Genomic DNA, 72,089 nt, shown 5'->3' with positions numbered 1-72,089 from the left:
TGAGGGTGTTGATGTCGAGGATGGGCTCCTTTCTGATGATGGTGATTCTGAGGAGAACGACGGTGGAGATGACGCCGAGTAAAACTTTGCTACAACCTTTGTACTTAGTTTTTTTGCTTTTTGTTTTTTATTTTCATCTTCTCTTTTTTTGAGGGCCCGTTTCGGCCTTTTATAAGGTGCGGTTGTTGTGCACGTATATTTAAATAAAACAGTTTCCTCGCCTTTGTTTGTGTATCTTTTGATTTTCTTTTTTTTTACCTCCCTGTTTACCGTGAAAATGGTAATAACAATAAAATTTGTTGATGGGACTCTAAAAATACGTGATCTATTTTTGTACTAGTTGTTTAAGCAGTTGATGCTAGATATGTGAAGCTTAACAGTAGAATTACGAACTAAAGTAGAGTTATAATCAAATCGAGGAGCTAGCTGCCCAGGCCTTGGCCTAACCGATGGAGGGCCTCGAGGTCGATGCCTGGGCTTGGGCTCGAGCTATCGGGGGTAACCGGGAAGGGACTAACAGTTAGAATATAATTAAAGGATGCTCTTTATGTCCAATATCAAGCAATAAATGAAGAACTAGTATGAAAGTAATAAGCAATAACGATAGCATCGAGAGAATATGTTAGAGAGAAAAAAGAGAGTTGTTATTGATCTTGTGTAGAATAGTTGGAGCCACCGTCTTACAAAGTGCCAAGGATTCCCCTTATATAAGAGGGGGAATCCAAACATAGTACAAGATATATTAAATGATAAAGGAAGCGAGATGGGACAACTAACTAGCTTCATGATGCAGACGCAAACCAACGTTAAACTAGCCTGATAGACTTAACCGACCTCGGCTGCATTCTTTGGAAGCCTCCTATGCCCGTCGAGGTCTCGGCCAACATTATCCCCAGGTTGGGTGTCGATAGACCTCGAGGGAGGTACCCAGTCCATGGTCTCGAGCCTCTGAGGCGATCTCCTGAAGTACCCTATCAACGAGAAATTGGTCCCTCCGATTTTGCCGAATACAGATAGTCCCCACGTTTCTTAGAGAGAAGCGATGAGAAACGATTTTGATAGCCCACTCTATGGGCTCCCATAATGACGTTGTGCTAGTGACGCAAACCTCCATGAATACCGAAACGTTTCATCGTTTTGTTTCTTCAGGGCCGTCCTGCGCGCCATGATTCCTCATTCTTTGGGGCCATAATGTTGCCATTGATTCAGCTCCCATAAACACATTGAATGCGCCTGTTGTTACGTTTTTTGAGGGCGGTAATGGCACCATCGGTTACTTTGCCCCTCTTTTCTATAAATGGGGCCTTCCATGATAAGTTTTTCATCCAAGCATCCTCCGATATCTATCCATTCCTCCTTTCTTGCTATCTTTACTCTTTGTTGTTTACCATGTTTGAGGCCCATGACCTCATGATTTTATGGCGGTATCAGGCGTGCTACGGCCTATCTCCCGGACCTTCTCTGGTCGAGCGAGATTGTGCTATATTTATGTTATTGTTATCGTTATTATTGTTGTTATTGTTGTTGTTGTTGTCGCCTCTGCTGGCTGGGGGTGATGAAGTAGAGGACCAATCTTCTCTGACCCAGGGAAATATTTGGATTATATACCGCTGCTCAAGAGGGGGCTCGGATTATACACCGCTGATCACCCTCCTTCCTCGGCTTGGCGTATTACACCCCCTTTGGATTCCTTGGGGTATGGCGGCACTATCTACTAACCTTCGCCTCCCATGTCGGGGCAACGTCTCAAGAAATGGCTTTATAATAGTAATACTGGCGGAGTTCATACTAGCCAGATTTTTCACCTAGCCACTTCTTGTCTCCTTTTGGCTTCTCCTTCGTCACTTTGCTCTTCTCCATCGCTTTCCCCTTCTACATCTTCCCTTTTGAAGATGCCATTCCGAGGGGTCGATATGAGACTCCCGAGGGGATTGGGCTTGGAAGATATTGTCTTTGAGGACGCGTGCTTGAGGAGATGATACCCAAAATGTCTCCATTGAAGACGCACTTTTGAGAATAGGCTAGATTCTTGGACGTTTGTTGTATGTACACCCTTCTGCTTCTTTGTTCCTGTGTAAGGATCCCCTTGCGGGCTTTTGTAATCATATGTAAGGACCCCTCGAGGGCTATTGTAAGCAAACATTTATGAATATAAAGATATTTTCTTGACTTCTACCTTTGATACCTGCTGTATTCCTTTATGTTTGCGAAGATTCCGAATGCACGATCTTGTTTGTCGTTGATAACACCGAAACTGGATGCGAGTGCTCCTTCCGGCCTTCGGTTGATGAAAACGACTACGCGCGGGGTTTTTTTGGCGATCCCTTGGATTGAACCTGAATAGGACTGATAGACTCGGGTCGCCGGGACCTTGACTTCGAGCAAAATGAGAATAATGTTCCGGGCCTCCGAGTCATGACTTACTAGTTAAGTTCCGTAGTAACCTTTGAGAAGAAATTTTCTTGGGGACCCGTGGGCGGGGGTTGCCTTTGATCTCATGAGGGTAGTCCCCGAGCGAAGGCTTGCTCACCCTCGGACCACCCGGAAGCGCGCTCTGGACTTTAGTGTGAATAGCCTTATGGTGCTGTAGATAGATTTTGAAAGAGGGTTTGTCCGATCTTGGACGGCACCCGGAGCTAGGCCCATACGGGTGAAGTTCAAAAATGCTTATTTCTTTAGAACCTGATTTCCTTTAATGGAGATCTTCGAGGTCGGGTGCCACCCTGGTGTTGTTGAAGGCGTTGTCGCACCCCCTTTTTTCCCTTTTGATGGGGAAGTCCGGGTTTCGACATTCACAGGGTGTAATGACTCGTTTTCTTTTGGGAACTAGGTATTTGAAGAGTCGCCACCTAACGGATTAGGGTGCGTTAGGGCACCTAGAGCGATTAACTCCTGGGTTAGTTTGTGTTACCAGAGATTAGGGTAAGGGCTCGAAGTAACCTCGAGGGGAAGGTGTTAGGCACCCCTCTTGGTTCATAACTGTGGGTCTCGGCCGAACTTATATTCACAAATTAGTCCATTACAAGTAAACAATTGAATCAAATAGGTCGCAAGCAAAGCATGTTGGGATAACTCAAGTAATAAATATTTGGAAAAATTGTAAAACAAAGGTTTAAATAAAAGGAATTTGGTAAAGAGGGGTCCTAGGTTGGTTATCCTATAGGATAACCCCACACAATGTCCGGTAAACACTCCTCAATGAGGGGTTACACGTGACATTAGTGCATAGTCATCATATCCCATATCCACCCTTCCCATCCCTTTATTGGTCATGCAAAGCGAGTGTTTGGTCAATGATTTCTATTGCGTGGTGCTACGCGTCCCTTCTTAATGGTCCTGGAGGGAGTTAGGACCTCTACCTATAGGTGGTTCTAGACGGACCCCTAAGGTTTTAAAAGGCAAAAATTCTAAGGCGACAATAAAAAACACTTAGGACTTTCAACACATAAAGGGAGCATTTAGAGGCTCAGAGTTTCCTCCTCAAACAAACACATAAGCAACATGACTCAAGCACAATTAAGGTCTTTTATTAGACAATGTCCTAAGGCAGGATATCTAGGTGAATATGCAGAATACAAACAAACTCTTTTAGACTCAGAAGTTATAACCCTAGCAGTTGCCTATGGATTTTTAAAGCCTGTTAGGATAAATAAATATTAAGCAATAGAGACAGTTTCAGAGATGCAGTTTTGAAATCGCCCTAAGGGCTTGCCTATACGCGGAGTACTAATCTCTATATTAATACAAAAACAAAGCAGGTTTTGAAACGGACTTCTTTAATACCTATAGGCATGATATCTAATGAGATTGAGGCAGTTTGAAAGAACTTGTTTCAGGAAATACTTAATACTTAATAAAACCAATTCAGAAATGAACTAGGCGTGATCAAGTTGTCTTATTTAGAGTAAATTAGATTGAAAGGCAGAATTTCGAATATGGTTCCCTATAGGCATGCTATCTAAGAGTAATACTGATTTTAATGATTTGCAGGCATGGAAACATACATAACACTTGTTATAACTGAATCTGGATTAGGTCCTATAGGCATGGCATCTATTATTTAATATGATTTTAAGACATGATTGTTTGGAACCTATAGGAATTTATCCGAATCCTAAAAGTATGGTTTCTAGACATGACAAGATGTAAAGCCTTGTAAACATGATTTCTACTTAGTAGAGAAAACAAATTTAAAAGTAAGATCCTAGAAGCATAATTTCTACCCGTATTACCCCATAAAACATGTATCTACCCACCCTTTTCACTAAATACCCCATTATCTATTTACAAGTTATTACAAACCAATGAATGAATTACACAAGTAAATAAAAATCAAGAAGCTATTTTATAGGGAGCCTTCAATTAGGCCCAGATTCCCCAAAGCCTCCAATGACCTCATATGCCTCAATTCCGTAGACAATGACATAGTCTAGGTGCATCAAAGTTCCCTAAGGATCTCAAGGAAACTGGGTAGTGCTTACACCTAGACTTGGTAACAAAAATTGAACAAGTGCAGTATGGAAGGGCCAACCTCAGTATGCCAGAGTTCAGAGGGTTCTTAAGAGGATCCCAAGGCAATACACATACTGGAGGGGGCAGAACTTATTGACTAAGATTATAGTGAAAGTGATTTACACAAGTTGGAAGGTTTTTGTAAAAAACTATATTAAAACAAAAGTATTTTTGAAAGTAATTTAGTAAAGCAACAGAGACCGTTTGAAAAAGAGATTGGAGTAGTTAACAAAGTCCAAACACCTTAGGATAAGTTCATACACAGCTAGGAGTCACAACATCAAGACAGGTTTGGTAGTCACAAACAGGGGTAAAGGGGGTTTGGGAATACATAGGACACATAATTAAGCAAAGACCTGGAAATTAGTATAGTCATGCTCAGAAGGAGCTAACTAGACATAGTCACAAAATCAGACATAAAGAACAGACTCACATGCAGGGGGATAGGGATTTAGGGAATTCATGGTGGTAAACATATAACAAGTAAGAGATGATTAGTGTAGACATGCTCATAAACAAACAGAAGGGGAAATATACTGATCTCAATGGAGGGGAAGACATGATGACATGCTAATAATGTAACCTTCAACTACAAGTTTCACAACAAAACCACAAATAGAAGCAAACTACAAACAAGATGAATTGAAGCAATAAGAGAATCATATTGTTGTTGGAACTTTGATTTGAAACTAGGACATACCAGTAAAGAGGATAGTGAGCAGAATGCAAGAACAAGAAAACACAAATGGTTAGCCTTGGCTTGCAGCCGACTAACTTAAAGCCGTAGCAAGTAGCACAAAAGAGAGAGCAGAAATTTTTAAGTATGGGAGATAGTTTTGAACCAAGAGTTCATGTCTGTGTGTGGTAATGAGAGAGCATATATATAGTTTGAAACTAGATAGAATAATAAGGTAAGAATCAGAATTAAGCAGTAATTATGGAACTAGGTATCAATTAGTATAAAATTAGTAGAAGTACTCCCTTAATTAAGGGAGTTAATTTCAAACGGTAATGACAAATAAGGAAAGAGATCACATAAGACTAGAATATAACAGACAAGGAAATAGTTTCAGCATAGTGCAAGTATAGAACATGTAATTAAGGCTAAGTACATAATATCCCAATTAAGGAAATAACATAAGAGTCGGTTGACAGCATAGTTGACCATAAAATAAGGCATGGAAAATAACTTAGAGGCTAAAAATCAGTAGAGAATATTACAAAAGATTAGAAGGATATTAATCACAGGGAATCAAGGATTCCGATGGACAATAGTACTGATTTAAGGGGGGGGGGATAACCATAAAATTCTATAAAAAAAACGGAATAAACATACATTAGGCAAGAAGAGGCAAAAATTAGAAACCTTAATAGCACAGTAGGGTAAAAATCACACAAGATCAAGGATTCGCATGGAACATAGTGCTGATTAGAGGAGTTTAACAAAATAGACAAAGTATAGGTGGAAGAAGCAAAAAAATTAGAAACCCCAATGAGCATAGTAGGGTAAAATAAAAAAACTCAGGGATTCATGAGAAACAAGCAAACATATAGATTAAATGAACATATCATCAAATACAGACTCAGAACCCAGGGTTAAGACCAAGAACTAGGGTTTTCAATATAGACGAGTTGAAAAAGGAGCAAAAACACAAAATCAGTCAAGATATACAAAGGATAGAGGTTTAAACATAAAAAAATCGGTTTAAACAAGTGTAGAAGAAACTCCGAGAAACCCTAACTTTGAAGAAAGTAAAAACAGTCTGAAGTCGATGATTTTTCAAAAGAGGTTCGAGAAAAGTGTAAAACATAGAAGGAACAAACTCGAATCGTTAAACAAATGGCCCAAATCTATGAGATACAAATGAAAATTAGAGTTTCAAAAGAAATCTAAATAGAGATGGAAGAACCTACTTATAACTTTAAAGATCATAACAAATATAGTGTGACTTTGCCCAGAATCGTACTGGAGAAGCCATGAATAGCCAAAACAGCAGCCCTAGATACAAGTAGGTAGGGCCTAGGGCCCTTTAAGGCCTCAGAGAAGATGAGCAAGGCAATGGAGGAGCCATTGGAGGCTTGGTATTGAACAGTGGTCGCCAGATAAGACCGAAGAAGGGAGGCAGTTGAAAAGGATTTAGGGTTAGGTTGAGAGAACAGAGGAGACAAGAGGATTCAGAGGCGGCAGGCTGTAAAAAATGACTAGGGTTAGGGGGTATTAGGATTAAAAAAGGAAATAATGGGTATGGACCGTTGATCTGGGAGATCAACGGCCAGGATTTGATCAGGTAGATGGGTTCCGGGTTTGGGTAAGTGTATATAGGGTCTGGGTCGGGTATTTTAATAAGAAATTGGGTTGGGGTTGGGTCCAATTTGGGCTGCAATTGAAATGCCAAATCCGACTATAATTTAACTAGCCACTTTTCCCTATTTAATTTATAATAAGTAATAAATAATTTCTGAAAAATAATTTTCTATACCAAAATGATTTAAAATATGTAATTATCATTTTAAAAATATAGGTACCAATTTTAGGCATATAAAATGTAACTATTCAATAAATGGGCTAACATTGCAATTATATGCAATTTAGCTTAAAAAATACCAAATGCAAAAAATGCATAAAAAATATATTAACCATATTTTGGTATAAGTAGTAGAAATTAAATGAATAAACTATCATAACAATAATTTGGGGAATAATTATTGGGATTTTATGAATAAAAGGGGAGGAAATAAATCAATTTAAATACATAAAATTATGGAAAAAATTTATAAAAACCTTGTGCATGTTTATATATGCATATATATGGTATTTCAAAGGTATTTATGCATATAAAAATATATAGGAAAAAATTGGGTATCAACAACTACCCCTCTTTACCCGGGAAGGATGAAAGAATTTTCGGGTAAAGAAATGATGGTCAATTTTGACCGAATGTGGATTTTTGAAAGACAGAGGCCGAACTTCAGTTTTCGAGTTGCCTACGTATCCCTAGTTTTACAGGAATCAGGCCATGTGTAGTTCTGGATTCACTCGCGGAGTAGGCCGATGAAGTTATTACAAGAACGGACATGAGATGCGGAAGCGACTACGGTGAGAGGTTAAGGCTCGGGATAGTTGGGGGGACTTGGAGCAATATTGCTCCTGCTAGGATAGAGGTTGCTTATTGGTTACCTGCAGATAAAAGATGCTACAAACGTATTTGCAAAAATTTAAACATGATGCAGATTCCTTTCGGACCATGAAGGTTGTCTTCGGATGGTTAAAGATGACGTCCTTGGACCATGACGTCCTGGGCCATGAATTGTTTAGTGAGGGATTTGCAGGCCATGAAATGGTGTTCTCGGTCCATGAAAATGGTTCCTCCAAACCATGACACCTTTGAATAATGATATGCAAGTTCGAGAGATCCTCAAGCCATGACATGGTGTCTTCTGGCTATGAGAATGATGCCTTTAGACTATGATGCCTTCGGATAGATTGGCGATGTTTCAACCCATGATATGCAATAATATGATGTAACAAGACAAGGCTTAGTCTTGTGAAATGGAGGGCTGAGCTTAACCCGATTGAAAAACAAATAGATAGTAGTAGAAATAGAACAACATCTGTGCAAAGAGGGACTGTGCTTAGTCTTGTGCAAGTGGGGAGGCGAGGATTAACCTTATGCTAATGGGGAGAAAAGGATTAGCCTCGTGCAAGTATAGAGTCAAGGACTAGACTCATGCAAATATGGAGTCAAGGACTAGACTCATGCAAATATGGAGGCAAGGATTAGCCTCATGCAAATATGGAGTTAGGGATTAGACTCATGTAGATATGGAGGCAAGAATTAGACTCATGCAAATATGGAGTCAGGGATTAGACTCATGCAAGTATGGAGGCAAGGGTTAGCCTTATGCAAATATGGAGTCAAGGATTAGACTCATGCAAACGTGGAGTCGAGGATTAGACTCATGCAAACGTGGAGTCAGAGATTAGACTCTTGTCATACCCTGTGCTGCAACTATTTTCTCGAACATGGCTTTCCCTTTCCTTCTCGCCTCGGCTGTGTAATCCTAAGGTATGGCATTTGTATGGAATGGTGTTACAGCCGACATTGCTACCGGAATCGGCACGGGCACCTTTACTCCGAATGGAGTATGTACTATGGAAGGTAACACAACAACTTCAAATGGTACAGGTGCATTTGCTGGAGACCCAAACTCGACCTCAATCGTGCTGGCGTATTTGCCTAGGATGGTGCTTCAAACTCAAGTGGTATGAACATGTTTACCTCGGCATCCCTAGAAGGCTGAATCTGGACTACGATTGGATTGAGGGTGACTATTAGCTTCTTTGGTTCACCGCCTTCTGTGATCAAACCGATTGATCCCTTGGGGTCCCAATAATCCTCTATTTCAATCATGTGAACACTTCCACCCTTATGGTCTGGTAGAGGGTTGTTGCGGACATTCGGAGTAGGCTCCTTTGCCATAATGATCTTATTATCAATCAAAGTCTGGATCTTGTCTTTCATAGAGCGGCATCATCAATGGTATGCCATTTCATGCCAGAATGGTATGCACAGGATTTATTTGGATTGACCCATTGAGAAGGGTTTTCAAGGGTCATAGTAGGTATAGGGGTGACATAACCAGCAGCTTTGAGCCTTTCGTATAGCTAGTCAATTGGATCAGCAATGGCGGTATACTGTTTGGGGGGGTCTGCGGTCAAAATTTGGCCGAGGTTTAGGAAAGTTTTGGCGTGCGGGAGGTGATTGATAGTGGGATGGTTGAGTATTGTAGGTTTGATAGACATGTGTAGGTTGGGAGTATTTGGGTGAAGTAGGTTGATATGTGGGAGGTGGGGTGATTGGTAAGTAGGTGGTGGAGTTTGGTAAGAGGGTGAGAGTGCTTGGTAATTCGGGGTAGGCTGATATGTGAGTGGAGGTATCGGATAGACTTGGTATTTGATAGGGGATTTGGCTCTTTGTGCAACCATTATGGCACCTACGTCCCTTTTCTTGGACGTACCACAAAACTGTAAAGCCTTATTGGTAGCTTGCAAAGCTTCAAAGTTTGTAACCATACCACTTTTGATGCCTTCCTCGATCCTTTCCCCTAGCTTGATGATGTCGGAAATTTTTTGGCTCTCAGTCAACATCAGCCTTTCATAGTACTGCGGGTATTAAGCCCGTATGAAAAACTTGCTCATTTGTTTTTCTTCTAAAGCCGGTCTGACCTTAGCGTCTTCTGATCTCCAATGAGTAGCGTACTCGTAGAATGTTTCCGTGGGCTTCCTCTTTAAATTCTAGATGTAGAACACATCTGGCGCATTTTCTGTGTTGAACCTGAACCTGTCCATAAAGTCAGACGCCATACTCACCCAGTTCGACCATTTCTTCGGGTCTTGGCTAATGTACCAAGACAGAGTATATCTCCTCTTAGACTCCTCATGAATAGCTTCATGCGAATCCTTTCGTCCTTCCCTACTCCGACCAGCTTATCGCAGTATGTCCTCAAATGGACTCACGGATCCCCTATACCATCAAACATCTCGAACATAGGAGGTTTGTACCCCTCAGGTAGTTCGGCATCGGGTTGTATGTAAAGATCTTCGTAGTTCAACCCTTCAATCCCCTTGCTTCCTTCGACACCCTGAATTCGACTAGTCAATTTCTTGAGTTTCGTAGCCAGGTTTCTGATGAGTGAGTCTGTATCATCAGACTCGGGTGTGCTTGAGATGGGTTGGGTGGAGTGTTGCATGGTCTTCACATAGATGGGGGTGTTATGGTGGGCTTGGGAATGGTCATTTGTGGAATTCGAAGGTTCAGGGATGAGTAGTGGAGTATTGTTGGATGTGTGGCAAGTATTGCAGTGGTTGTGAGGAGTGGGGTGGTTTTGTGGTTTTGGGATGTTTTGTGGAGGCGTGGGGTTCTGAGCGTTTGGAAAATTAATATCTGGTGTGGTGAAGGAAAATGACAAGTTTGCCAGATTCCGAACCTGATCAAGTTCCTCCTGAAATTTCAACAGTTTCTGCTCGAGTTGGGATACACTTTCTTTGGAAACCTGAGCACCTTGAGTGACCTCTACCCGTTCAGTTGACTTCCTTTCTGGTGTTGTTCAAATCTTCCATCTTTCCTTTGTTCCTGCTTCTAATTGGAGTAGGAGGAGGAGTGGGTGGAGGGCCCTTTGATCTTGTGGAATATGATGACGATGCCAGAGTGCACGAACTAACCTTTGGGGATGGGAATAAATAAAACAAAAGTAAAAACAAAAAAGGTGACAAGTCAGTGCAAATTATAAGAAAAAATGTTGCGATATTTAAACACATAGTGCAAGAATGTAAATCGTGTCCTAATTTTGGGAACCTCTTGTGCCCGAGGTAGGACTAGCGACAAGTTGATTTGGAGAACTTAGAATGTTAAATGCCTCATTTTATCGATAAAAAGTAGACAAGTCCTAAATCGACACTGAATAATAGGAAATAAAGTCACTAATGGTCATTGGCCTTATTACATTCATAAAACGAAAAAGTAAATTCGTATCTACTTGATCCCAGAAAGACCTTTCTCAGGTTGAATGTTCTCGTTAATCAAATCCTCCAGCTCGCTTAGGTTCACCAGTAGAAATGCCTTTGCCATGTGTTCTCCTTCATTTTCTTCAGCGTTCTGGCAGTCGGTGACTCTCTTCCTCACTTTCCCTTCCAATTCCAACAGACTGTTCTCCAGATATTCCAACTTTTCTCTAGCTTTGGCGGCCCTCTCTTCACTCGTTGATTTGGTCATTTGATAGAAGACTCCTCCACCAGTCTAGTAAGAGTGAGGGTATGCTAACCATACCGAAGTTGGGGACCTCGTTCTTCATTTTCTGCAAAACAAAAGGTTTAAGACCCTACCCCCACCAGACTTGACTATTTAAATATCAATAATTGGCATAAAAGTATTTAGTTCTCCAAATAAATGCATAGAAAGTGATAGTGTCCGTTTGGGTTTTGAGGGAAACCCAGTGGACTTTGGACAAGGCCATCTTAAAGAGTCATTATGCGGACAACATTACTGACTCGGCTAGGTTTGACCATGATACATGCACAGTTTAAACAGAGTAAGGCTTCTATGGGGATTTAGACTGGTACCCTTGAGCGGACAATCAAGGGGGAAAGGCACGAAATCGTCGACTACATCGTTGATCAACTGGTTTTACCGCAAATACGCCTTTTCCGAATTCAGGGGGTGATAATATAGGAAGAGCGCAACCACTCATTATAAGCTTTGCTATGGTATTTTGTTTGGCACGAGTGGAATATGATGTTGAGCATGATTATGCAACAACTAAAGCAGGTTGTCACATATTTGCACGTTTAAGAAAGCAGTAAATACAATGGTTTCATAACTTAAAGCGGTAATTAAGGAAAACAGTAAGGGAAAAGAAACAAAAAGACAAGTCAGTTTTACAATCGAAAAGAAAATTGAATGTTTAAAAGAAATAAACAAATAATTGCGCATAAAGAAGCATAAATTCACAATAATAGTCTGAAATGGTAAAAGCCTAAAAGATCCCCAACAGAGTCACCATGCTATCGCGCCCCGTTTTTTCTCGCGAAATCGGGTTTATGACATTTGGGAGACAACTCGTTCCCTTTCGGGAATTGGGTTTTGAATTGAAGAGTCACCACCTAATGATTAAAGTGCATTAGGACACTAGTAGGGGTTTGTTTTGAGTAACCAGATATTGGGCAAGGGCTTGAAATTATCCCGAGGGGAAGGTGTTAGGCACCCCTCAGGATCCACTAGTGTGGTTTAAAAAAGGTAGGTTAAAATATGGTCGTTGATCATTTCGATCAACGGCCTGGATTAAAAAGGGGGGCCGGGCGGGTCATTAAAACGGGCTATGGGTCGGGTAATTTTAGAAATTGGGCTGGGGTTCAATTGGGTTTAATTGGGGTAGAATTTGGGCTACAATTGAAATAAATCTGGCTAGATTTTAAATAGCCATATTCCCCATTTATTTTTATAAAAAATAGCAAATTAAATTCTAGAAATAAATTGAAAGTACTAAAATGATTTATAACATATAATTATCAATTAAAAATGGTGGAATTAATTTTTATAAATATAAATGCAATCAAATCATAAATGAGGCTAATATTGCAATTACATGCAGCTGAGCTTTAAAAATACTAAATAAATTTGTAAAAACATGCAAAAATTATCTGAGCTGTAGTTTAGCATAAATATGAGAATTCAACAAGTGAATCATCAAAAATGATAATTTTGGACACTTATTAGATTTTTCTTAATAAAATAAGGCAATAAAATTAATTTTAAAAGCCTTTAAAATTAAGGAAAATTAATAAACATATTTGTAAATACTTATATATGAATAAATATGCTATTTTGAAAGTATTTTGCATATAAAAATATACTAAAAATAATTGGGTATCAACACCAGTCATCGGAGACTGGTGGTAATTCCATTCTCTCCATCTAGAAGCGAGATACAAATTCCCTTAGCATCTCGTTCTCCCTTTGTTTGATCTTGAAGATGTCGGACTTCCTTGTAGCAACATTGATGGCACCAATATGTGATTTTACAAAAGAATCTGCAAACATGGCAAACGAATCCATCGAGTTTGGGGGCAGGTTGTAATACCACATCATGTCCCCCTTCGACAGTTCCTCTCCAAATTTATTCAGCAAGATAGATTCAATCTCATCATCCTTTAAGTCATTCCCTTTTACAGCACAAGTATAAGCGGTAATGTGCTCATTGGGGTTCGTGGTCCCGTTATACTTCACGATATCAGGCCTTCTGAATTTTTCCGAGATGGGATTCAGAGATGCGCTTAATAGGAATGGTCTCTGCACGAACTTCTTCAAATCTATACCCTTCAAAATCGGGGGTGCGCCCGGGATTTGGTCGTCCTTCGAGTTATAAGTCTCCACCTTCTTATCGTTAGCCTTTACGTTCTTTTCCCCTGACTCGATTCTTTTAGTCAGTTACTTGAGAATTTTTATGATTGAGGGGTCAGTCCCCGAGCTGCTTTCATTGGGTCTTTCTAGCACTGGCTCGTGCTGCATGTTTACTTGTTTGGCAGTGTTAGGGGTCCTGTTCTGGCTTTGAAGCTGAGCAATGGCGACTTGCTGAGCTTGCAGCATCTCGAATATTACTTGGAGGCTGACTCTTCCTTCTTCCACTCCTCGTGCTTCTTGGTCTCCAGCTTGGGCTTCCCTGCATCCATTCCTAGCGGGGTCTGCGCCTATTTCTGCATTTAGAGCATTGTGGGAGCTGATGTCAATTGGATCCATGTTTGGCACCCCCTCAGGTTTTACAGGTGGCACATTGAGCCCTATGTCGTTGTTTTCTCCAAGTCCCTCACTATCGTGAAGAGGTGCATTTTGTGTGCTAGACATGATCAAGCCTGAAATCAACGAATCTTCAACAAGAAAAATTGTGAAGAATAACGTGTGTTATCAGAAAACTAGCACCAAAACAATCACTATTATTTTTAGCCCCACAGTGGGCGCAAAACTGTTTACCTTGAAAATGGCATTTACAATTATTTAATTTTGTGGTTCTAAAAATACGTGATTTATTGAAAATAAGAAATGCAAATCAATAGGGTCACAAGGCTGGGCCTCGAGCTGGCTAGAGCGGGGCCTCAAGATCTAGCGCGGCTAATAGCAATGAATAATTGATGAAGAATCAATGGTAATGAGGGCCTCAAAGATGGCCTTTGCAGTTAATAATGAGCAATAAATGAAGAACAATAAATGAACAATGAAAGAATAAGCAATAAATGTGTAGAACAATTATTTAAGCAAAGAGTAGAGAATGTTCTATTATATTCGATGTTGTATTGTCTAGTAAAAAGTCCCCCTACAAGAATGTTTGGGTACCCTTTATATAGGAGGGGGAATCCAACATAGTATATGTCGGATAATGACTAGGAAATTCTATTGCTACTGTTGTATAATGGCTTAGTATGGATTTGTACTATTCTTGCAGACTTGGTCAGCTCCAACCACGTATATTTGGGAGTTCTCCCGCCTATCCATGACGATCATCGATTGTACTACTCTGAGATAGGGCTGTATTTTGTCCCGGGCCCGGGCCTTAGTGGGCCTAACGGGCCGGGCCTCGCGGTCCCGGGCTTCGTGGTCCCGGGCTCTGGCGGTCCCGGGCCTGGCGGTCCCGGTCTTCGTGGGCCTAATGGGTGGAACCGGCCCGTGACGGGCCTAAGCCCACATGGTCCTGTGCTTAACGGGCCGGGCTCGTGGGCTTCGCGGGCCTAGCGGGTTTTTTTTTTTTTTTTAAAGACAATTTCTTGTAGTATCATGGCTATATTAATATGTAGTATATATGTATATCTAATTATTAAAGTGCTTGACGAAAAAGAAAATAACAAAACAATAGTAAAACACTAAATTGTCATGCATAAATATCACTTCTTGATATTATATTGTATCTTATGTATATATATTCTCTTATATATTTTCTTTTAGTATATATATTGTATCTTATGTATATATTGTAGCTTATAAATATATTTTCTTGTAGTATATATATTGTATATTATGTATATATTGTAGCATAATATATTTTCTTGTAGTATATTATATTGTATCTTATGTATATATATTCTCTTATATATTTTCTTGTAGTATATATATTGTATATTATGTATATATTGTAGCATAATATATTTTCTTGTAGTATATATATTGTATCTTATGTATATATATTCTCTTATATATTTTCTTGTAGTATATATATTGTATATTATGTATATATTGTAGCTTATAAATATATTTTCTTGTAGTATATATATTGTATATTATGTATATATTGTAGCATAATATATTTGCTTGTAGTATATTATATTGTATCTTATGTATATATATTCTCTTATATATTTGCTTGTAGTATATTATATTGTATCTTATGTATATATATTCTCTTATATATTTTCTTGTAGTATATATATTGTATCTTATGTATATATTGTAGCTTATAAATATATTTTCTTGTAGTATATATATTGTATATTATGTATATATTGTAGCATAATATATTTTCTTGTAGTATATTATATTGTATCTTATGTATATATATTCTCTTATATATTTTCTTGTAGTATATATATTGTATATTATGTATATATTGTAGCATAATATATTTTCTTGTAGTATATTATATTGTATCTTATGTATATATATTCTCTTATATATTTTCTTGTAGTATATATATTGTATCTTATGTATATATTGTATCTTATAAATATATTTTCTTGTAGTATATATATTGTATATTATGTATATATTGTAGCATATAAATAATTCTAAGTATAGACAAAGAAATATTGCGAAAAGAAGCTCATGGGTAGAAGCAATAAATTTTATTACCAAAAAATGACATATCTTTCTTAGTCATCCTTCCCCCAATGGAATGAGCACAACAAGGTACTAATACCACCATTAGAAGGAAAAAAACTAAGGAAGATGTGCCAAAATACAAGTTACATATTATTCTATGTATTATCTCTAACAAATCTCATAAATCCTTCAAGGTTCGGAGGAGGTTGCGTTGGTGGTGGTGGAAAAGAAGCTTGTTCATCACCACTTCCGGGCGAAGCCGAATCCTCCGTAAGTTCCGCTATCATTTCTTCATAAGCTTCATCTATCGCCGGTTGTGCTTCTGCAATTCCAAAGTTTCTTCTTTCCGAGCGGATCCAATCTCTAAACAATACTGATTTTTCCAAGCTATCCCTCATAGACGCTCTATGATCACCTATTTGCAGTCTTGCTTGACTGAAAGCGCTCTCTGATGCAACAGTTGAAGCTTGAATTGATAAAATATCCCGAGCCATCCTTGCAAGAACAGGAAAATGTTTTTCCCTTGCCTTCCACCATTCCAAAAGATCAAAAGAGCCGTCTGGATTCTCCTTTTCAAGTCCCTGAGACAAATAAACTTGAAGCTCATTTAGATGTGAAGTTTCATCATAATTTTCACCTTGAGACCCCCTGAACTCCGTCCAAGATTTAAGAGCTTTTAAGCCCGCAACTCTTTTAGAGGATTGTGAGCTAGACGAAGTAGGGGTTGGAATAGTTGGCCTAGCATGCTCTAAGGCAAGTTGATAAGCATTATAAACTGTTTGAGCGTTAATCTTAATTGAAGCTTTTGCATCTGCAAGTGTCGCAATTTCCTCATTTGAAAGATCTAAAGCCTTATAAATATTTGAATACCAAAAATGAGGACCTCCCAATTTCATTGTAGGATTTAGCATTGCAGCAAGACCATAAATAGGAGGGATAGGAAAAAAATATTTTTTAAACTTTTGTTTCATTTCATTTATAGCAAGTTCATAAATATCCCCACCCTCACTAAATTCAACAAACAAATCAGATAGTGCTGCAATATAAACTAAACAGTTTGAAATAGTAGGATAATATTGCCCAGAAAATGCATTTGTTGCAATTTGAAAATGTTCTAAAAATCTAAAAGAATTTTAACATTAGTCCAATCTTGAGTGGTAAGCATTTCATCATCATCTTCACCACCTACCCGAGAATTAAACGTTGCATTAATTGGGTTTCTATATTCATATGCTACTACTAAACTTTCGTACATACAATTCCATCTAGTCGGGCAAGGTTTAGGAACCTTTCTTTCTCTAAGGCCATATTCATCACATTTTTTAAAATACTCTCTAAGTCTACTTCTACGGTTTGAATAAAAAAGCCAATTAAGAGCCATTCTAACCTTTTCAATTTCTATGTTTAATATTCGCATACCATCACCGACAATTAAATGATAAATATGACAAATACATCTAACATGGAAAATATTAGTAAATGCAGGATTTAGTGTTGTTGTAAGCATGCCTATAGCACTGGTGTTACTAGAAGCATTATCCATTGAAATTGCCATTATTTTATCGCTAAAGCAAAAATATCTACAAATATCTGCAACAGTGTTAGCTATAAATTTACCTGTGTGACGCGAATTAATTATTCTATATGCAATTATGCGTTTTTGCATTATCCATTCTTCATCTATCCAATGACTTGTAACAGTTAGGTAATCACAATCATTACCACTTCTACCAATATCAGTAGTAATAGAAATCCGATTAGGTATATGAGTAAATAAATAACGCAAATATTGTTCATATTCATGTTTGAATTTATAAATATCACTCTTAACTGTTGCGCGAGGCCAACCTTTATAAGTAGGATTAAACACTCTTCTAATATAATGAACCCAATTAGGATTAGAAGCAAAAGTATAAGGTAAGCACATAACAGTAATCATCTTTGCTAATTCTTCACGATCTCTATTTGGATCGTAATATAAAATACCTCCAGTGACAGTGTTAATTCCTGGTTGAACTAGATTTGAACCTGTACTAGGGTTAATCGCAGAATCTACACTTGTCCCCTCTAGATGCGCTTTCATTTGAAAAAATCTAGCCTTATCTCTAGGGTGTGTTTTTATGTGCCTAGTCAAACTACCTGTGCCGCTACGGTCTCCTACATATTTATGCGACATTAATTTCCCACAAGTTTTACACTTAGCCTTATTTTTTTCTCTTACTTGAGTAAAAAAATTCCAAACTAATGATGTTTCTAAGCGTTTAGCAGGTTCTCTATTAAAAGTAGGAGTTTCTACAGGTGGGTCGACCGGTGCATCACTTGGGTTATTAAGAGGACTAGTAGGTGTATCATCTAAATCCGGTGCTTGAGTTTCATCATCATCCTCATTTTCCTCATTATTTTCTAAGATGGTTTCATTAGGATAAAGAGCATTCATAATTTCATCATCTAATCTATCACCTGGTGCAACATTATGATAAAATTCACTATCGGTAAATTGAAAACAAGGGTGATCACTATCAAGAATTACGGAAGGAGGAGGACGTCTAGGTTGGCGACTACTTTCAACTTGCTTATCTTTTCTAGGTCGGGGAGCCGGGGGAAGGGTAGTTGGTTGGCCACTACTTTCACCGGTTTTATCTTTTCCTTTACCAAACATTTTTTTCAAAGTAAATGCCATATTAATTATAATTATGCAAACTAAACCACACAAAAATATATTATAAAAACGTAAGAGTTGAAACGAGTTTACCGGATTGCCGAACAACTTCTTGAAAATTGAAAATCGTTGAACACTTGAAAACTTCAATTCAACAACTTCACAATTTTTCACGAAATTTCAACAATAAATTAAGTAATTGTAGTAGAGAGATTGAGAGAGATTGAGAGATATTGAGAGATATTGATGAATTGGTGAATAAAAATGAAAGAATGAGGGGGTATTTATAGTTGAGAAATGGGGAAAAGTGTAATTATATAAAGTTTGGGGTTAAAATAAAGTTTGGGGGCCAAATGGCCATTTTTTTAACTTAAAAAACGGTCATATTTTCAGCCCAAACGGCTAGATTTTAAATATGGCCGTTTGATTTTTTTTTTTTTTTTTTTTTTTTTTTTAAAATAGCCGTTGGGCCCGCCAGGCCCGCCAGGACCGGCCCAGGCCCGCCTGCCGGTCCCGGGCCAAACGGTCCCGGGCTCGTGGGCTCAACCATGGAGACCAGCCCGTGACGGGCTCAGAGGCCCACCAAGACCGGCCCACCCAGGACCGGCCCACCAGGCCCACCAGGCCCGTTAGGACCGCGGGCCCGGTCCGGTCCGGTTCAGGCCCGGCCCACCGAGCAGCATTACTCTGAGATCGATCATAGTAAGCCTTCGATGTGCTCCCTCGAGGGACACACTCTGGGGTCATGCATCACGCTCTGCTTTGGACTCTTGGAGGTTGGGCATGGAGCGGCATGGTGGCTGCAAAATCGAACTCCCCAATTTTGGCCGTATACAAATGTTAAGAGCATAACACAATTTCATGTATTTTGGCACCCATATCACGTTCAGGGTGCCTGAGTATTCTCATTTCGAGTTAAACTGATTTTCCCTACACTCCAAGAGACGACTGGTGTCACGTACTTGGCTATTTCTCCTTGAGGCTTACTATTGTAGAGCAAGGCATATATAGAATGAAACAATTGTTACTGTTTCTTTCATAACTCATAGTCTTCCAAGGATAACTGATGCTAGTGTCTTTATTCTCCGATCATGCCTCCTATGTGTCACATGTCTAAAATGACTCATTTCTTCTGCACCTCGAGATTATGAACATGGTTCCCGCATTATCAATGTGTACTAGTTAACTCTATGTCCCATTTGTCTAATCGATGATGTCATCACAATGATTAATCATGTCAATGCTATTGGTAGTAACCCTCATGTCTCTTAGTATGTAACCTCCTGAAATTCCCCTACTCAGCACATTGATGGATTCTTAAATAATTCTAGCCCAATCTCAAACCTTGTTGTTCCTATTTATAGTAAACCTATGGGGGTTGAGGGTTTAAAAATGTCAAAGAAGAAGCATCATCCCATGGTCAAACATATTGGGTCAGAACTCTCTGTCCATATTCATTCTAGCACATCATAGAATAATGGTTGAAAGCCTCCAAGGGTTTAGTTTGGGCATCCGACATAGAGATTTGGAGTTGTAGGAAGTGAGCAGATTATTCTCAAGATTTTCTCCATCAAGACATTATGTGAAATGTTAATAAAGGTAAAGTAGGTGTAGTGCACATTGGGCCTTGTGGAATCTTGAAAGAAATAAGCCAAACTAGGAGTATGATGTTTCTCCATTATTGTCTTCCGCGCACCCGATGCTTCATGTGTCTTCATCAAAGAGGGTAGTTGGAAGATCTTTTGTCTATTGTTCAGGTGGAAGCTATATAAGGCAAGGTTAATGGATAATCGGCTTGTGAGAGGTACCTAATTGCCATCCTTATTAGATAAGTCTGAAAGTTGGGATTGCCTCCGTCAAAGTACTATGGCTGAGTTACTGAGTCGAGGAGATCGCCACAAAGGCCGAGTGTGTTGTGGAAAGGAAATATTCTCACTTGTTTGTAGATCAAAATGGTTGTAGTTCAAAAGGTACTTTCTATGTGTTATGATTAAAAGGGTGCAGTTCATGTCAAGGAACCACTTCTAATAATGTAGTGCATGTAATGTTGAGATTAGTGCCGCTAATATATATTGTGATGCTTTGTAAAGTTGTGGATGTGTTGTTAAAGTAGTTTTGGTGATTTTCTGGCAGGTGGATAGGCCTATTACAAGGGAAACTCTGCCGAAATTTCTAAAAATTTGGGGAGTTAGCCAAATTTTGGAGCTTTTGGTGTGTGGATAAAGATTTAAGTCACATTGGGTGAATATGGCAAACTTTAACCCTCATTCAAGGACGAATGATCCAGAGCGGGAGAGAATGTAAGGCCCCGATAAAATTTCCTAATGATTTAAGATTTTAAAGTTCGCCAGCGGTATTTGAGGATAACATATTCGAGTATTAAAGGAGACCTATGGGATATAACCACAACATTTTAAAATGAAGATTTATGTTTAAGATGTGTTGGAACATACTAAGGAGTTTTGTGAATGGCAAGAACATACTAAGATGTGTTGGAACATACTAAGGATTTCTCAATTAGCACAAGACCCGAATTCAAACGAATGCCACTCCCAAAATCTAAAGAGTTAGGTGGTGATATACATATACAATTAAATAACTTTGATTCTAGTTTCCAACGCATCAAACCGTTTGTCATTTGGATATTTCTACAAAAAGTTATGGCAATTTTTACAAGACATGTGCCATATGCACTCCCAGATGCGCGACCACGCATATAAGGGGGTTTCTCCCTTGTGTGTGCGGCCAGATGCGCGGTCACTTGCCGAAGTGTGTGGCCCCGCTGTAGGGGCCCTATAAATACCCCTAAGACCGGGTTGTGAGACTAGCTAAGTCATTTTTTTGAGCTAGGGCTTGCTCTATCGAGGGGAATCCGTCCTATACTTCCCGACTGTTGATACCCAATTTTTCCTCAAACTATTTTTAAATTTTCATATATACCTTGAAAATCACTTTTTATAATAAATGGTATTTTTCCATAATTTATCATATTATTATTAATTTATTTTCTAATTTATTAGGTACTTTATATTCAATAATTATTCATGAATTGCATTACAAGTGATTTCAAAGTATTTCTTAGCTCAATATATCATTTTTAATCCTATTAGGATTTAATTATTTCACAAATTATACAATTTGGCATTATTTGGCTATAATTACAATAATTTTACAATTATAGCCTAATTTTACACTTTATGCTATTTTATTCAGTAATCAGTCATTCTATATTTTAAATATTAGAGAATTACCTTAATTTTGCCTATTTAGATTTAATTTCATTTTATCAAATTATTATCTATTTTTATTAATTATTTATCTAATTTTAATTGGGTATTTAACAAATAGCCAATTCTATTTTTTAATTCTAGCCAATTCAAATTAAAACCCCAGGCAAATTTCCTATCTAACCCACCCCGACCCAGAACCTCTTCTAATCGTGGTCGTTGATCTCTAAGATCAACGGTCCACGTTAGTCCTTTCTTTTTTTAATCAAACGACCCCCAAACCCTACCCCCATTCTCTCATTTGCACCGCCTCTGAATCCTTTCCCAAATTCTCTCTAAACTCAACCTAACCCTAATCACCATTACCGGCGAGAACCTCCTTCCTATGGTGTTCTTGTGACTTTTTCGACCACCTCTGGTCTCCTATACTCCATGGCTCTTCGACTTCATGAGTCCTTGACAAGATCTCAAGGAAAGCCAACCTGTTCCGGTTTGAAACTCGTTCATTGGCCTGTCTCCGTCCATTTTTGTTTGTAAGAAAGGATTTCCTCTTGTTTTTCGTTTGAATCCATGAGTTTTAACCGATTTTCTTTATCTCTACATTTTTCCGAAAACCTTAGATTCACTACTATTTGATTCTTCTCAGATCTTTATAGATCTGAGGTGATTCGAGTATTATTAAGTGTTTTCCTTTAAAAATCTCCTGTTTTAACTAACTATTTCGATTTTAGTCGCTCTTTTCTAAACTAGGGTTTTTGAAAATCTTTTTCTTCAAAGCATTTCCTGGTTTTAAGTGTCTAGTCCCATGTGTTTATGTGTTAATTGATTTTGTTGAGTTCTTCCTTAACCCTAACTAGCCTATGCTAAAACCTCCAATTTTTTTAACACTTTGTTTGGATTCTGCACTTGTTCGTGTTATTTGATACATGCCAATGTTCTATGCTTTAATTTGCATGATTACTTCTTCATTTAATTAGAATATCTTGTGATTTTACCCTAGTATGCTTCTATTAGTGTTTCAAATTCGATTCTTTCCTTTTATACTTGGCTTATTTGCTTATTCATGAAAAACCTATATCATTTTCCCTAAATTAGTACTATTTTTAATCCATATTCACTGATTTGCTATGGTAATACCTATATACTAATTTCCGGTTATTTTCCTATTTCTACGACCTTTGATTATTTCTTGCCTTATTTACGATTAAATGTGGTACTTGCTGATTCTTATTGATTATTCCTTTAATTGAACTGTTGTTCATTTACCCTTAATTACCCGCCCCGTACTTAATGTCACGCCCCAAACCTGGGGAGGCGTGGCTGTCACCCGATGTTGCAATGGCCCGAGCGAACCACTCTACAACTTTATTTCTTCATTGTAACTATCATGGGCCAACATGACCACAACGCATGATGTATAACTTGTAAGTGGAAAAACACTGTATCACTAAACCATTTGTCTTAAAACATGAATACATATGGACCGTCAAGGCTTCGGACATATTGTACAAAATGAACCCCTGTCTACAAAGCCTCTAAAATTATTTGACATCAAATGGGACAAGGTACGGCCTAACCATAGGTCTGTAGAAAAACTCTGACACGATGACTCATGGACTCGGTTGCTCTCTGAATGAGGTGGAGTCTGACCGATCCTTCCCTGAATGTCAATCTCATCTACTATGAGGGCTCGTCAAATTGATTATCTATACCTGCAGGCCTGAATGCAGCGACCCCAACAAAGGACGTCAGTACGAATAATGTACTGAGTATGTAAGGCAGAACTGAAACATAACAATAAGTCAACATTAATTAAAGATATATAAGAATCAACCTGAATCTCTGAAGTGCCACCATCCATGCATACTTATCATACTTACATATATAATGTTTCTCTTTGAGACTATTTCTATTATCCATATCGTATGATGCATGACTGCCCAACTGATCAGTGGTAACTGCCCGACCGGGCGTCGCACGGTGGTAAATGAATGACTGCCCAACCGGTGGTAAATAATGATATATATCTTCCCAATCGGTGGTAATTGCCCGACCGTCCGTAGCACGGTGGTAAATGTATAACTGCCCAATCGGCCATAGCACGGTGGTAAATGTGTAACTGCCCAACCGACCGTAGCTCGGTGGTAAATGTGTAACTGCCCAACCAGCCGTAGCACGGTGCTAAATACATGACTGCCCTACCGGTCGTAGATGGGTGGTAAATGCATATGCATGAAGATACATGTATTACTATATCATAAACATTAGCATCTTTATCTAATACCTGAATAGGGAACTAGATACATACTTAGACATGCTTGAATATCACTTTACGGGAATGAATAACATAGACATCCTTAATTGCTAAGAGTAGAAAAACTTATGGAATATCATTACGTTTACGTATCGTTACTTGGATCATGCCAAAAGAAAAGTAGGGATAACCTTAACATACATGGATTAGGGAAAAATCCGTATGATATTTTTGATAAGGATTGCACCGTACTCCCTTAAAATTGCAAAATCCCGTTGTTATTATCTTTGAGAAAGGCTGGACTGTAACAATTGATCATAGACTTATAGTTGGATATTAGTCTTCCGCTCCTCATATTCTTTTCCAATGAGGTTTACAGTTTAGACGTTGTATTCAATTCTCAAACTATGACTTGACAATAACAACCCAGATTTGCCTGATGTTTAGGTAGACCCCTTTAATGAACTTGGTATAGGCTCTTGTAAATGAATATCAGCTAATGAAATGCAATTAGCTTTATTTTGTTGTTTTTCAATTATTACTTTAGAATGACACCTACCTTGTGTGTTGTGATTTGGTACAAGGACATCTAGGTGAACTCTCAGAGATACTTCCATTAAATGTTCTCACTTTCCTCTTGTCTCGGTAATTCCATTAAATCCTACCAAAATTGCTACATTCTTAAAATGTTTTCTAATCTCCTTTGTCCATTGACTCCATTCTATGTTTAACCCTGCAACATCTTACGACAATCTAAACTCTCACATGTCTGGTCAAATATAAACAACTTATGAAGGTAAGAAAACCGATCATGAGGAGCTGAGACTAAAAGGAAAAAGCATTTTGAAGTGCTACAATAGTTCCCAGGAGTCCAAAAGGATTGGTTTATACTCCGTACAATAATTTATTTTTTGACAGAACTTTTTGGATATCATAGAAAACAAAAAAGGGCAGATGGAATATGAGTATTTTCTGCTAGATTATTCACAACACTCAAGACATAGCGTAATAGCCACGTGAACTAAGTAGTGACTAGTCATTCCAGTTACTTACACGTAGATTAATGCCCACACAATTAAAAATTATCTTAAATTATTTAAAATATTACTCACTTTTAATACACTTTATATATTATACTATAATATATTTTACAATCACGGTCATGTAGTAACATACAAAATAAATACATATATTATTATTTCATTAAAATATCCATGTAAAAATACATATATTTTCTCAACTTCTAATTATTCTAATCTCATAAAAAGAGTAAAAATTTCCGTACGTTTAATTCTTAAAATGATAAAATGATAACCTTCTTTTCTTGTGCAAAAATAATTTCTATCTTTACAATAAAGATAATCTCATAAGCTTTTTCGTATTTTTTGTATAATTTAAAGCATATTCGAAGATAGTAATATTAATAACTATATAAAATTATATTTTTCAAACTTTTTTTTTCTACAATAAATGTTTCACTCAAAATAAATACCATATCAACATGTATCTAATGGTATCAATAGTTGTAAACTTATAGGGTCTCATAATAATAATGTCTTAAACCCTCTATAACCTCCTAATAGACATAATTCCTTCGAACTTATGTGAATTTACTACGGCACATCCTAATGCCAAGTTACATGATGTAACATTTTGTTTCTAGGAAAGCTCTTAAGCTTGAATTCTTGTCCTCAGCATCGCTAAATTTACTTTTCCTACCAGGGCCTGAAGAACAATAGAACATTAAATTGCTCAAATATCTTGATCCAACCATCTAGATGCAAGTGAATTTTGGATGCATGAGATTGCCAATTTTAACACACAAAATTATTACTAGTCCAAACTTAAAGTATGACAGATTTGGTTATGAGTCGTAATTATCCATATGGACTTGAAACATTTTAGCCCAAGTTTGATAAATTAATTCATGACTTCTTTTATTAATTCAAATCTTTTGATCTACCAAACCTGACCAATTAACACCCTTAACTGCAATACCAAAACAGTAAAACTAGAAACAAACACATTTTTCACAATAGTACGTGAAGCTTAAGATGGTTTTAAGAACTAATAGTTAAGCAAAAATATCATTGAAGGTACAGGATGTAATATCCTTCCTCCTTTAGAAACATTCGTCCTCGAATGTTAACTCCTTGAGATTTCAAAACTTTCGCTATGGTCTCCTCTGTATACTAAACAAAAAACCCGACCTCTATCTGAGTTCTGGACTATTCACAACCTTTTGTACCTGAGTATCTCGTATCTTCTTCACATTTACCTTACTTACCTTTCAATCTTGCATCATATCTTCTGTTTCTTTCATAACTTCCCTTCCACATAAGTAGAAATTACATCTACGCATTAAAGCTCTATTGTGATAGTACCTCTAGTGCATACAAAATTTGGTGGAAACTTTATACACACTTCTTATGACTTAGCTCTATGGCACGATATGGAAACAAAAGAAGTGTAACATTTCCTAAATGCCCTATAGCCTCTCAATTATAAATGTGGCGTGCAACTCACACATAATTGAGACTCTACTAGGCACGGCTTTGTAGACTCCCTAGGACACGACCCGCTCTGATACCACTTTGTCACGCCCCAAACCTGCGTAAGTGTGGCTGGCACCCGATGTCGCACAGGCCCGAGCTAATCACTCTGCAACTTTTTTTCTTCTTTGTAACTATCATGGGTCAACATGGCCACAACTCGTGATGTATAACTTGTAAGTGGAAAAATAATGTATCAATAAACCATTTCTCTTAAAACATGAATACATTTGGGCTGTCAAGGCCTTTGAAAACCCCTGTCTACAAAGCTTCTAAGATTATTTGACATCAAATGGGATAGGATACTGGCCTATCCATAAGTCTGTTGCAAAACTCTGACACGATGACTCATGGAATCGGTTGCTCTCCGAATGAGGTAGAGTCTTATCAATCCTTCTCTGAATGCCAATCTCATCTACTATGAGGGCTCGTCAAACTGATTATCTATACCTGCAGTCATGAATACAGCTTCCCCAACAAAAGGATGTCGGTACGAATAATGTACTGAGTATGTAAGGCAGAACTGAAATATAACAATAAGTCAACATTAATTAAAGACATATAGAATCAACCTGAATCTCTGAAGTGCCACCATCTTTGCATACTTATCATACTTACATATATATTGTTTCTCTTTGAGACTATTTCTATTATCCATATCGTATGATGCATGACTGCCCAACTGATCAGTGGTAACTGCCCGACCGGCCGTCGCACGGTGGTAAATGCATGACTGCCCAACCGATAGTAAATAATGATATATATCTTCCCAACCGGTGGTAACTGCCCGACCGGCCGTAGCACGGTGGTAAATGTACAACTGCCCAACCGGTCGTAGCACGGTGATAAATGTGTAACTGCCCAACCGGATAGCTCGGTAGTGAATATGTAACTTCCCAACCGGCCGTAGCTCGGTGGTAAATGTGTAACTGCCCAACCGACCTTAGCGCGGTGGCAAACACATGACTGCCCGACCGGCCGTAGCTCGGTGGTAAATGCATATGCATGAAGATACATGTATTACTATATTATGAACATTAGCATCTTTATCTAATACCTCAATAGGGAACTAGATACATACTTAGACATGCTTGAATATCACTTTACGGGAATGAATAACATAGACATCCTTAATTGCTAAGAGTAGAAAAACTTATGGAATATCATTACGTTTACGTATCGTTACTTGGATCATGCCAAAAGAAAAGTAGGGATAACCTTAACATACCTGGATAAGGGAAAAATCCGTATGATATTTTTGAGAAGGATCGCACCGTACTCCCTTAGAATTGCAAAATCTCGTTGTTATTATCTTTGAGAAAGACTGCACTGTAACAATTGATCATAGACTTATACAGTTGGATATTAATCTTTAGCTCCTCATATTCTTTTCCAATGAGGTTTACAGTTTAGACGTTGTATTCAATTCTCAAACTATGACTTGACAATAACAATCCAGATTTGCCTAATGTTTAGGTAGACCTCTTTAATGAACTTGGTATAGGCTCTTGTAAATGAATATCAGCTAATGAAATGCATTGAGCTTTTTTTTGTTATTTTTCAATTATTACTTTAGAATGACACCTACCTTGTGTGTTGTGATTTGGTACAAGGACATCTAGGTGAACTCTCACAGATACTTCCATCAAATGTTCTCACTTTCCTCTTGTCTCGGTAATTCCATTAAATCCCACCAAAATTGCTACATTCTTAAAATGTTTTCTAATCTCCTTTGTCCATTGACTTCATTCTATGTTCAACCCTGCAACACTTACGACAATCTAAACTCTCACATGTCTGGTCAAATATAAACAACTTATGAAGGTAAGAAAACCGATCATGAGGAGCTAAGACTAAAATGAAAAAGCATCTTGAAGTGCTACAATGGTTCCCAGGAGTCCAAAAGGATTGGTTTATACTCCGTACAATAATTTATTTTTTGACAGGACTTTTTGGATATCATAGAAAACAAAAAAGGGCAGATGGAATGTAAGTATTTTCTGCTAGATTATTCACAACACTCAAGACAGAGAGTAATAGCGACGTCAACTAAGTAGCGACTAGTCATTCTAGTTACTTACACACGTAGATTAATGCCAACACAATTAAAAATTATCTCAAATTACTTAAAATACTACTCAATTTTAATACAATTTATATATTATACTATAATATATTTTACTATCATGGACATGTCGTACCATACAAAATAAATACATACACTACTATTTCATTAAAATATCCATGTAAAAATACATATATTTTTTCAACTTCTAACTATTCTAATCTCATATAAAGAGTAAGAATTTCGGTACGCTTAATTCTTAAAATGACAAAATGATAACCTACTTTTCTTGTGCAAAAATAATTTCTATCTTTACAATAAAGAAAATCTCATAAGTATTTTCGTATTTTTTGTATAATTTAAAGCATATTCGAAAGTAGTAATATTAATAACTATATATAATCATATTTTTCAATTTTCTTTTTCTACAATAAATGTTCCACTCAAAATAAATACCATATCAACATGTATCTAATGGTATCAATGGTTATAAACTTACAGGGTCTCATAATAATAATGTCTTAAACCCTCTATAACATCCTAATAGACATAATTCCTTCGAACTTATGTGGATTTACTACGGCACATCCTAATGCTAAGGTACATGATGCAACATTTTGTTTCTAGAAAAGCTCTTAAGCTTGAATTCTTGTCCTCAGCATCGCTAAATTTACTTTTCCCACCAGGGCCTGAAGAACAATAGAACATTAAATTGCTCAAATATATTGATCCGACCATCTAGATGCAAGTGAATTTTGGATGCATGAGATAGCCAATTTTAACACAGAAAATTATTACTAGTCCAAACTTAAAGTATGACAGATTTGATTATGAGTCGTAATTATTCATATGGACTTAAAACATTTTAGCCCAAGTTTGATAAATTAATTCATGACTTCTTTTATTAATTCAAATCTTTTGATATACCAAACCCGACCAATTAACACCCTTAACTGCAATACCAAAACAGTAAAACTAGAAACAAACCCAATTTTCACAATAATACGTAAAGCTTAAGATGGTTTTAAGAACTAATAGTTAAGCAGAAATATCATTGAAGGTACAGGATGTAACATCCTTCCTCCTTTAGAAACATTCGTCCTCGAATGTTAACTCCTTGAGATTTTCAACACTTTCGCTAGGGACTCCTCTGTATACTAAATAAAAACCCAACCTCTATCTGAGCTCTGGACTATTCACAACCTTTTGTACCTGAGTATCTCGTATCTTCTTCACATTTACCTTACTTACCTTTTAATCTTGCATCATATCTTCTGTTTCTTTCATAACTTCCCTTCCATATAAGTAGAAATTAAATCTACGCATTAAAGCTCTATTGTGATAGCACCTCTAGTGCATACAAAATTTGGTGGAAACTTTATACACACTTCTTATGACTTAGCTCTATGGCACGATATGGAAACAAAAGAAGTGTAACATTTCCTAAATGCCCTATAGCCTCTCAATTATAAAAGTGGCGCGCAACACACACATAAGTGAGACTCTATTAGGCACGGTTTTGTAGACTCCCTAGGACACAACCCGCTCTGATACCACTTTCTCACGCCCCAAACCTGGGTAAGCGTGGCTGGCACCCGGTGTCGCACTGGCCCGAGCTAACCACTCTGCAACTTTTTTTCTTCTTTGTAACTATCACGGGCCAACATTGCCACAACTCGTGATGTATAACTTGTAAGTGGAAAAAGACTGTATCACTAAACTATTTCTCTTAAAACATGAATACATATGGGCCGTCAAGGCCTTTGAAATACTTTACAAAATGAACCCCGGTCTACAAAGCCTCATAGATTATTTGACATCAAATGAGATAGGATACCGGCCTATCCATAAGTCTGTAGCAAAACTCTGACACGATGACTCATGGACTCGGCTGCTCTCCGAATGAGGTGGAGTCTTACCGATCCTTCCCTGAATGCCAATCTCATCTACTACGAGGGCTCGTCAAACTGATTATCTATACCTGCAGGCATGAATACAGCTTCCCTAACAAAAGGATGTCAGTACGAATAATGTACTGAGTATGTAAGGCAGAACTGAAACGTAACAATAAGTCAACATTAATTTACGACATATAAGAATCAACCTGAATCTCTGATGTGCCACCATCTATGCATACTTATCATACTTACATATATAATGTTTCTCTTTGAGACTATTTCTATTATCCATATCGTATGATGCATGACTGCCCAACTGATCAGTAGTAACTACCCGACCGGCCGTCGCACGGTGGTAAATGCATGACTACCCAACCGGTGGTAAATAATGATATATATCTTCCCAGCCGGTGGTAACTGCCCGACTGGCCGTAGCACGGTGGTAAATGTACAACTGCCCAACTGGCCGTAGCACGGTGATAAATGTGTAACTGCCCAACCGGTCGTAGCTCGGTAGTGAATATGTAACTTCCCAACCGGCCGTAGCTCGGTGGTAAATATGTAACTGCCCAACCGACCGTAGCACGGTGGTAAACACATGACTGCCCGACCGGCCGTAGCTCGGTGGTAAATGCATATGCATGAAGATACATGTATTACTATATTATGAACATTAACATCTTTATCTAATACCTCAATAGGGAACTAGATACATACATAGACATGCTTGAATATCACTTTACGGGAATGAATAATATAGACATCCTTAACTGCTAAGAGTAGAAAAACTTATGGAATATCATTACGTTTAAGTATCGTTACTTGGATCATGCTAAAAGAAAAAAAGGGATATCCTTAACATACCTGAATAAGGGAAAAATCTGTATGATATTTTTGAGAAGAATTGCACCGTAGTCCCTTAGAATTGCAAAATCCCGTTGTTATTATCTTTCAGTAAGACTGCACTGTAACAATTGATCATAGACTTACAGTTGGATATTAATCTTTAGCTCCTCATATTCTTTTCCAATGAGGTTTACAGTTTAGACGTTGTATTCAATTCTCAAACTATGACTTGACAATAACAATCCAGATTTGCCTAATGTTTAGGTAGACCTCTTTAATGAACTTGGTATAGGCTCTTGTAAATGAATATCAGCTAATGAAATGCATTGAGCCTTTATTTTTGTAATTTTTTTCAATTATCACTTTAGAATGACACCTACCTTGTGTGTTGTGATTTGGTACAAGGACATCTAGGTGAACTCTCAGAGATACTTCCATTAAATGTTCTCACTTTCCTCTTGTCTCGGTAATTCCATTAAATCCCACCAAAATTGCTACATTCTTAAAATATTTTCTAATCTCCTTTGTCCATTGACTCCATTCTATGTTCAACACTGCAACACTTACGACAATCTAAACTCTCACATGTCTGGTCAAATATAAACAACTTATGAAGGTAAGAAAACCGATCATGAGGAGCTAAGACTAAAAGAAAAAAAATCTTGAAGTGCTACAATAGTTCCCAGGAGTCCAAAGGATTGGTTTATACTCCGTACAATAATTTATTTTTTGACAGGAATTTTTGTATATTATAGAAAACAAAAAAGGGCAGATGGAATGTAAGTATTTTCTGCTAGATTATTCACAACACTCAAGACATATAGTAATAGCGACGTCAACTAAGTTGCGACTAGTCATTGTAGTTACTTACACGTAGATTAATGCCAACATAATTAAAAATTATCTCAAATTACTTAAAATACTACTCACTTTTAATACAATTTATATATTATACTATAATATATTTTATTATCATAGTCATGTGGCATCATACAAAATAAATACATACACTACTATTTTATTAAAATATCCATGTAAAAATACATATATTTTCTGAACTTCTAATTATTCTAATCTCATAAAAAGAGTAAAATTTTTCGTACGCTTACTTCTTAAAATGATAAAAAGATAACCTTCTTTTCTTGTACAAAAATAATTTCTATCTTTACAACAAAGAAAATCTCATAAGCTTTTTCGTATTTTTTGTATAATTTAAAGCATATTCGAAAGTAATAATATGAATAACTATATAAAATTATATTTTTCAAACTTTTTTTTTTCTACAATAAATGTTCCACTCAAAATAAATACCATATCACCATGTATATAATGGTATCAATGGTTGTAAACTTACAGGGTATTATAATAATAATGTCTTAAACCCTCTATAACCTCCTAATAGACATAATTCCTTCGATCTCATTTGAATTTACTATGGCATATCCTAATGCTAAGATACATGATGGAACATTTTGTTTCTAGGAAAGCTCTTAAGCTTGAATTCTTGTCCTCGAGCATCGCTAAATTTACTTTTCCTACTGGGGTCGGAAGAACAATAGAACATTAAATTGCTAAAATATCTTGATCCAACCATCTAGATGCAAGTGAATTTTGGATGCATGAGATTGCCAATTTTAACACAGAAAATTATTACTAGTTCCAACTTAAAGTATGACAGATTTGGTTATGAGTCATAATAATCCATATGGACTTAAAACATTTTAGCCCAAGTTTGATAAGTTAATTCATGACTTCTTTTATTAATTCAAATCTTTTGATCTACCAAACCCGACCAATTAACACCCTTAACTGCAATACCAAAACAGTAAATCTAGAAACAAACACATTTTTCACAATAGTACGTGAAGCTTAAGATGGTTTTAAGGACTAATAGTAAAGTAGAAATATCATTGAAGGTAAAGGATGTAACACTTAAGTGTTTAATTTTCTTTCCTTAATTATGTGTCATGCTCTTTATCATTAACTGGCGACCTCTTTACTAGAAGAGAACCTTGTTGATTTTGTGCATGATTGATTATGTAATTTTTCCTAATTACTGAATAATTGATTCTTTACGTTATTTTACTCTGTTCTCAACTACTATATATCCTCTCCTCTATTCTCACTTCAAAGAACATGAACAATCAGTTAAAAAAAAACACACACACACACATAAAAGTCTCTTTTCTCTCTCTGCTACTTGTGTTAACTGCTTGTCTAGCCTGCTGAAAGCCAAGGCTAGACTGTAGAACTCTACTTGCTTTACTTTCTGCATTTTGCTTTCTTAACTGGTATGTTCCTAGTTCAATTCTGAACTCAAATCTATGTGCTCCATGTCTGTTAATCGATGTCTCCTTCTGCACTAATTTAATGGCTTATGTATTTAATTGCTCTTCTTGTTTACTGCTTTATTTAGCATGCTTAAGTTTTTCCCTCTCTCTTGTTCAAGTGTGTAATCAACATGTCTTGTTTGATACTCGGCCAGCATGTCTACCTGAGTTCTTGTTTATCTCCCTCAACTAGTATGACGTGTTAGTATCATAGACTCCTAATGTACTTGATTAACACTAAGTGGGATGACTAATTGTGTGTAATAGACTCCTTCCCTCACCATGACTACTCTTCTGCCCTGTTTCTATTTCTTATTGTCTATTACTATTCTAATTTCGAGCTCAATTCCCTTATTAACACTTTGAGGTAGTAGTTTATGTTTTGGAGGACAATCAGTTCCTACTTGTTCTTTGTGCTTGCTGGTCTATATGCTTCTCTTCTCATCCATTTTTCTGTGTTTCTGATTTGACCTTTCTATGTCTCCAACCCCCCTGATCCTTTTCTGTAAAGCTGTTTGTCTTCACTTAGAATCAAGTAATAAATGACTCTGAATCTGAGCACTCTAAGTTGTCTTTTGTGATTGTGTGTTTTCTCCGAATTGCTTCCAAAACTGCTTTCACTCTTAGCATTTTTTCTAAAACTGTGTCTATTCCTGAAAACCTTTTTCACTCCTGAAATTTCTACTTCAACAAGTTCTTTTCAACACTATGACAAGCACTCTCACCTTACTCTTAGACCACTAAGTTTTGCCCTTTCTGTGTGAGCCTTGCCTTGGGACCCTTGAGCTCCCTCTGAACATCGACACACAAAAGCTGGCCTTTCCACACTGCACTTACTCTGTCTTGGCTATGAAATCTGGGTATGAGCACTGTCCGGGATCCCTTAAGGTCCTTAGGGAACTCTGACGCACCCAGATATGAGAAGGGTTATGAAACAATATTAGCACTTAAGGTGATTCATTACATAACTCAGGGAGGAAGTCCTAATCAGGATCTCTATAGTGTAACCTCTTATTTTTCCTTGCTACTTATATAATTCATTTCAATGTTGATCCGTAATAACCTGTTGTAAATAAGTATTGGGGCTGACCAGTTAAAATGGGGAGGGTAGTTATACATAATATCAACATCAATGGGTAGAAACCATGTCTTAGGTTTACATTTCCTATGTGTGCATTAGAATCCATGTGTAAGATCAACCCATTCAAAGCATGTCATGCATTAGATATCATGTTCTTAGGTTTACTGTTTCAACATCTCATTTGTCATCACTTTACCACTTAGAAATCCTGCTTTAGGCTAAATAAGAGCATTAACATGAAACTGTTACTCCCGCACACCTTGAAACCATGCTATATCTCTTTGGTCATTTAGAAACCATGCTTTGGGAATTCTGCATATTCTGCAATCATTCTGCATTTTTCATATGTGCACGTTAGATACCTTGTTTTGGGATCTCGCTCAGTTACACCTTGTTAAACTATCATAAAACAGTCCCATGCTCGATTTAAGTGAAACTGGTCATAATCCTGCATGTCTTTGCAATATTTAGAATAACATGATTTAGGTAAAATAATTTCCAAACTGTTTTGATAATTCTAGTAACTGTTGCATATTATTTTACGCCTAGGCAAGCCTTAGGAAATCAACTTTAAAAAAAAACCAGAATCGTCTTTGTGATTAGCGTTTAGCTGTCAACGTATTAAAATCAGTAGGCAAGTCTGATTCGGACTTCTTTTCTGAGTCATGTAATAAATCTACTTCTATTGTTATCACTTAGATACTATGCTTAGAATCTGAATTCAGACCTTAACTGTGTATGAGTCGTGCTGTTTATGTGTACTGTATGTGAAGGTATATCCCAGCCTTCTCTCTGTTTTATGTGTTTTCCCCCTAAATGTAGTCCTATGTGTTCTTATTTGTCGCCTAGTATTTTACCTTTAAACCTGAGGGTCTGCCTAGAACCCCCTTTTATAGGATAGGAGTCCCAAATTCCTCTAGGACTGATAGGAATGGACGGGTAACAGCATGCAATAGGGGTTGAGACCAACCTTCGCTTTAATTACTTTCACGGGCGGGAAAGGGTAGATGTGGATATGATGACCAGTGCGTTAATACCACATGTGGCCCCTCTTTAAGGAATGTCATACCGGGTATTGCATTGATGTGATCCATATTATAAACAAACCTAGGACACCCCCCCTTTACATTCACAAATGTGCTTAGGTTGTAATTCTTTTAAACTCTTGCTTTTCATTAATTGCTTTTCAAACATTTGTGTTCTTAAACTTAAATCCCCTACTATTTGAGCCATACTTGTTTATTTGCTAATTGTACAAATTCACAAAAACTGTTTGGTCGGGAACCACACTAGTGGATCCTGAGGGGTCCTAACAACTTCCCATTGGGATAATTTCAAGTCCTTACTCTATCTCTGGTTACCAAACGTAGTTTTAAATGAACCCTATAGGTGCCCTAACGCACCTTAAATCGTTTGGTGGCGACTCTTCAAAACTGCAAACCCCCTTTCCCAAAAGGAAAGAGTTGTCCCAACCAAAATGTCATAAATCCGATTTCGCGAGAAAAAGGGGCGCGACACCGACCATAAACCAAGGTAATGTTTTTGGAGTATTTTAGTTGATTATTACTCCTAAACACTTATATCAATAAGGATTAATCTTGAAAATCCATAGATTTCCATTCAAACACCCAAATTGGTCAAGAAAACTAATAGTGGGATTTTCTAGAGCCTCACTACAAGAGGTATGTCTACCATCTTTAACTACTCTATGGTGATTATTTATGTATGAAATATACGTTAGGACGTATGGGATGACGATTGGAGGCTATAAGCGCATCACCTAGGTTGTGTTGGTGTTGTAGAGACTTAAGTTTCTATTTTTAACTATGACCTAAATTGAACATAATAATCCAATTAGAATTATCCCCTATTCATGCGAATTCGAATTCTCACGTAGATCCCATTTTTTTTTTGGTTCTTTAACTTCTTTACTCTCCCATTTCAAGGTTTCTTTTTATGTCCGTTTCTTTCTATTTATACAAAGTTTGAATCTTTTTTTGTCAAAAATTCTTAATTTTCTTTTCTTTGTATTTTTCTTTCGTTTTTATAGATAATTTAGAATCCCTATTGCTATTTTGACACCATTAACACGATTCCAAAATAAATTTAACGCCGTCAACTTCTTGACAATCTTACGGTCGGAAACACCACCGTCGGCATTACCCTTCTCGAAATACTTCACCGCCTTGTTCCTTCCGTCATCTTTCGTTGTTTTCTTTTGCTTCTTCGCTTCGATTTCTCCGTTAATTGAACATTTTCGCTTCTGCACCTTCATTATAAGTGGTGGCCTTAATCTTGATTTTACGGTGAAGTGTATTAAATTGGAGAAAAAGATTTCTTGGTTGGTCTAAATTCCAGAGAAAACACAAAATATTCGAAGTTCGTCGCAATCCATCGACACCGGCCAGATTTTCGTTAACTTCAAGTGGCTGCAATCTTGGTTCTATTGTTTCTCTCTTGTCTTGATATTTCAATAATTTGATATTTTAGCATAATTGTATCTCCATGCCTACCTATTGTGTTCTTCAATCTTTAGTTAGTATTTATCCTGGCATTGTCAAATTAATTGCACTAGTGATAGTTTTGCCTACTTGTTTATATTGTTAACTACTTGTTTACATCTTCAGTTTGAATATTTATTCCAAATATCCCCTAGTAGTTCTGTTCTAGTTTTGCACATTTTTTTGCGACCTCTAGTTATAGATTATAGCCCCCCTTTAGCTCTTGTATTGTGTTTCTTCACCTATTTTTCTATCCTGTAGTTGTGGAATAGTTTCTTTATTTCCTTTGTTTTATTTTTTCACCTATTTTTTGACCTTTACTTGTAGATTATAGTTCCCGTTAGTTCCTTTATTTTATTTCTTCACTTATTTTGCGACCTTTAGTGGTAGATTATATTTCGGTAATTCATTTTATATTTGTCATTTGTTTTCGGGATAGTGCTTGCGTCGTGACTCCTAGATTATAGTGACTTTGGTGAATGATGGTAGGGTAAGGTCTTGTCCTCGGGGGAGTCGGCGCACAAAGGGTAAGAGGCCCAAGGGAGCTATTAGGCTGAGAGTGGGGTTTTGAAACATAGGAACTTTGACTTGAAAATCTGTAGAGTTAGTGAAGATTCTAGAGAAAAGGAAGATTGACATAGCTTGTGTACAAGAGACTAGGTGGGCAAGAGATAAGGCGCGGGATGTGGGAAGTTTCAAACTTTAGCATTCAGGGAGGGTCCCTCGGTGAACTAGTGGTGGAGGTTAGGAGGGTAAATAATAGGCTGATGACTATTAAGCTAGTTGTTAGAGCATTTGCTTGGATTCCAAGAAGGCTTGGATGAGGAAGTTAAGGGGCATTTCTGGGGGGATTTGGATGAGATGGGGCGTGGTATCCCGCATACCGAGAAGCTTTTCATAGGAGGAGATTTCAATGGTCACATTGTAGCGACGTCTGCGGGGCATGATGATGTGCATGAGTGCTTTGGTTTTGGAGATAGAAATTGAGGAGGAACGTCTTTGCTGGACTTTGCTAGAGCGTTTGATTTGGTGATAGCAAACTCGAGTTTTCCGAAGAAGAAGGAGTACTTGGTCGCCTTCCAGAGTTTGGTGGTTGAGACTCAGATTGATTATTTACTATGCAGGAAGTCTGATAGATGTCTTTGCACGGATTGCAAGGTCATCCCGAGTGAGAACCTCTTGACCCTTCATAGGATCCTAGTCATGGACCTTGGGATCACGAGGAAAAGGAGGAATATGGCGATGTATAGCAAACATAGGATCAAGTGGGAAGTCTTGATGGAAGTTAAAGCGCAACAGGTGGGGGTCAAGATAGTGACTATGGGGGCTTGGAGGAGTAGTGGGGACACAAGCGCTGTGTGGACCACGACTGCGCACTGCATTAGGGAAGCTGCGAGAGAGGTATTAGGGGTCTCAAAAGGTTACTCCGGTGGTCATAAGGAAGACTGGTAGTGGAATGGTGCGCTGCAAGGAAAAGTGAAAACCATGAAAGTCAAGTATCTGAAGCTAGTGGAAAGTGTAAATGAGGAGGAGAAGAAGGCAAATAGGGAGAATTATAAATTGGCTAAGAAAGAGGCAAAGCTGGCAGTTACGGCAGCCAAGACTGCAACTATTAGTTGTTTGTATAAGGAACTCGAGGGCCGAGGTGCGGATAAGAGGTTGTTCAAGTTAGCCAAGGCACGAGAAAGAAAGGCGCGTGACTTGGACCAAGTGAAGTACATCAAGGACGAAGAAGGTAGAGTTTTGTTAGATGAGGGGCTTATCCGTCGGAGATGGCAGACCGACTTTCATAGTCTCTTGAATGAGGAGAGGGATAGGAGCTTTGTATTGGGTTATTTGGAACTCTCTAGGAGACGTTGTGACTTTGGGTATTGTAGGCGGATTAGACTTGATGAAGTTGAGATAGCTATGCGTAAGATGAGCAGGGGCAAAACATCTGAGCCGGATGAAATCTCGATTGAGTTTTGGAAGAGTGCGGGCAAGGCAGGCTTGGAGTGGCTCACTATGTTATTTAATGTCTTTTTTATAACGAATAGGATGCATGATGAGTGGGAATGGAGCCTGATGGTTCCTATATACAAGAACAAGGGTGATATCCAAAATTGCAATAACTATCGGGGTATCAAGCTGCTTAGCCATACTATGAAAGTTTGGGAGAGAGTGATAGAGCTAAGGGTGAGGAGGAGTGTGTCTATTTCAGAGAACCAGTTTGGGTTTATGCAGGGGCGTTCAACAACAAAATCCATCCACCTTGATGGGAGATTAATGGAGCAGTACAGGGTGAGAATGAAGGACTTGTATATGACATTCATCGACTTAGAAAAGGCGTGCGATAAAGTTTCGAGAAAGATTTTGTGGAGATATTTGGAGGCTAGAGGTGTACCTATTGCCTACGTTAGGTTGATTAAGGACATATATGATAGAGTAAAGACCCGAGTGAGGATGGTGTGTGGGGAATCAGACCATTTTCCGGTTATGATAGGGTTGCATCAGAGGTCGGCACTCAGCCCTTTTTTGTTTGCTCTGACGATGGACATACTGATGCGCCACATCCAAGGGGAGGACCGTGATGTATGCTATTTGTAGATGATATTGTGTTAACTGACGAGACACGAGATGTTGTGAATGCGCAATTAGAGGTAAGGAGGTAGACCCTAGAATCTAAAGGTTTCAAATTGAGCAGGACCAAGACAAAATACTTGGAGGGTAAGTTCAGCAGCGATACTCGAGGAAGGGAAGGGGAGGTGAGGCTGGACTTGCAGGTCATCCCTAGGAGAGGTAATTTTAAGTACCTTAGGTCTATTATTCAGGGGGATGAGGAGATTGATGAAGATGTGTCACATCGTATTGGGGCGGGATGGAAGAAATGGAGACTCACTTCCGGTGTTTTGTGTGATAAGAAGGTGCCACCGAAACTTAAAGGTAAATTCTACAGAGTCGTGGTCAGACCAACGATGTTGTATGGGGCTAAGTGTTGGCTAGTCAGGCTTGGTTATATTCAAAAGATGAAGGTAGTAGAGATGAGGATGTTGAGATGGATGTGCGGGCTCACAAGTTTAGATATGATCATATATGAGGTTATTTGCGATAAGGTGTGTGTGGACCCTATTGAGGACAGGATGTGGGAAGCGCGACTTAGGCAGTTTGGTCATGTGAGGAGGAGGAGAACATACGCCTCAGTGAAGAGGTGCGAGTCATTTAGATTGGAGGGCCTATAAAGAGGTAGAGGTAGGCCAAAGAAGAGGTGGGGAGAGGTGATTAGGAAAGAGATGACGCAGCTTCAGCTGACAGATGACATGACCCTTGATAGGAAGGTATGGAGGTTGAGGATTAGAGTAGGTAGTCTAGAGTGTTTATAACAGTAGTATTGGCATACAGTCTAGCTTTCTGTTGGTAGTAGGTTTTTATGACTAATTGATATTTTTTTTCACTGTTGCTCACCTTACTATCTTGTTATTTTTATTCTACTTTTATATGGCTTTTTGGTACTGCCCCTTCGTGTCTATTGTCACACCTCCTTTTTCCTACCCCGGAAAGGTATAAGGGAGTTTTTTTTCCAACTTAAAGTGACAATCAAAATGGGATCATTTTATTAAAAGATTCAGAGTCGCCACTTGGGATAATTTTATGGTGTCCCAAGTCACCGATTCAAATCCCAAATCGAGGAAAAGATTGACTCTGTTTTACAGTCTACGAACATAGAGATCCGGGTAAGCAATTCTGTTAACCCGAGAGAAGGCGTTAGGCATTCTCGGATTCCGTGGTTCTAGCACGGTCGCTCAACTGTTATAATTGGCCCATTATCTGATTTTAATACATGTTTTAACCTATGGTACAATTTTAACTTTATATCCGCTTTTATTCAATTATTATTTTTTAGGGAAAGATTCAACGTCATATAAAACACGTCTTGAATCACGTCACATAAATGTACCCGCGGTCTACGACACATTTCATCTAACGTTGTTGAGATTTGGATTTGGGTCACATAAATGCACACCCGAGTTTTAGAATTAAGTTTCTTATCCACGTCAGGGGAACCGTACCCATAGCTACGACAAATTATTTAATTAACGCGTCTACAACAAGGTACGATGTTCATAAGCAGTTTATAAAGGATGGACTATTAATGGGACCTAACAGAAAAACTTTCCATTTTGTTAATTAATCTTCACCAAACCGAATCTCATGAGCCCAAAATATAATGGCACTTTTAATTAGTGCTAAAATACAATGGCTTGTATCCTGCAATCACATAATGACAGAGTTATTTATTTTCATTCTAAAAATTACTATATGGGCCCATAAGAAATTAAATCTCATCGCAAAATTATATTCCAAATATTTCCCTACCTAACATGTACGGATTCAAAAACAAAGTAAAATAACGAAATCAACCAAACCAACCTTTCATTAATTCATTAATCACTCTCACTATTCCGATATACTAAATTAATAACGAAATGACAAAAGACCAAACCCATTCATTATAATATGGACAAAATTTCTCACAGTGAACCATGGAAACACAAGAGATGAGCAAGTATAATTTAAAATAATCATTTAGCATGCTAGTTCAGAATAAACAATGATAGGCATACATCCAAAAGTTTAGCATGAGATTTAATAATAATATTATATCCCAACAACTCAAGACCAGTTCATTTTTCATGTTCCAAATTGAAAAAGGCAGCGATTCAAACATAGCAAATCCTTATACAAATTCAGGTTTCCCTTGAAGCTTTAAAAAGAACATACATGGATTTCCAAGCAGAGACCAAATGAAGATGCCAAATTCTGAAATGAAACCGTGAACTACGAACGGAACTAATGAACGGACGATCTCGTCGGACTCGAACTTGAACCGACGACCGACCTGGACCTCAACCTCAGTTTCCCATTTACCTATTCTTTTTTTCTAGCTACTGTGCGTGTGTTTGTGATCTTTTGAGAAGAAGAGAAGGCTGATTTCCTTTTTTTCTAATGAGAGAATGAGAGCTTTCAAAAATGGGGGTTGCCGCTAGCTTCTAAAATTTGAAGAGGAAGCTCCCTCAAGTTCTGTCTAAATAGGCAGCATAAAATGCACTTCCTATTCACAAATGCCCCTTCCCATTTTATTAATCTCCACTCAAAACCTTTCTAGTGCACTCCTAACCTCACCATTATAGAAACTTCCTAATTAGTTAGGTAAATAACCCTTTTATGAATAGAGCTCGTGAGTTTTTATCTGTATCCTCAAAAATTGTGCTTGGAGAGGAAGCAAAATGTTCAAACCGTGTGGTCCCCACTGTGCAATAATGTGTCCATGAATAGAATTGTACTGTCTGTGATAAGTTTGTTGGAGGAATTATCTAGAAGGGTGACATGGGAAAAGGTGATTGGAAGTTGAGAAAAAAAATGAAATATAAAAAATGAAAATAAAGAAAGAAATATAAAAAACGAAAGCGAGACCACTTCCGTTTTTTTTCTTTTCTTGATTTTACCTTTGCTTTTCCAGTTCTTTGGTGTCATTCTTATCGTTTTTCTTCTTTATTTTTTGTTGTTGTTTTTTTTTCTTGTATTCTAAATATGATTTAAAATATTAGTTTTAGCTAAAAAAATTATAGGGAATAGTTCAAAAGGAAAACAACATAGTTATATTAAAGAAATTTAAATACTACTCAATATATACTAAAACCTACAACTTTAGAACTAAACTAAGTACATATATTTTCGAAAATTTCCTTCTTATATATATATTGGAATATAAAATGTCAACACTATTTTTGCATTATTTTTTTTAATTTTATGAAAAATAAGAAAAACTAAAAGTTACTAGTCAAAATAACAATTTGCTAACATAAAGGAAAATATTTTTTGTAATTTTCATTGTAAAGATAAACTAAAGCAATAAGTCAAAAATAATCAAAATAGCGATACTAGACTTAGACTAAATATTTAAATTCTAAAATATGTAAAATCTTGGGGAGGGTCAAAAATCACACGTCTACAGCTGTCCCTCTTTGACTGGAAACATGAAGAGTTTTTAGACAAAGAACGACGAGATAGATTTTTTGACCCGAACCTTATTTAGAGAGACCAAAAACTAAGAGAAATGAAGAGAATGTGATCGAGCCCTGGTATCTGAGTTGCCTACATATCCTTGGCAATAAAGGAATCCTTTGTTACCTTAAACTGTTTTCCCTTGAAACCTGAACTGTCTTCCTTTGGCCATTGTTGCCTTCCCTCTGTTCTCCAGGTGGGCTCCTGATTGCCGAACTGAATTGCTTCTTCCCTTTGTTCACAAGGCGGACTCCTGATTACCAACATTTAAACTACTTCCCTTCGTTCTCCAGGCGGGATCCTGATTACCAACACTTAAACTACTTCTTCCCTTCTTCTTCAGGCGGACTCCTGATTACCAACACTTGAATTGTACTTCTTCCCTTCGTTCTCCAGGCAGGCTCCTGATTACTAAAACTTGAAATGTATTTCTTCCCTTCGTTCTCCAGGCGGGATCCTGATTACTGAAACTTGAAATGTATTCCCTTGCTCTCCAGGTGGGCGCCTAACTGCTGAAACTTGAATTGTATTCCCTTGAAACTACTTTTCTTTGACGTGTCCTCCCCTGTTTCTCCAGGCGGGTGCCTGATTGCTTGGGGTATGAACTGTTTTCTATTCTTTGAAACTAGTGCTGTCCTTCCCTGCTCTTCAGATGGGCACCTGACTTCCACAAAATAGACAAAACAAAAGAAAATTTTCTGCCCCGGTTTGGTAGCCGGGCATATCCGTGAGTGTTAATTGAATCATGCTACCAAATATCTATAAGAATTTGAAAGCTAGATCCCATTATCCAGGAGGGTCCTGAAAACTTCTAGTTAAACTACAGTTTTAAATCTGAATTATATCTTCTAAAGGTGTGACTTCCGCTAAATCTTGTTATCTAACAGAGTCTTAAAACTATACCCCATTATCCAGAAGGGTCCTGAGAGTCAAAAATTAAGTATTATCTTAAGAGTGACAATTTTTATGGCTGAATTATACTGCCCTACAACAGAGCTTACACTAAATCTTGTTATCTAATGGAAGTCTTAAAGCTAAGTCCCATTATCCAGGAGGGTCATGACAACTCCTAATTGAATCCTATCTTAAACATGCAAACTTTGAAGCCAACTTATATTCCTTTGGGGTACATTTATGCTAGATTATGCTACTCATGATTGTTTTGAATTTTAAACTTGGTCCCATTTTCCAAGAGGGTCCTGAGAGTTTACGGTGAAACCTGTCTGGTGCTTGCCTTTCCTTACGGAGGGTTTTCCCGAAACAAACGAGATTTTTGCCTCTGTTTCAAATCAAAGAAAATCTTGTCAGTTTAAAATGTGGTGGTTAGTTGTGGCATTCTTGCTGAAGGTGGTTTTTCCTTTGCCATGCTTTGCTTTGACTGGCTGCCTTGAACTGGTCGAAAATTGTTTGACCTTCTGATTGATCCTTAACCAAAGGACCCTGGATGACCCGAGTGCTCTACACCCCAACCGTTGTTTTTCATTTATGACCTTTCTATATTAAACTCTGCATCTTCCGCGACATTACTGAACCATTCCACCGATTTAACTTTTGCTTACACTCTATGTCTCACTTTTCATCACACTATCTCTGACATGTCCTAGCCGCATTTTGCTTTGTGCAATTTTGAAACTGATAGTAAACTTTGAAATTCCTCCTTATTTTTTAATTCTCTTGCTTAAACCGGAGTGTTGCCCCTGATATGAATCCTCTTTACTTGCTTGACTTGGCATCTCTCGAAGAATGATCGGGAGGTCTTTCTTTGGACAGCAATGTGGGATCTTGGATATGTTTGGAAAGAAAAGGGTATCAAAAAGGCTTAAAATAGCTTAGATGAGTTCAAAATTACAACTTTTTGAATTTGATTTCTTACCACAATCACAACTTCTGCCCAAGTTTCTTGCTTGGGGATTTTTTTTAATATGATATGACCGAGCCGTGAGGCTGCCTACGTATCCTTAACAGGAATCAGGTCAAACGTAGTTCACACCTGAATTTCTTTGTTTTCTTGTATTTTCTCTTTTCGCTTCTTTTCTTTTCTCTTTTTTTTCCTCCTTTTCTCTTCTTTCTTTTCTCTCTTTTTCATTATTGATTCCAAAAGAGGGGTATGAAATAAAATAATAAGGCTCAAAAGGGGAAACAAAGGGTAGTGTGTTTAGATAACAGAACAAATTGCCTTTGTCATTCCAATCTTCGAAACAATGCCAAGTACAAAGAATCAACAATTGAACCAAAGAAATCATACATAATATCTCTTGACTGCATCAGAATTGATAACCATGTCTACACATTTGCCTTCGATATCTATTAGATACAAAGCACCATTGGACAACACTTTTGTTATAATGAACGGCCCTTGCCAATTTGGGGCGAACTTGCCCTTCGCTTCGGCCTGGTGTGGAAGGATGCGCTTTAATACTTACTGACCCACTTCAAACTTTCGGGAACGCACCTTTTTGTTGTACGCTCTCGCCATTCTCTTTTGATATAACTGGTCATGACACACTGATGCCCATCTTTTTTCATCAATTAAACTCAACTACTCCAAACGGGTTTTGACCCACTCATCATCATCAATCTCAGCCTCAGCGACAATCCGAAGGGACGGGATTTCAACTTCCACAGGTATCACTACTTCAGTGCCATATACCAACAAATAAGAAGTTGCGCCTACTGAAGTACGGACAGTGGTGCGATAACACAACAACACAAATAGTAATTTTTCATGCCATTGCCTGGAACCTTCTATCATTTTCCGATGTATCTTCTTTATGTTTTTGTTGGCTACCTCGACTACTCCATTCGTCTTGGGACGATATGGGGTGGAATTGTGATTTGCAGTCTTAAACTGCTGACATACCATTTTCATCAAATTACTGTTAAGATTAGCACCATTATCCGTGATGATCACATTTGGGATTCTAAATCGATAGATCATATTTGAGTGAAAAAAATCAACCACTACTTTCTTGGTTACAGACTTGAAAGTTTTAGCCTCAACCCACTTAGTGAAACAATCAATGGCTACCGGAATGAACCTGTGCCCGTTGGATGCTGTTGGCTCAATTGGTCCAATGACATCCATGCCCCAAGCAACGAAGGGCCATGATGCTGACATTCTGTGCAATTCTGATGGTGGAGAATGAATCAAATCTCCGTGTATCTGGCACTGATGACATTTGCGCACAAAACTAATACAATCTCGCTCCATGGTGAGCCAATAATAACCTGCCTGGAGAATTTTCTTCGCCAACACATATCCGCTCGTATGTGGTCCGCAATCTCCCAAATGTGCTTCGGACATGACAGTCGTAGCTTGTCTAGCATCTATGCATCTTAACAATCCAAGGTCTAGTGTTCTTTTATACAAAACTCCTCCACAGAAGAAAAATCCACTTGCCAACCGTCGAATTGTTCTCTTTTGATCCCCCATGGCTTGCACCGGATATACCCCCATTCTGATGTACTCCCTGATATCATGGAACCATGGTTCACCATCAAGTTCTTCTTCCACCATGTTACAGTAAGCATGCTGATCTCGGACTTGAATATGTAGAGGATCGACATAAGCTTTGTCCAGATGGTTCAACATTGATGCCAAGGTAGCCAAAACATCGGCCACCTCATTATGGACCCTTGGAATATGCCTGAACTATGTTGATCAGAACCGTTGACAAAGATCATGCAAACATTGTCGGTATGGTATGAGCTTTAAATCCCGTGTTTCCCATTCTCCTTGAATCTGGTGCACTAGAAGATCTGAGTCTCCCAAGACCAAGACTTCCTGGACATCCATGTCTGCAGCTAGCCTTAAACCCCAAATGCATGCCTCGTACTCAGCCATATTGTCGGTACAATAGAAATGAAGCTAAGCCGTAACAGGATAGTGATGCCCCTTTTCAGAAATAAGCACAACCCCTATTCCAACTCTTTTCATGTTAGCATCCCCATCAAAGAAAAGTTTCCAACTTGGTTTTTCAGTCTGCTCCAGTTCGTCGATATGCATCACTTCTTCATCGGGAAAATAAGTTCTCAACGGCTCGTATTCTTCATCGACCGGGTTTTCGGCCAAATGATCGGCCAATGCTTGGGCTTTCATCACGGTCCGAGTCACATAGACGATGTCAAAATCTGTAAGCAAAATCTGCCACTTCTCAAGTCTCCCTGTGGGCATAGACTTTGAAAGATATACTTCAACGGATCCAAGCAAGAAATGAGGAAAGTAGTGTAGGATGACAAATAATGTTTCAATTTTTGTGCTACCCAAGTTAGGGCGCAACATGTTCTCTCAAGGCGAGTGTACTTAGCCTCATAAGATGTGAACTTCTTGCTGAGATAGTAGATGGCTTGTTCCTTCCTTCTAGTAATGTGATGCTGACCCAATACACAACCAAATGAATTTTTCAGGACTGTTAAGTAAAGAATCAAGGGTCTCCCTGGTTCCGGTGGAACCAACACAGGTGGGTTTGACAAGTACCCTTTTATCTTGTCAAATGCTTCTTGACACTCATCAGTCCATTTGACCGCAACATCCTTTTTCAGCAACTTGAAAATTGGCTCACAAGTTGTCGTGAGCTAAGCAATAAACCTGCTGATGTAGTTTAACCTCCCTAACAGACTCATTACCTTAGTTTCGTTCCTTAGAGGTGGCAATTCTTGGATAGCTTTGATCTTTAATGGTTCCAAATCAATGCCTCGACGGCTAACTATGAATCCCAACAGCTTTCCGGATGGAACGCCAAATGCGCACTTGGCAAGATTAAGCTTAAGGTTGTACCTGCGAAGTCTCTAGAAAAATTTCCTCAAATCTCTGACGTGGTCGACCTGCTGCTTCGAATTTATGATTACATCATCTACGTATACCTCAATATCCTTGTGTATCATATCATGGAACACAGTAATCATTGACCTCATGTAAGTTGCCCCAACGTTTTTCAAACCAAATGGCATGACTCGGTAGCAATAAGTTCCCCATGGCGCGATGAATGCCGTCTTTTCTGCATCTTCTTCATCCATTAAAATCTGATGATACCCTGCATAGCAATCCACAAAAGATCGAATTTCACGCTTGGCGCAATTATCGATCAAAATGTGGATATTAGGTAGTGGGAAATTATCCTTTGGACTTGCTTTGTTGAGATTGCGGTAATCAACACATACTCTTATCTTGCCGTCCTTTTTTGGTACTGACACAACATTAGCTAACCAAATGGGATATCGTGTGATCCAAATGACCTTTGCGTCCAACTTCTTGGTGATTTCTTCCTTAATCTTCACACTCATATCAGTTTTGAACCTTCTCAATTTTTGCTTGATGGGAGGGAATGCCGGGTCAGTGGGTAATTTGTCGACCACCAAATCAGTGCTCAAACCTGGCATGTCGTCATATGACCATGCAAAAATAACTTTGTATTCAATCAGTGCTTTGATTATCTCTTCCCTGATCTTTGGTTCAAGGTGGACGCTTATTTTAGTCTCTCTGATATTATCTGCGTCCCCTAAATTGATGTCTTCTGTATCATTCAGGTTGGGTTTGGGTCTTCCTTCAAAGTAATTTAATTCCTTACTAATCTCTTCAAAAGCCTCATCCTCATCATATTCTGATTCGTCATCACACTCTACTTCTTGAATTTCAAAATCAGATTGATGTTTAAGACTGGGTTGATGATTCCTCATGCATACCATGTCATTAGAACCAGCGTAAAAAGAACTGTACAGACAAGAAAAAAAACAAAAAGGAAAACCTTCAGGAATGATGAAGAAATGGAGATTACATTTCATTGAATGATAAAAGATAACAAGGTTTGCACACTCAAACAAACTGAAAGATAACAATCTGGATTACAACCCTGGAATAACCCAGACAAACTGAAGGAAAATCAAAATAAACTACCAAAACTCCTTCCGAGTGGGGAGAGGAGTAGCCTTCCAATTGTTAAGCTTTGTTTTTGGCCCGACAAATTGCACTTCTGCATTGCTAGAACCTTCTCCAATTTCCACCATGTTTACATCGTCGAATAGCTTCTCGAATATTTCAATTAATTCCTTGTCAGGATCAATCACAGAACTGGGAATTGTTGTTACTAGGCGACTTCTGGTACCGGGCTTGACAAATGATCTGGAGAGACGCGAGACCGGCTTAGGAAGGACACATGCCCTCTGTTTCAATTTTCTAGCTCTTTTTATGTCTGCGGCTATGGGCTTGAATCCCATACCAAATGTTCCCAAGTTTTTAGGGAGGGACACTGGCTGTATGATGCCCTGCAGAGATGACCCCAAACCCTTGCCTGGTACGAAACCATTCTTTAACATTTCAAAGGCCACCATGACTGATGCGGCAGTTATCTTGGGATTTGGAATGTATTTCCCCTCTGGAATTTTCTCGACCAACATCGCGTCAAAAACCTGGTAGACCCACGACCCCTTGTCATCTTCCACTTCAATGAACGGTACAACTGCATTGCTATGATTGCACAAATTATCTTCGCATGCACAACTATTTCCTATCTATCCTATTCAAATTTGACCATCTGGTGTAGTGTAGACGGTACTGCTTTAGCGGCGTAAATCCAGGGTCATCGTAACAGCAGATTGTAGGAAACATCTATATCAAACACCTGGAACTCTATCGTGAACTCAACTGGTCCTATCGTCAGCTCTAGCACTATATCACCAACTAAATCTTTGCCTCTGCCATCCAATCCCCGCACGTAGATACTATTCTTATGAATCCTCTCATCTTCTACTTTCAACTTTTTCAGAGTGGAGAGAGGGAAAATGTTCGCACTGGAACCATTGTCGACCAATACCCGGTAACCACAGAGTCCTCACATTTCACTATAAGGTAAAGGGATCTATTATGCTAAGTACCCTCTACAGGCAATTCATCATCGGAAAAAGTGACTCTGTTCACTTCAAAGATCTTGTTGGCTATCTTTTCCAGATGGTTCACTGAGATCTTATCAGGAACGTGAGCCTCATTCAGGATTTTCATTAAGGCTCGTCGGTGCTCATCTGAGTGGATTAACAATGACAACAGTGAAATCTGAGCAGGCGTCTTTTTCAATTATTCCACGATAGAATAGTCTTGCATCTTCATCTTTCTCAAAAATTCCCCTGCCTCTTCTTCAGTTACGGCTTTCTTCACTAGCACTGAGTTATCTTTGGAGTTCTTAGCTATTCTTAACTCTTCGGGGGCAAAGCATCTCCCCGAACGAGTCAATCCCTGGGTTTCATAGACTTTTTCTTTAACTTCTTTTCCTTTGTATGTCACTGTCACCCGTTCATAATTCCACGGAATAGCCCTGCTGTTGACTATCGGTACCTAGGTTACCGGCTTGATAATGACATGATCTATGCGGGCGCCTTCCACAATTATGACAGGTTTGTTCGCCACTCCTGGCACAACCACTTTCGACCTTTCTTGTGTTTCTACCACATGACTTGAAGACCCCTTCTTAACTACCATAGATGGTTCACTGTTCCTCTCGCTCGACTTGAGCACTGATCTTTCACTTGTTGATTGTTCAATTGGCTTGACCTCACTGGACCGAATCATCATGATGGTCTGTGAAGGCTTCCTAGGCTCCCTTCTCTTATGCATTATTTCAATCATATTTGTCTCCTGGTGGGTTGGCATCGGATTCCGGTTGATATTGGGCACCTCTGGAGCTTGAACTTCAATTCTATTAGTATCAATGAGCTCCTGGATAGCACTTTTTAGGTTCCAGCACTTCTCCGTGTCATGACCTGGAGTACCAGAACAATATTCACAGCTTACAGAATAATCCAGATTTTTTGGGGGAGGATTTGGCAGTTTCGACTTAATCGGCCTTAGCATATATAATTGTCTTAGCCTGTGGAATAAACTGGTATATGACTCTCCCAATGGAGTAAAGGTTTTCTTTTTCTTCAACCTCACACTCTTAAATGCTTAGTTGGGCCGGAAACCTGGTCCAAGAGGGTTTCGGTAGGCTCGTGGGAATGGGTAAGTATTTTGTGGAATGGGCGCACGCCATTGTGCATGGGTGGGGGGTTGGTTGTATGTTTGGGCGTGGTGGACAGAAAAATGATGGTCTGGTGGTAGGTAGTAGTGTTGTGGTGGATTATATGGGGTATGGGGGTAAGTTTGGTGGTAGGGTTGAGGCTGACTATAGTGGTGAGATGAGCCCCTGGGTCCGAACCAAGCTCTTGAATCAATCGTCGCCACATCCTCTCTCTTTTTCTTTCCGATTATTCCTTCGGTGCCGCCCTGAATGGCCTGAGTGGTTGCCTTAATAGCAAAATAGCTCATGATCTTGTTCGACTTGAGCCCTTCTTCTACCATACCGCCCATCTTTACTACTTCATTGAAGGACTTGCCTATAGCTGATACCAGATGGCATAATAAGTAGGTTCTAAGGCCTGCATAAAATAATCTACCATTTTGCTTTCTTTCGTTGGAGGGTCAACCCTTGCTGCCTGTTCTCTCCACAGAAAGCCATACTCCCTGAAGCTTTCATTGTGCCTTTTTTCAATATTTGTCAAAGACAGACGATCTGGGACAATCTCAAGATTATACTGGAAGTGACAAGCGAATGCTTGGGCTAGATCATCCCACGTGTACCATCTTCTGTGATCTTGCCGGGTATGCCATTCCAACACTAAACCACTCATACTTTGACTGAAATATTCCATTAGCAATTCATCTTTCCCTCCAGCTCCCCTCATTTTGCTACAAGACCCTCTCAAGTGCGCTACTGGATCACCGTGCCCATCGTACAAATCAAACTTGGGCATCTTAAACCCTGTCGGTAATTGCACATCTGGAAACAGACACAGGTCTTTGTAAGCCACACTTACTTGACCTCCCAACCCCTGCATGTCTCTGAATGACTGTTTTAAGCTTTTAACTTTCCTGAACATCTCCTCCTGTTCAGTATTTTTGGACGGTTTCTCAGCTTCCACAAGAAGATCGAAACGAGGAGTGTAAGAATAGGGTTCTGGGGCTTTGAAAGTGGGCTCTGGGGGGTAATACTGGTTATCATCAGCTTGGAACAAAGGCTCGTTGGAGGATCTTTGGAGTGTAGCGGGAAGGGGCGCAACGAAGACAGGAGTGGCTGGTAGAGAAGGGTATGGAACTGGTTTGGGTGGTGGAGTTGGTGGTGTTTGAGAAGTTGTGCTCTGGTAGTGTTGGTAAATGGGAAAACTCGGGGACGAATCGGTGGCAAGATGATCCTGAGACTAAGCCAGGAGCGGAATAAAGGCAGGGTTGGCGGGGTAAGCTGGTGGTGGTTGCCTTTTTGCCCAGGCCTGGTACATTTCGGCCATCTGCTGCTTCAACTTATATGTCTCTTCTTTCATCGAATTAACATCCAACTCTTCCACCTCTCTTGAAGGATCGATGACCCTCGCATCAAGTTCTTGGTTAGACATGATCAATTTGCCTTTGGACCTAGTGTTGTATGGATGGGTTGCCAGAATGATCAACAAACTAACAACCTGTCTTAGTTTTGAAGCATCAACAACAAACTCGTTAGTGATTAGAGCTTAACAGATTGGTAACCGCATATTTGTGGAATGCAATGCACCTAAGTAATTAATCATTTCTATCATGTATTTGCCCGATTGCTTGTGTTATCCCGGCTTTTCCTTATTTCCATTTGCAACTTCCCTTTTTCTTTTTTTTTTTTTCATTCTTGCCTTTCTTTGCTTGACTTCTCTTTGTTTCTATTCTCTCATTTCCCTCTCTTATTTTGCCATCGTTTCTTTCTCACGGTTTCTTATTTTCTTTCTCTTTTCTTTTGGTTATGGTCAAATCCTATGGAGATTGCCTACGTATCATGACCCTGTATGAATCAGACCGAGCGTAGTTCTGGGGTATAAGTGTAAAAATAAGTAGTAAAACATTTTTTCGGATTTTCAAATTTTCATAAAAAGCAAATACTTTGATTATAACGACTCAAAAACTAACAAACTCAAAAAGAAACTAGCAGACTCTGATGAAAAGACAAAAAAAAAATACAAACTAACATACTTCAATAACAGAAAATACATGATCGAAAACATACTGACAGACTCCAACAGAAAGAAAATACAGACTCAAGTAAAAATCACGAATACATTAATGCCTCAAATGCTCCTGGGGCCCGCGAGACATCATTCGGTCTCGCCACGGGCCTATATGCAAGATCCCTTTGAAGCCTCTCCAAGTCACACATTATCTGTCGGACAAACATCATCACTGCCGCGAAGAAAGTGGTGCAAGTCATCCTCACATGCTCGGCATTTCACAACAATGTAGTCGGCGATGACTCTGACCCACTCTCGGATTCTACCCTTTTCCTGAAGCAGACGCCCGACCTGTTGATTCCGGGCTTCTAACACCTAAGTGTCGCAGAGATGTTGATTTTGCAACTGTTGCATTTCTTCCTCCACCTGAGCCATCAAATCATAAAAGTGTTCCCTATCAGCCTTGAATTCCTTGGCTTGCTTGGCTGCTTCATTCTCGAGGGTAGTCATTTTTCTCTTCAGGCTGGTGATTGTCCCTACATACTTTCTTTTCATTTGTTGCACAAACTTTGTCCGCTCTTCCGCCTCCTTTGCCCATTATGCCCGTACTTTTGCTAGGTTGGCCTCAGACTTTTCCAGGTCATCTTGACACTCAAGGGCTTTCTTTTTCAGACTGCTTATAAGCCTTTCATCCGCTCGACTTCTTTTTGGGTTTCTAGCAGCTGTTCTCATTTTCTGAATTTGGGCTTTGAGGGATTCATTTTCCTGAGTTAGCTTTTTCTTCCCGCCTTCATCCGCGGCGGCTTGCAAACCATTCTCAAACTGAAGGTCCATGACTTGCTTTTGTAGCCTGCCTATGGTGGCTCTGTACTCATCTTCTTTGGCCAGCCAATCCCATTGCTCTTGTGATGCTCCGACAAATTCTTGAAGATGAGGTCTTTTGGCCGGCCTTCCAAACTCAACTTCCCTTTATACCAGGCAAGATATCCTAATGCAACTTCTCCTCTGGACAGATCATACACTCGAGTGTTCGCAGTCAAGTACTGACATTCGCTCCAAATTTGGCGAACTGTTGCTTCATGAAACTGACCATCGGGACAAATCTCGACCACATGGCAACTAATATCTTCATCCCTGGGAACCATTTGATATCTCTCTAATTGTCTCAAAACCCAGTATGGGGCATAAGGATGGATACTCCTAGGACCCATCAAAAGGAAATGAGGTCCGGTAGCTGGCATGCATACGATCTCATCTATGGGAAGCCACCCAAACGTCCACTCTATTTGACTTGCACTGATGGAACGAAGATGTGATACCCATTCTATAACCCCTTCTGGCAAGCTGATCCCATCAACCCTCGTATAAAATTCCTCTATGCAAGTTTTCTCTGTCGACCCATAACTCAGGAATTGAGGACGATGGCATAGATGTTCAATCATCTACATCTGTAGCAACAAGTTGCACCCCTCAAAAAAGTCTTCTCCGGCTTGCAGGCTGTGAGAGCGCGGAAGATTTCAGCTACTATCATGGATGTGAGGGTGCTTTTGGCCTGAGTAAGCAAAGTACTGACAACCCCAGCTATTCGTATGTCGATATTTCCATCTTTCCTAGGAAACACCAGAAATCCCAAGAAGACCACTGTCACACCTCCTTTTTGCGTGCCCGCCCCCGAAGGGTTAAATGCGCAAGGGGAGTTTTTCCAATTTAAGTGACAATATTCGAAATGAGATTATTTATTTAATTCAGAGTCGCCATTTGGGAAAGGTTTGGCTTTTGGTGTCCCAAGTCACCGGTTTATCTTGAATCCCAAATCGAGGAAATTTTCGACTTTTCCAAATGAAGTCTGCGAACCAGAAATTCTAAGTAAGGAATTGTGTTGACCCGAGGGAAGGTGTTAGGCACCCTCGAATCCCGTGGTTCTAGCACGGTCGCTTAAATTGTTATAATGGCTAAATATCTGATTTAAATACATGTTATGACTTACGTGCTTTTATTAAGTTTAAACCGCTTTTATTATTATCATTTATTTTTATAGAATTGCAACGTCGTGAAAATGTATTTCGAACTACGTCGCAATCAATGCACCCGTAATTGTTAAACACACTTCGACTCCGTTGAGATTTGGATTCGGGTCACATCAATGCGCACCCAAATTTAAGAATATAATTTAATCGAGCCGCGCCTAAAGAGTTTAACGCATTCTTATTTTTTTTTTTGGGAGAAGGCCATGAAATTTGCTAAACGGCCTGTCCGAATTCTAAATATTTATTATGGTTAGTTATTGAGGGCCCCGCAATTTGCATTCTTACTTGGCGAGGCTCGTCTCATTATTTTAGAAAAAGGATATCCTGAAGCGACTACATTTCTATTACGTTTGTCTCTAAAAAATAAAAGAGAAAAATATCAAACTTACTTGTTTAAGCAACTAACATACTAAATCTCTACTATATATGACGAATCCGAATTTTTGCTTGATTGCCTAATTGGTTATTTATGAGGTGAGAATTATTTCATGCCTCGTCTTTAAGGAGTGAATAAGTTCTGTTAATTTGATAGGAGGGATTGCAAGCAACAGATAACTCATACTAAATTTACATTAAACAATCCTTAAGTTTGAACTTTGTAATTAACTTATTTAGGCTTGATAAATGAAATCGGCTACTTATTAAGAAAAACTACTGTTAATTGGATTCGAGAATGCCTATTAGTTTTCCTCGAAAGTCATCGCATTATTCCGAAACGATGAATCTATATTGAAACCCATATCGAAACTATGTAGAAACAAGTAGTCTAACAAAAGGGTTGGCGTACATTATTACCCTGTTAACGTAACGCTGCATGAGAATTAGTTTGGGGTACACTTATCTTGAAGTCACATGGAACCGAATGTAGCAGATTCGATAGTTCAGAGATCTAGGAAAAATACATACATATGCTTGCTATGATTCTATGTTATGATGTCATAACTGAAACAAAACTAACGGTCGTATGCATTAAGACACATCTGATCTATCAAGCCAATGCTATCTAATTGTTCATCTCAACTTAGAATGCATGTTAATTTATACAGAGTATTTGCAGTTTGTATTTAAACAAATACATGCCAAACTAACATTCAACCTGTTTTTGAACACAAGTATTATAACATAAACAGACATTCGTTTCTTTATTTCTGCTTCAACTTCAAACTTTCAACAACATATGGTTTCAAAAGTTGTGTACCTGGAAATGTTTGACAATTGAAGAAAAAGGGAAGTCAGCGGAGTAACAATGGCAACAAGTGCAACAGCAGTAACAACAGGTAACCAAAATCCCAGTGCAAGATGCAGTTATAGCCAATGGGAAGAGGCAGCAAAATGACAGCAATAAGCAGGGGAGTGGACTCAGAATTCAGATGATCCAATTCCAAGAGAAAGCAAACCAATACGAACCAAACAAACAAAAACCTAGCTGATACTTGAGAGGAAATCAGCACTTATTTGAATAGGTTAAACAAACTGGGAATCGAACAAACAGCAGGAAGAAAAAAACAGTTTCTGCTTTCTGTGTATCCCTCTCCCTATCTCATTTCTCTCCCGAATCCAAATGTCAATCTTCAGTTTTGAAACTATACTTGAGTTATCAAAAGAAATCTTTTCCAGTTTTCTGTTTATCTTCTTGAACTTCAAACCCTCAATGATTCAGTCTGAATCCCCTATGTCTGTCCCTCTAATATCAGATGGTATTCTTTTCCTCTCCCCCTCTCCTATATGTTCTGTGTGTATTAATATGTATGTATTTCAGCTCTTTTTTCTCCAATCCCTCCTCTGTCTGTGTCTTCCCCTTTTTCCCTTTTATCAGATGGTCTCCTTTTATAGGCCCTAACCTCAGCCCTTTAACAGCCTGTTAGACCAAAAAAAAACCCTCCCATGTGCCATCTTCTTTTCAGTTTCCACTCAGCTATTTAAGTATTAACCCCATGACATCCCCTTGGTAGGCTTAACTTTTTAGTAATGTTTATTATTTCTGAAACTTAAAGCAGAATATGGGCAGCAGGATGTAGTCTGACAGCACATGCTGTCAAACTATTTAATTCAAAAGCACTTAGGCAGGGCACAGGCTGTGCACAAAATGCACATGTTGTGCATAAGTGCACATGCCCTCCAATTTCAGAACTAGACTAAACAGAACATTGATTTTTACATTTCTGATTCAAATTAACAACTATAAGTAGACAAACTCAGTTCCTAATTGATTCAAAGAAATGCTTAGCAGAAGTAAGTCGATTTGTTATTGTTCGGACAACTGAAACTAATTGACGACATATGTCGACTCGACTATACTAGTTATAACACATACAATCGTAACCAAAAATCAGACATTTAACAGTATCACACAAGGGGTTCATATTGCAATGTTAACACAGAAAAGCCCTAGGAACTAAATGAACGAACCAATTCAATATTCATTTGATTGTACAGCTTACACATACCATTATCAGTGAACAGAAGAGGGACCTAATCAAACACATAGGTTCAAACAAAGTGGACATGACACAGTTGATAAAATTCAAAACACAAAATTTCACGAAACATGAACAGCCTTTTAAATAATCACATGGACTAAAACAAATAAATAAAAGAAAGCAAAACTCACCTTAAACCCCAAAAAATCAAAAATCTTAACTTGGATTCGAACAGACCTTTCTTAAGGCTGAACGGACTTTAATCGAAGTGTTTCTCAGATGAGAAACACTTCGATTAAGGTCCATTAGACCTTAATCTCTTCGGCTTGAACGGATATGGACCAGTGACGAGGAACCCTAAGGTTCCAAAAATCAGATCTGGGATTCATGCTTCCCTGATCAGATTCGGACCAAACCAAGCATGGTTTGGTCACGAGGGGGTCTGGGGAGTGTCTGGTGTGAATCTGGGGTTAAACGGTGTAGATCGAGTTTTGACTCGAATCTTCAAATGAAGATTCGAGAAGGTGGGATGGGATTCGAGCTGAACGGTTGGTGGATCCATGTTCGGGGTGTCAAGGTGGTCCTAGGGTGTTAAGGTGAAGGTCATCGGCGTTCATGCCGCCGGCTTTCATGGTGAAGGTGTACAGAGGCGGCTCTAGGGTTTGGGGTTGAAGACGATGAAGGCTGGGGTTCGGATAGGGGGGGCAGGGTAATGTTATGAGTTTATATAGTTAGTGGGTAGGTGGATCCAGGCCGTTGGATGAGATGTGATGAAGGGCCAGGATCCTTTGACTAACAGGGAACGGCGTCGTTTCAAGGGTAAAGGGTTGGGTCTGTTAGTGGGTTTGGGGTGAGAGATCTTGACCGTTGATCTTTCTGAGATCAACGGCCCAGATCAGACTGGATCAAAACGGCGTCGTTTGGAACGCCTCCTGAGGTCAGCTGATCTGGACCGGGTTTACATGGGGTTTGGGCTGAGTTTGTTTGGGCTTTGAATGAAAATCAGCCCAAACTGATTTTCAAACCCAATTTTGCACTCTCTCTTTTATTATATTTTTTTATATTTTTATTTTATAACAAAACCTAAGTAAATCAAATTAAAATTAAATAAACACTTAATACAATTATTTGCACACATATATCAAAATATTTAAAACAGGTAAAATCAAATAAAACAAAAAAATCACGAACAAAGATGCCTATTTGTGATTTTCTATTTAACAACCGGATTACGGTTCAAATTACACATGACACATACATTTTTTGTATTTTGTTTTAATAAAAATAAAATGGGAAAAAATCGTAAATAATTAACAAAGTGCCATGTAAAAATCCAAAAATTGTACAGCAGGACCAATTGTTATTATTTTTTTATTTCTTTTGGAGCGATTGTCGCGCGAAACAAAAATCACGTGCTCACAGCTGCCCCTCTTTGTTCGGAAACACGAAGAGTTTTCGTGCAAAGATAAAGTGAGCGTGTATGAGCGATTTTTGCCTATGGACTACTCCGTGTGAAGCATGTTTTTGAAAGATCTGACCGAATCTTGCTTCAAAGATTTCCTACATATCCTGGGCTAAACAGGAATCAGGTCAATGTAGTTCGGGAAAATTTTGGCAGCTGGGACTACCATGGGATTGCAATGCTTGTTGTTACTGCTGTTGCTGTTGTCACTGCTGCGTCACTGACCGCCTTATTACAACCAAAGGAAAATTGAAACTGAACTAAACACTTATATGCATGTCAACTGCTAGTTACAAGATTCCTATCTATGATTCTTTTGCGACCTGATCTTGGGTCTTAGCTGATTCTGCTTGTAGACTCCGATCTGAATCTTGATGCTTGCAAGTAGGAGGCGCCTATTTATTTCTGCGATACTGAATATGACGGGGTTGGTAGAACTCGGGACCTTGATCAAATCTTGGAGCGATCCGCCTTCCATTTTCTCCGGTGTCTCGGGACATCTTTTTTTTCTTTTTCTTCTTAGATTCTGAGTTGAGACTCATCTTGTGGGTCATTTCGATCCGTGTGGCTCGAGGTTAGACCTGCGGGAAAAACAAATGAACGAAATTTTCTGCCCCAGTTTCACTAGGAAATTTCGTAAATTATTCGCCAGGAAGTTCATAAAATTGATGAAAGAGGATATGCATGCTCAGTTCAGGGTTGGAGCCCTGATATCGTCTAGCTGGGGAAAGGTTCAGTTTAGAGTTGAAACTCTAATACTGACCAACTGGGGAAAAGTTCAGTTTAGGGTTTAAAACCCTAATGCTGATTAAAGGAAAAAGTTCAGTTCAGGGTTTAAAACCCTAATGCTGACTAAAGGAAAGAGTTCAGTTTAGGGTTTAAAACCCTAATGCTGACATGCATGGAAAAAGCTCAGTTTAGGGTTTAAAACCCTAATGCTGGCTGAATGGAAAGAGTTCAGTTTAGGGTTTAAAACCCTAATGCTAATTGCATGGAAAAGCTCAATTTAGGGTTTAAAACCCTAATGCTGGCTGAAAGGAAACAAAAAAAATTCAGTTTAGTGTTTAAAACCCTAATGCTGACTAAAGGAAAAAAGTTCAGTTTAGGGTTTAAAACCCTAATGCTGACTGAAGGAAAAATTTAGTTTAGGGTTTTAAAACTCTAATGCTGATTAAAGGAAAAATTCAGTTTAGGGTTTAAAACCCTAATGCTGATTGCATGGAAAAGCTCAGTTTAGGGTTTAAAACCCTAATGCTGGCTGAATGGAAAGAGTTCAGTTTAGGGTTTAAAACCCTAATGCTAATTGCATGGAAAAGCTCAGTTTAGGGTTTAAAACCCTAATGCTAGCTGAAAGGAAACAAAAAAAAATTCAGTTTAGGGTTTAAAACCCTAATGCTGACTAAAGGAAAAACGTTCAGTTTAGGGTTTAAAACCCTAATGCTGACTGAAGGAAAAATTCAGTTTAGGGTTTTAAAACTCTAATGCTGATTAAAGGAAAAATTCAGTTTAGGGTTTAAAACCCTAATGCTGATTGCATGGAAAAGCTCAGTTTAGGGTTTAAAACCCTAATGCTGGCTGAAGGGAAAAAAGTTCAGTTTAGGGTTTAAAACCCTAATGCTGGCTGAAAGGAAAAAAGTTCAGTTTAGGGTTTAAAACCCTAATGCTGACTAAAGGAAAAATTCAGTTTAGGGTTTAAAACCCTAATGCTGATTGCATGGAAAAGCTTAGTTTAGGGTTTAAAACCCTAATGCTGGCTGAAGGGAAAAAAGTTCAGTTTAGGGTTTAAAACCCTAATGCTGACTAAAGGAAAAAAGTTCAGTTTAGGGTTTAAAACCCTAATGTTGACTAAAGGAAAAATTCAATTTAGAGTTTAAAAACCTAATGCTGATTGCATGGAAAAGCTCAGTTTAGGGTTTAAAACCCTAATGCTGGCTGAAGGGAAAAAAGTTCAGTTTAGGGTTTAAAACCCTAATGCTGACTAAAGGAAAAGTTCAGTTTAGGGTTTAAAACCCTAATGCTGATTAAAGAAAAAATTTAGTTTAGGGTTTAAAACCCTAATGCAGATTGCATGGAAAAGCTCAGTTTATGGTTTACAACCCTAATGTTGGCTGAAGGGAAAAAAGTTCAGTTTAGGGTTTAAAACCCTAACTGACCAACTGGGGAAAAGTTCAGTTTAGGGTTTAAAACCCTAATGCTGATTAAAGGAAAAAGTTCAGTTCAGGGTTTAAAACCCTAATGCTGACTAAAGGAAAGAGTTCAGTTTAGGGTTTAAAACCCTAATGCTGACATGCATGGAAAAAGCTCAGTTTAGGGTTTAAAACCCTAATGCTGGCTGAATGGAAAGAGTTCAGTTTAGGGTTTAAAACCCTAATGCTAATTGCATGGAAAAGCTCAATTTAGGGTTTAAAACCCTAATGCTGGCTGAAAGGAAACAAAAAAAATTCAGTTTAGTGTTTAAAACCCTAATGCTGACTAAAGGAAAAAAGTTCAGTTTAGGGTTTAAAACCCTAATGCTGACTGAAGGAAAAATTTAGTTTAGGGTTTTAAAACTCTAATGCTGATTAAAGGAAAAATTCAGTTTAGGGTTTAAAACCCTAATGCTGATTGCATGGAAAAGCTCAGTTTAGGGTTTAAAACCCTAATGCTGGCTGAATGGAAAGAGTTCAGTTTAGGGTTTAAAACCCTAATGCTAATTGCATGGAAAAGCTCAGTTTAGGGTTTAAAACCCTAATGCTAGCTGAAAGGAAACAAAAAAAAATTCAGTTTAGGGTTTAAAACCCTAATGCTGACTAAAGGAAAAACGTTCAGTTTAGGGTTTAAAACCCTAATGCTGACTGAAGGAAAAATTCAATTCAGGGTTTAAAACCCTAATGCTGGCTGAAAGGAAAGAGTTCAGTTTAGGGTTTAAAACCCTAATGTTGATTAAATGAAAAAGGTCAGTTTAGGGTTTAAAACCCTAATGCTGACTGCATGGAAAAGCTCAGTTTAGGGTTTAAAACCCTAATGCTGGCTGAAAGGAAAAAAGTTCAGTTTAGGGTTTAAAACCCTAATGCTGACTAAAGGAAAAATTCAGTTTAGGGTTTAAAACCCTAATGCTGATTGCATGGAAAAGCTTAGTTTAGGGTTTAAAACCCTAATGCTGGCTGAAGGGAAAAAAGTTCAGTTTAGGGTTTAAAACCCTAATGCTGACTAAAGGAAAAAAGTTCAGTTTAGGGTTTAAAACCTTAATGTTGACTAAAGGAAAAATTCAGTTTAGAGTTTAAAAACCTAATGCTGATTGCATGGAAAAGCTCAGTTTAGGGTTTAAAACCCTAATGCTGGCTGAAGGGAAAAAAGTTCAGTTTAGGGTTTAAAACCCTAATGCTGACTAAAGGAAAAGTTCAGTTTAGGGTTTAAAACCCTAATGCTGATTAAAGAAAAAATTTAGTTTAGGGTTTAAAACCCTAATGCAGATTGCATGGAAAAGCTCAGTTTATGGTTTACAACCCTAATGTTGGCTGAAGGGAAAAAAGTTCAGTTTAGGGTTTAAAACCCTAATGCTGACTAAAGGAAAAGTTCAGTTTAGGGTTTAAAACCCTAATGCTGATTAAAGGAAAAATTCAGTTTAGGGTTTAAAACCCTAATGCTGACTAAAGGGAAAATTCAGTTTAGGGTTTAAAACCCTAATGCTGATTGCATGGAAAAACTCAGTTTAGGGTTTAAAACCCTAATGCTGATTGCATGGAAAAGCTCAGTTTAGGGTTTAAAACCCTAATGCTGGCTGAAGGGAAAAAAGTTCAGTTTAGGGTTTAAAACCCTAATGCTGACTAAAGGAAAAAAGTTCAGTTTAGGGTTTAAAACCCTAATGCTGACTAAAAGGGAAAATTCAGTTTAGGGTGTAAAACCCTAATGCTGACTGCATGGAAGAGCTCAGTTTAGGGTTTAAAACCCTAATGCTGGCTGAATGGAAAAAGTTCAGTTTAGGGTTTAAAACCCTAATGCTGACCAAAGGAAAAATTCAGTTTAGGGTTTAAAACCCTAATGCTGATTGCATGGAAAAAGCTCAGTTTAGGGTTTAAAACCCTAATGCTGGCTGAATGGAAAAAGTTCAGTTTAGGGTTTAAAACCCTAATGCTGACCAAAGGAAAAATTCAGTTTAGGGTTTAAAACCCTAATGCTGATTGCATGGAAAAAGCTCAGTTTAGGGTTTAAAACCCTAATGCTGGCTGAATGGAAAAAGTTCAGTTTAGGGTTTAAAACCCTAATGCTGACTAATGGAAAAAATTCAGTTTAGGGTTTAAAACCCTAATGCTGATGGCTGGGGGCAAAATTCGAGAACAACAACTGACCTCTTTTTTTTGAATTTTCTTGTTTTAGTAGAAGATAAAAGGGAGTTTCGCGGAACTTACCTTTCGAGTGAATTACTTATTGCCAAAAGTTTTCTTGTACCCATGTACCTTCTTCTTTGGGCGACACCTGCTTCTTGCACGGTTGTCTTGGATTAAACCTGTTTCAACTTTTCAGACAAAGAACATTTGTTAGTTCGGAAATGACGGTCGGTTTGGTGACCTTGATCGTTCCCGGTTGTTTTGTTGTGTCTTCATTTCTGTTGCGAAGTCCCGCCATTGATTTGATTCATATGTCGGAACCTTTTAGACTGCTCAGGCTTGTATTTCCAGATTCCGTGATGATTCGCCTCACAAGGCTCTTTTCTTTTGCCTCTTTTTTTTTTTTTTTGTCCCGTTTTGCTTGGAGGTTCTCAACGGGGGTTTTATTGGAGGTATTCGGTGGGGATTTGTACAAAAGGAAGCTCTGAGGGGGAATATTTACAAAGTGGATTCTTTGTGCGGATTTTGTACAATGGGGCATGCTGGGTATTTGTTTCAAAGTGGGCTTTCTAGGATTTGTTGGGGTAAGCTTGTTGGGGAATTTTTACAAAGGGACTCGCTACAGGATTTTTTTTCTTTTCTTTTTTTTATTTTTATATTGGGGAGACTCTGTGGGAGGATTGTACAAGGAGAGACTCTGTGGGGATTCGTCCGAAGGCGGACTTGCTGGGGGAAATTTCTCTTTTTCCTCTTTACTTCGAACGCCATCAAACGTCATGATTCATCAAGTTTGGACAGACGTACCCACGAAATGGGGTGTTTTCCTTCATGAAACGGAACTCCGTGAAAACAAACCTGCCACCTGCCCTCTCCGGTGTATCCTGAACTTGGGGTTAAAACATAAAAGAGATTCGAAAAGAAACAAAGAAAGGAGAAAACAAATTTCAGGAAGGGAGTGTCCCTTTTGGGACGAGAAAGACTTATCTGGGGAAGATAACGCTGGCTTTAAATGACATGACATGCTCTTTGGACTGGACGCCTGACCTTCCATGAACTTGCGTTTCCCTGAACCAGAACGGATCTGCGATTCCAAACCGGTGGAACTTTGTCGAGACCTCCTTGGGGTGGAGTCATTCTTTTCGGCCAACAGCGCCCTTTGCGGGTTTTCGCTGGCTGACCTCTCTCATTTCTCTTCCTGTCATCGCTTGATAGCACTCTTTGTGAATTTTTACTAAACAAGCTCTCTCATTTTGGTTTCTCTACTCCCGTCGCCTCGTGGTGCCCGAAGGTTTTCACCGACGAGACTCTCTCATTTTATCTCTCTCAATTCACAGTGTGCCGGTCTCCATTTGCGACGGTTATTGGTTCCCCACCATCTTTGGTAATTGATTTGAAGGCTTGTGCTTGGTAAAGAGAGGTAGATAATACTAACTTCTCAACTGCTCGACGTCCCCCGGTTTCAATTTCAAGGTGAATGGGATTTTATTGTTGGTGTGACTGAACCTCAGGGAGAGGCTGCCTACGTATCCTTTCGGAATCAAGCCAAACGTAGTTCAGGCCTCAATCAATGTTTTTTTTTGTTTTTTTTGTGTAAGCGGCTCAAAGGTTTGTAGAGAGAATTGGGTAGTGTTTGGGGAGTAGTGGGGAATAAAACCTTCGTCATTTCGAATGCGTCAAGACTACTGGAGTATAATTCAGACGTAGTATCTCTTGACTGCATCCGCATTTATTGCTGTGTCGGGGTCATTTCCTTCGATATCACCTAAATACAATGCTCCTCTCGGCAATATCTTCCTTATGATGTATGGACCTTTCCAATTTGGAGCAAACTTCCCTTTTGCTTCCTCATGATGCGGCAGAATACGCCTTAGTACCAGCTGACCTACTTCGAAATTCCTGGATCGGACTTTCTTGTTGTAAGCATGGGCCATCCTTCGTTGGTACAACTGTCCGTGACAAACCGCGGCCATTCGCTTTTCATCAATCAAAGTCAATTGCTCTAACCGAGTCTTGACCCACTCGCTATCTTCGATTTCTGCTTCGACAATGATTCGAAGCGAAGGAATTTCTACCTCTGCCGATATTACAGCCTCGGTCCCATAAACCAAAAGATAAGGAGTCGCTCCTACTGATGTGCGTACCGTAGTGCGATACCCCAACAATGCAAATGGTAACTGCTCATGCCACTGTCGGGAACTTTGGATCGTTTTCCTCAAAATCTTCTTGATGTTTTTGTTCGCCGCTTCCACAGCACCATTGGCTTTCGGCCGATAAGGAGTAGAATTCCTATGCGTTATCTTGAATTGCTCGCATACATCTCCCATCAAGTGACTGTTCAAGTTTGCTGCGTTATCTGTAATGATAGTCGCAGGAATACCGAAACGACAGATAAGATTTGAGTGTACAAAATCCACTACAACTTTTTTAGTGACCGACTTGAGAGTGACAGCTTCTACCCATTTTGTGAAGTAATCGATGGCAACCAGTATAAACCTGTGTCCATTCGAAGCCTTTGGTTCGATTGGTCCAATGACGTCCATGCCCCAGGCGACAAATGGCCAAGGTGCAGACATGGGATGCAGCTCCGTGGGAGGTGCATGAATCAAATCACCGTGCACCTGACACTGATGACACTTCCGAACGAAGCTAAATCAATCCTTTTCCATGGTCATCCAGTAATAACCTGCTCAAAGGATTTTCTTTGCTAAGACATACCCGTTCATGTGAGGTCCGCGCACACCTGCGTGTACTTCGTGCATAATCTTTCTTGCCTCCTCGATATCGACACATCTTAGAAGATTGAGGTCCGGGGTCCTCTTATACAACAATTCACCGCTCAGAAAGAAACCACTTGCATGTCGCCTAATGATCCTCTTTTGATCTCCAGTAGCGTGCTCGGGGTATTCTTGTGTCTTCAGGAACCTCTTGATGTCATGGTACCAAGGCTGCGTATTTGATCCCGCCTCGATTACATTGCAGTAACCGTGTCTTTCCTTGATTTGGATTTCCAAAGGATCGACGTGGGCGTTGCGTGGGTAGGGTAGCATTGAAGCCAGAGTAGCGAGTGCGTCTGCCAGTTCATTGTGACACCTCGGGATATACCTGAACTCTATTGATGTAAAGCACTTGCCGAGGTCCTCCACATGTTGTCGGTAAGGGATAAGTTTGACATCCCGAGTTTCCCATTCGCCTTGGGCTTGCCGGATAATAAGGTTAGAATCTCCCATAATCAGTAAGTCTTCGACATCCTGATTGATTGCCATATGCATGCCCATGATGCAGGCTTCATACTCAGCTGTATTATTTGTGCAAAAGAAACGAAGTCTAGCTGTGGCGGGATAATGTTGACCAGAAGGCGAGATCAAAATTGCCCCAATCCCTACACCCTTGGCGTTCACGGCTCCATCAAAGAACATCTTCCAAACATGAGCGTCCTCTGAGACTACTTCTACAGTATTTACCTCTTCATCTGGAAAGTAGGTATCCAATGGCTGGTATTCCTCATCGACTGGATTTTCGGCCAAATGATCTGCTAGCGCCTGGGCTTTCATTGCCGTGCGAGTGACATAGACTATGTCCAATTCCGTAAGCAAGATTTGCCATTTAGCCAGTCTCCCAGTAGGCATTGGTTTCTGAAATATATACTTCAAAGGATCCAACCTGCTTATGAGGAATGTAGTGTGGGCTTGGAGATAATGTCTCAGCTTTTGAGCAACCCACGTGAGAGCGCAACATGTCCTTTCCAACAGTGTGTATTTGGCCTCGTAGCCGGTGAATTTCTTGCTCAAGTAGTAGATTGCTTGCTCCTTCTTTCCGGTTACATCGTGTTGCCCGAGGACACAACCGAAAGAGTTCTCCAAGACTTTCAGATACAAGAAAAGTGGCCTCCCCGGTTCTGGAGGGACCAAGACTGGGGGATTCGAAAGGTATTCTTTGACTTTATCAAAGGCTTATTGACACTCAGTTGTCCATTTAATCGCCGCATCTTTCCTTAACAGCTTGAATATGGGCTCACACGTGCTTGTCAGCTGGGCAATAAACCGACTGATGTAGTTCAACCTGCCCAACAGACTCATTACGTCTTTCTTTGTTTTCGGGGGAGGCAGATCTCTGATGGATTTTATCTTAGTTGGATCTAGCTCGATACCTCTCCTGCTTACGACGAAGCCCAAAAGTTTGCCTGACGGAACTCCAAAAGCACATTTGGCTGGGTTCAGCTTCAAGTCATACTTCCTTAGTCTCTCGAAGAATTTCCTCAGGTCTTGGATGTGATTATCCTGCGTCCTGGACTTGACTATCACGTCGTCCACGTACACCTCTATTTCCTGATGCATCATGTCATGAAAAATGGCAGTCATGGACCTCATGTAAGTATCCCCAGCATTCTTCAAACTGAATGGCATGACCCGATAGCAGTATGTGCCCCAAGGCGTGGTGAAGGCAGTTTTCTCGGCATCCTCTTCATCCATCAGTACCTGATGATACCCAGCGTAACAATCTACGAAAGACTGTATCTCGTGTTTTGCGCAATTGTCAACGAGGATGTGGATGTTGGGCAGCGGGAAATTATCTTTAGGACTTTCTCTGTTCAGATCTCGGTAATCTACACATACCCTAGTCTTCCCGTCCTTTTTTGGTACTGGAACCACATTCGCCAACCATGTTGTATATTGGACTACCCGAATCACTCCCGTTTTCAGTTGTTTGGTGATCTCCTCCTTAATCTTGTCACTGACCTCAGTTTTGAACTTTCGTTGCTTTTGTTGAACTGGAGGACAATCAGGATGAATCGACAATTTATGAACCACTAGATCAACACCTAGTCCCAGCATGTCATCATACGACCAAGCAAACACGTCTTTAAATTCAAAAAGAAGTTGAATTATCGCCTCTCGCGTTTTCTTGTCCATGTGATTGCTTATCTTGGTCTCCCGGATTTCTTCTGGGGTTCCTAAATTTACCGGTTCAGTGTCATTCAGATTTGGCTTAGGTTTATTCTCGAAATATTCCAACTCTCGGTTTATCTCCCTAAAAGCTTCTTCCGCATCATATTCTGGTTCTGGGTTCATTAATTCGCAGTTAAATAGCTCATTGTGATCTGGGCATGAAGTCCGCAAGCATGTCATATTTAAAGCCGCATTATTATAACTGAAAAGAAAGATAAAAGGAAAAATAACAAAAATCAGAACAAAAGAAAGAAATAGGAAAGCAATGATAATTTTTTTTATTTTCTTTGGAAAGTTGGAAGACAACACTGTTTACAACTTAGGAATTCAAAACAACAATTGAAAGGAAGAAAACGTTCAAGTTATGTCCTGGAGATAACTTGTGACACAGGAAAGGTGGCAGGACAGGTCTACCCGGACTTCTGTCTAGTCGGGAATGGCGTGGCCTCCCAGTTTTGAAGTTTGGCATTCGGCCCCATGTACATCATCTCAGCAATGCTTGTGCCTTCACCTGGTTGAACCATGTGGACCTCGTAGAGCATCTCTCTCATCGCCCCACGTATCTCCTCGATTTCCTCAGCTGTGAAGACCTCATCATCTTCTTCTTCAGCGTACCTTGGCCTGATGAAAGTTGCATATAAATCCGGCAGTGGTCGAGGTAACTTCCAACCCTCACTTTTCCTTTTATTTGCCCACTCTTCGTCGGTTGGAGTAGGTTTGAAACCTAGTCCAAAAGGTTTCTTGGTGACTGGCAAGGTAATGGGTTCTGTTATTCCCTGAAGGGTTCGTCCAAGCCCCTTCCCTGGCCTAAATCTGTGCCGGATCATCTCTTTGGCCACCATAACCGAGGCGTTAGACAAGAAAGGCTGGGGGCAGGGTATTCCCTCTTCGTGCTGCTCTGCCAGTACAATCTCGAAAGCTTGATAGACCGTATGTTCGCTCCCTTCTCTCGGTTCAAGATACGGGATGGATGGGTCCCGATAAATGGCATGCTCATCTTCCCCATGGACCACGATCTCTCGGTCTTCGTACTCAAACTTCACCATCTGGTGAAGAGTGGAAGGCACGGCTCCTGCCGCATGGATCCAAGGTCTGCCAAGGAGAAAATTGTAGGATGTATCCATGTCAATCACCTGGAAGGTTACTTGAAATTCGACTGGTCCTATGACCAACAACAGGTTTATTTCTCCCATGGTATCTCTCTTGATGCCGTCGAAAGCCCTTACGCAGACATTGTTGGGTCGGATTCTTCCGGTCCCAATTTCCATTCTTTGTAGCGTAGAGAGCAGGCAAATGTCAACGCCTGAGCCCCCATCCAACATTACCCGCTTGACATAATAGTCTTCGCATTTAACTGTTAGATGCAAAGCCTTGTTGTGTGCCGCTCCTTCCGGGGGTAGATCGTTCTTGCTGAAAGAAATTTGGTTGACGGCGAAGAATCTTTCTGTCATCCGCTCTAATTGCTCTACCGAGGTTTCAATTGGCACATATGCTTCATTCAGGGTCTTTAGTAAGATCTTTTGATGCTTGGTCGACCTCATTAACAATGACAGCATGGACACTTGCTCTGGGTACTTGCGCAGTTGATCTATCACTTCGTAATCTGGCATTTTCATTTGTTGGAAGAACACTTCCGCTTCTTCAACACTTACAGGCTTCTTTGGCGGGAAGCGCCTTTGTGTGGCGTTGTTCAGTTCTTGGGTATTTGAATACCTTCCAATGAAAGTATTTTCTGGAAGTTCTCCCATGACCTCTTTACCTTTGTACATTACCAAAGTCTTTTGATAATTCCACGGCACTGTGGATGGGTTGGTCATTGGCTTTTGTGGCACGCGTCCGATAACCACTGGCTCATTCAGCCGAGGTGGTTGAATCGTCCCCCGGACCACATAGGCCCCTTTCGGCACGTACATAGGTTTTGCCTTTTTGATTCTGAAGTTCTGCGTCTTCTCAGCTCGACCTCGTGGTATGTAAAGAACTCCATCCTTTACCGGTACCACTTTCTTCTCCACCTTCTTTTCAGGCTCTTTCTTTATAGCTTTGGCCTCCTCCCCCTTTTCTGGTTTCTGGTCTGTCTCAGGCCTCTTCCCCGTGTCGACAATGGCAATTATGGCTTTCAGAGCAGGGTCGAATTCTTTGTCTTCGCAAATCATTCCGATCAGCGGCCCATTATTGTGAGCAGGTAATGGATTGTTAGTTACATTCGGGATCTCCTCGTCCCTTAGCACTATTTTCCCTTGCTCTATCAAATTTTCGACCACTCTTTTCAACGACCAGCAGTCATTTGTATCATGTCCCTTGGCCCCTGAATGATAGGCGCATCTGACTCCGGCTTTGTAAGAAGGTGATGTCGGGTTTTGCCTTGTTTGAGGGATTGGTTGCAAGAAACCCAATTGGACTAGCTTAGGGAACAAAGTAGAGTATTGTTCACCGATGGGCGTGAAAGTCCGCCGTCGAGGTGGCTCCTGAGGGCGAAAGTTATTCTGCGGGGGTTGTGGGTTATAGTGGTTGCGGTAAGGAGGCTGATTTCTGGGAGGTGGAGCTGGGCCTCGGTTGGCTTGTTGTGGTGGATGGGCATAAGGTTGGGCATTCATGACCATATAAGGTTGATGAGCATATGCCAAATTGGAGTGGGGGAAATAGTGTTGTGGGGTTCTTTCCGGGAAACGGGGCCTGGGATGACGATACTCCCTTGCTTCCGAGGCTGCCATAGTTGTTTCTTCTTTCTTCTTCCCTCTGGTCATTCCTCCGGACCCGCTTTGGACGGCCTGGGAGGTTGCCCTTATGGCTGCTTGACTCAGAATCCTACCTGTTTTCAGACCATTTTCTACCATCTCTCCAATCTTGATCGCTTCCGCGAATGGCTTACCCATGGCTGACATCATGTTTTGGAAATAGTCAGATTCTTGAGCCTGGAGAAAAGTAGTGACCATTTCCACTTCATCCATGGGAGGCTTCACTCTTGACGCCTGTTCGCGCCACTTAATAGCATATTCCCTGAAGCTTTCTGAAGGTTTCTTCTTCAAATTCGACAGCGAATTTCGGTCTGGCGCAATGTCGATGTTATACTGGAATTGTTTCACAAAATCTCTGGCGAGATCATCCCATATATGCCATCGGGACATTTCCTGGTCCATATACCATTCCGAGGCTATCCCTACTAGACTTTCCCTAAAATATGCCATTAGCAGTTCTTCTTTTCCGCCGGCTCCCCGCAATTGGTTGCAGTATTTCTTAAAATGTGCAATGGGGTCACCGTGCCCATCGTATTTCTCGAACTTCGGGGTCTTGAAACCTGCTGGCAGGTGCACGTGAGGGAACATGCATAGGTCGGCGTAAGAGACGCTCTTCTGTCCGCTCAATCCTTGCATATTCTTCAAACTTTGTTCAAGGCTTCTCATTCTCTTGGCAATCTCATTTTGTTCTGCAATTCTGGGGTTCTGATCTTGCCCGGGTGCAAGCTCACACTAAGGCGGTAGAGGATTAGTGCTGGTAGCGAACCTAGTTGGTTCCATTGAGAACGATGGTGCTTGGAATGTAAAAGAGAATGAGTCAAAGCTTGGCTTGTACGTGGTAGGCTGTGCCGTAATCGGGCAAGGTGATGCAGTAA

The 72,089-nt window shown here is 39.3% G+C and overlaps 1 long non-coding RNA gene across 1 annotated transcript; it reads right to left on the bottom strand.

Moving 5' to 3' along the window:
- Positions 1-25,456: 25,456 nt before the first annotated feature.
- Positions 25,457-42,561, bottom strand: LOC142176443 (uncharacterized). Its single transcript, XR_012705065.1, has 3 exons — positions 42,044-42,561; positions 31,392-35,116; positions 25,457-29,318 (listed from the first exon to the last, which is right to left on the bottom strand). It is a non-coding gene; the product is annotated as an uncharacterized LOC142176443 (long non-coding RNA).
- Positions 42,562-72,089: the final 29,528 nt, after the last annotated feature.

This window comes from Nicotiana tabacum, chromosome 22, assembly GCF_000715075.1.
Source record: "Nicotiana tabacum cultivar K326 chromosome 22, ASM71507v2, whole genome shotgun sequence".
In the NCBI taxonomy this organism is placed as follows: Eukaryota; Viridiplantae; Streptophyta; class Magnoliopsida; order Solanales; family Solanaceae; genus Nicotiana; species Nicotiana tabacum.
The sequence above is the reverse complement of the archived record's forward strand: the minus strand, read 5'-3'. Positions and strand labels throughout refer to the sequence as shown.